The sequence below is a fragment of the Astatotilapia calliptera genome, chromosome 12 (genome assembly GCF_900246225.1).
Source record: "Astatotilapia calliptera chromosome 12, fAstCal1.2, whole genome shotgun sequence".
In the NCBI taxonomy this organism is placed as follows: domain Eukaryota; kingdom Metazoa; phylum Chordata; class Actinopteri; order Cichliformes; family Cichlidae; genus Astatotilapia; species Astatotilapia calliptera.
Genome location: NC_039313.1, coordinates 17,673,658 through 17,724,369, shown reverse-complemented (window position 1 = coordinate 17,724,369; position 50,712 = coordinate 17,673,658). Strand labels below are relative to the sequence as shown.

Sequence of the window (50,712 nt, the reverse complement as noted above, 5' to 3'; positions counted from 1 at the left end):
ACATAGCCATGGAATTTTGACATGCTCGAACCATTTTTCCTGAGTGTATATAGAAGGCAGGAAAAGGTGGTTAAAATAACTGAGGAACATGGGAATTTGACACCAAGCAACTGTTTCACAAAAACAATCAAACTTTAGTATACCAGCTGTAATGCCATGCTCTACAAACATGATGGACCACTTCCAAACGTGCACGAATGTAAGTCATATTTTTTCGTTAATATGCTCTGTATTAATATGCCTGAAGAGTGTAAAAACACAAGAATAAGGCTTTTTTTTGAAAAGGCATTTTTTGTGCTTCTGAGTGCACCCAGTGAATAAGGACTGCCCCCGGGGGTGGTCCTGCCTAAGACACAAAGGGACAGGTTGTGTGGACCTAGGGATAGAAAGAAACACACAGCTACTGCCCAAGCTCCCTTCAGTGTGACGGCCAGCACCCGCCAGCACATTACCCGCTCCACTGCTCCTCTAAAAACAGTGTACGGGACCCGGCAGAGGCACATACACACAAACTCACTACAGTGAAAAGAGACAGAAGAGAGAGCCTATTCAACACATGGAAGCATACTGTATATAACCTTGCTATGCAACGCAGGAAGTCAGTCAAGTATTTTGGACATGTGACATTTCTGAACTTAAAACTTGACCCCTAATTATTTGCTGGAAGCAGGTGAAACTATATGGCAGGTCAAAAGGTACAATTAAAAAGTGAGAAGACAGTCCTCAGACTGAGCTTTCTTCCCACTCATGCTTCAGAGACACAGCGCTACACTAATTTCTACAGTCATGCTACAGGTGAAACTCTTGGGACAAAATTCTAATTTCCTGCTCTAATTTAGTCTCTCTCAACTGGGACAAGTCACAGAGCCGTTTTTCAAACAAAGGCTTCATCAGATCAAACATGGCAGCAATGACAGGGAAGCTAATAATGTTGTTTATTGCTTTGCATCAGTCATATTCAGGGTCATTGATAGCAACAGCAGCTCATGTACAGATACAGCTAACTGTGCTGCTGGTTTTCAATATGCTGCTCGTGTTGAATCCACCTCAACAGTTCTAATACGGAGAGTCTCCAGTGTGTTTGCTGGCAGCGGTCCACAGCCTACAGTGAGAAACAGTATTCTGCGAGCCTGTGCCATCCTCTGCACCATCGACTGTGGAGTTATTTTAGCAGCAGCGTTAGTCACTTTCAGCCAAAATAAGATGAGGAGATGAACCAAACAGCTGCTGTGCTTGTGCTAAAACAATATGGGTGAATACTGAGGACCATTTTGTGATTTCAAGCAGATCAAAGGATCATAATGCTGTCCTTTTAGCCATGTGAAACAGCTTACGGCTGGTAGTGAATTGAAAAGGCAACATATATAGAAGTTAAACAGCACCCTCTATTGATGAGTAAGTAGCACTGCAGTAGACAAAGATGTAAGACCCTGTTACAAACCTGCTGTGCATTTTTTTTATCATGAGGGGGATTTAAAAACAACATACTTTAATATAATAATATTGAAAAGAATGAATTTGACTGAAATTTTAAAGAAACAACAGTGGAACCACTGCTGAGGCAGAGATATCAAGTACGGCAGAAATGGGAGTAATCCATAAAACTACACCACGGCTCATAGTGCCCCCCGTAGGAGACTTTTACAATAGTGTGAGGAAGCTCAACACTGCACTGCAGTACACAGACAAGTCAGAGCCACAACATGGGACTGCACGGGTCAGCACTGCACTGATGGGAGAAGACATCTTTCAGATATAATCACAAGACCAAATGAGCAGGTTGAATTCTATCTAAATGTAATAACAATGATAAAAAATGCTTTACAGTTTGAATAAAAGGAACACATTAAAGCAAAGCCAGTTTATTTATATAGCACCTTTCAAACACTTGCTTTACAAGATAAAATTAAAACCAAAAATAAATGAGGTAATAAAGGCAGAAATAATACGAGTAGTAGTAACAGCAACAACAATAAAAAGAACAAAAATAAAAATATTATTATATTTCCCGGTACAGCTATCTGTTTAGTTTAAACCACTTGTGAATCAAGCTGTTTTTAGCTTCTTTTTTAAAAAAGTAGTTGAGTTGTTGTAGAGGTGGTTCCAGCTGTGGGCAGCATAGCAGCTAAATGCCTTATTACCCTGTTTAGTTTCAGATCTGTGCACTACTACATGACCTTAACGTCCTACTGGGTCTGTATCCATTAAACATCCCAAATATATTTTTAGAACTCAGGTCATGTAACGATGCATAAACCGTCACTAATACTTTAAATTCAGCTCAGCATTTTACTTGGAGCTGAGAACTGGAGTGATATTTTCTCTCTCCTCCTTGTTTTTGTTCTAGCTTTAAAGATAAGTACACGCCTTCCAGCATACAGACACATAAGCAACAGTCACACACTCATTCCAACATATACACTTCCATGCATGCAGATAGATCCAAACTAGAATATTGGTTAACATCACGCTGACAATTTCACTGAAGTAACACTTTCAACTGATTTCAAATGCATGAGCACACGTTGCTTTTGACTGGTAAATATTCTCTACAATATAAAACATTTTTCTTTTTTCGTCTGTTTGTGTGAATGTGAGTAATGAAAATGAAAGGAAGCCAAAGTGCATTCTTATGGGAGTCTTCTTCCTCTTAAGTATTCTCCTTTTTATCTCAATAACCTTTAAATAGCAACTTATTAACTTTTATTTCAGTTGCTCTTTTGACTAGTAATCATTTGGGTTTCAGTGGAGAGGCATTCATCAACGGGCACATCTCGATGTTTTTGTGAGTTTCAAATAACTGAAAACATGAAGAAAACCTTTCATCTGCCTCACTCGGTTATTAAATGTTTTCCTTTCTTTATTGAAGTTGCTTTGTTGTCATTTCCATCATATTCTCCTGAAATGCAGCACATAACGAAGAACACCTTGTCCCTCTAACTGTATGAGTAAAACAAAATTCAGGTATTGCTGTTTAAACACTGAAGTTCTGCGTGTCTTTATAAGCAAGTCTACATTTTCAAGTGAGGTGAGCAGGGTTACAACATACAATAAATCAAGTGATGTGCGACACCAGCACAGCCTAAGGTGTCAAAGAAAGACTGAAATGAATCAGAAAATTTGTTCATTGAACTGATATACACTCATGCTGTTAGGTACACCTTATCAACTGCTTGTAAGAGCAAATATCTAATCAGCCAATCACAAGACAGTAGCTCAATACATGTCGGCATGTAGACACAGTCAAGACGAGCTGCTGAAGGTCAAATGGGGAAGAAAGGTGGTTTAAGAGATTCTCCAATACAACAATCTTGGCTCATTCTCAGTAAAAACAAATATCCTGTGAGTGGCAGATCTTTGAGTAAAAATGGCTTGTTGATGCTAGAGGTCAGAGGAGAAATTGCTTTGAGCTGATAGAAAGGAAACAGTAACAGTATCAGAACATCTCTGAGATCACAACACATTAAACATTGAAGCAGATGGACTACAGCAGCAGAAGACCACACCAGGTGTAACTCCTGTCAGCTAAGACCAGGAAACTGAGGCTACAGTTCACTAAAGCTCACTAAAACTGGACCACAGAAGACTGAAAAAATGTCGCCTGGTCTGATGGGTAACACTAGAGTCTTAGATTCAATAGAGAGAAGTCGCTTGCTTTGTGCACGCTGCTGAAAAAAAGACATCTAGCTAAGTTCATATCTGCTCTGTTTCATCAAAATCCCAGTTTCAATAGCTGGGCCCACATCCTCATTTTAGGTTTGACAGCGTTTCAGAAGGTAAAAGTGAACGCTTTGACATGAATTGAGCTGTGGTTTGGGGAAGGGGAAGGGATTGGCAATGGCTCCCGAGCCTGGCAGATCCCCATGTACTAAATACAAATGAAGAAGTTAAAGAATTGAGAACAAGGAGGGAGGGATGGAGGGTGGGGCACGTAAACGAGAATGACCAGCTTGCAGAACTGGAGGAACCTATATAGATGACAACCGGAAGGAGCGTGTTTGGAGGCGTGGTCCTGCTCCTGAAATTCCGATACATAATCTCCAAATTGCTGAGGAACAGAAACAAGTGAGTCTGGGAACACTCAACATGAGGAATCCAAGTCAGTTGCACTCATTCTGACAACATCTCCTCATCTGATTGCAAATAAACACCCCTAAAAGCAACTATCACAACTGCAACAGCCTTTTTTTTTTCAGTATGAAACTTAGTAAATTGTGCTGATAAATTGCATTTGTGTGATTCATTTGAATGTCCTTCTCTTGAAAGGGAAGTCCTGCAAATACATATAAGGTAAGGCCAGTATAGTGTGGCGAAGTAAGATGTGTGATTTGTAGTCCATCTTCTGCACGTTGTAGTTTCAGCACCCCAAACACCTGGTGTCACATTGTTAAGGACACTAATGTAAAGTTGTCCTTTTCTAATTCTTTATCAGTTTTCTTATAGGCCTTTCCTTGACCTCAATGACCTTTTTATTGAGGTCAAGGAATCTAATTTTTTAGATTTATTTCGTCCACATAATCCAAATACCTTAATCCTAAATGGATCCCAAGCAACTGCTAATGACATTAATGTTTAGAGTGTTTTGCTTGTCCCCAGCAGTTGTTATGGCTGGTGGAGCATGAAGAGAAGTTTAATCCAGTTAATTCAGAAATCTGAAACTTTGCTTTGAAAAATCTCTCTCTCACACACACAAACACACACAATGTGTCTCTCCTTTTCTCTCCTCTCTACTGGATCTGTACCAGCAGAAACAGCACTGATTTGGAGAGCCATATGGCAGGCAACAAAGCGAGGGTAGGCTTCATGTCCACACTGTGCTGTTGCTCGGGCATCCTGCCACCTCATCTAAAGGGCTCATCGGACTTGGCTCAGCATTTGAGGGAAGTATGCAGACCAGGGATCAGTGTAAATACGCCACGAGTGACACTGACATAGCAGTGTCACCAGCTCGGTGGTGAGAACAGCAGTTCAGAGCAGTCGTAGAGTTTCACACTGGGAAGTGAATATCACAGTCTCACCGAATGGGAATACACAGCTTGTGCTGACTGAGAACCACCACTGTTGTGTGCTGTGAGCTCAGCAGCGTGCAGGCAACACAATACTGTGCTGTTCCCAGCTGTTTGGCCTCGTCTGGTGATTAAAACAATTACATTATGTTCGCTAGCATTTTATTATGCAGGGGGGAAATTTAGAATTGTATTGCGAAAAATAGCTTACAGAGACTTTCTTAGTTTTTGTGGGTTATTTTAGTGAAGGTCTGACTGAACAAACAACAGCAGCTGTGGGAAAAGTGGTACAACAGAAGAAGAGTGACACTGTTTTGTCTTCCATGGTATATTTAATAAGGGATTCAAGTCTAATAACAAACTTTTCCAATAAACTTTTTGTCAAAGTTACTCTCTGACTGTTCTGTATTCAGCGCCCTGAAATGCAACAATCAGCAACAGGGGGCGCTCGTGCACAGGAAAGCGCACTATATCAATACACATGGTCCATGTGGATAAATTCAGAAGATTTTTTTTTAATACTTGTTTTAAAAGACACTTAAAATAGTCTTTTTTGTCTCTATTTTGTTTGGTGTTTGTTTGGCAGACACTTGAGCTTCTGAGCAGACGTTAAAGGCTGCAGGAACTTCTGCAGGAACTTCTTTCCTTCTAGTTTCCAGCAAAAAGACGTTTTTTAGCACAACCATGCTCTGTTTCTTCCTTACACGCAAAAACCAATCCACGGGCCTCTGTAGTGCACTATGCACCAACCACAGGAGCTGGTAGCTTTGGGATTTCTGCCCCTGTTTTCACTGTTTTGTAGCATTTTCAGAGTCTTCCTCTATCGTCATTATGTTTATGTACAGAGACATCCACTTTCACATCATTTAACAAGCTAGTGCAGTGATTAATGTGACTTCCCTGGCACTGCCTGACACAGAATTTGAGGAAAAGACTTCAGAAGAACACTGAACAAACAAACTTTCTTAGGAATTAGGCTCTCTGTCTTTAAAACATCAGAAGAACAGCTCTACAGAAAGACTAAAGAATTGTACCACTGTGTATTTTTCAAAAGACTGATTGGAGCATTTTTCACATAGGTCTTGTCTACTGAATAAACACTGGGAACATAAAAGACAGTTGGCAGGCTTGTGTGATACTTTAAATCACAGTTACAACTGCTGAATGGCTTACTTCTGCCATCTAGTGGCAGATGAGCAGTATATATAACAAAGCTATGGTTAAGATTGTTGAGTGATGCTGTCTGAACTTCTGACTGAAACACCAATGTTATGATCAGGGGCAGGCTATCAGCTGTGTAATCGAACAAAAGCCTTCTGCTAGTATTAGGATCTACAATTTATGTAACGCAACACCAATTCCAAAAAAGTTTGCACAGGGTCATGTTTACCACTCTGCCTTTAACAAGTCTGTAAACATCTGGGAATTGCAGAGACCAGATGCTGGACTGTTGTGAGAGGAATGTTGTCCCATTCTTGTCTGATATGGATTCTAACTTCTCAACAGTCTTTTGTCAGCTTTGCTGTATTTTTCATTTCATGATCGATCAGATTGAACCTGTTGGCAGGCAGATCAGTTCAGCACTCTTGTCTAAATCCCTGCTGTTGTAATTGATGCAGTATGCAATTTTGCATTGCTTTGCTGAAATATACAAGTTCTTCCCTCAAAAACACATCTGAATGGGAGTATATGTTGTTGTAAAAACGATGTACCTTTCAGGATTTTGAGATGTGCTACCTGTCAATTGCATAGGTATTAATGCACCCCCATGTGATCAGACATGCAGGCTTTTGAACTGAGCAGTAATAAGAATCCAGGTGGTCCCTCTCCTCTTTAGTTCAGAGGATGAAATTTTGATTTCTTGCCTTCAAATCTTGGCCACAAGATCAGCCACTGTTTTAGTTTCTGCTAGCATGGGGTGGCAATCAGCTTGCCCACACTATCATATCATTCACAATACCACCACCATAATTTTTTACGTGACATGAAAGTGCCAGTAAGATAATATCAATGATATAGCTACAGCACGCAATTATATTTCCTTGCCTGCACAACAACGAAACAAACCCAGACATGTTTGACAGCAAGAGCTGCATGTCAGCCTCTGACAATTTAGTAACAAGGGCACTACATCAACAAACTCAAACAAAACACAACGATTTGCAAAATACACAGGAAAATTGTTTCCATTAAAGCTAGAAAAAACTGCAAACTTACTCATTGCAGTTTGCTGCATTGAGTACAACTGGGCTAAAAAGGAGGAGATACTAGCAGCTGGTGATTGTATACCAAAAGTAAATAAATGACGCAACCAAACATTGCTGGAACACTTGCTAGCTGCACTCCATACGACATGAGGAGCAAACGGTGGATGGAAATTACTGATGTGGTTACATGGTGGTAAATGAGGGCTTTAAGCAGCTGGTTAAAAAGCCTGGTTTAAGATACATGTAGAGAATAATTTTCAGTGTTATTATGAAAAATATTGTGCAGACTTCTGAGGAGTTACAAGATTAGTCATTGTTATTTTGAGAGTTAATAAGTTCTATTTTTACTTAAAGGTTAAGAGAGAATATTTGCAACCTGATGTCACGGCAAAGCGTGTAATGCACACGCCGGTCCACTGTTTCTGCATGTGTGTCCATTTCACGCTTTGGAGAGACAACGCATGAAACAGACAAACATGCAGAAGTTACAGTACCTTGTTTCAACAGTCTCACATTTAGAATTAGACAATCTCTCATCAATGACAGGAACTCATTGGAGGAGAAGGATGGAAAACATCATTCATTTTGTTTGCACTATTAAATTTTGCTCCTTGCAAGATGAAGTAACTAAAAAAAATAGTGTTCAGAAACATCTCTCAACTATTGTGAGATATTTTTATAGCTATATCGCCCACCCCTACTTTAAACCAGCTTAAGATCAATTATTTACATTTTATCTACACTAATCTTTATCATATCTGTGATAACGTCCTGTATCGTTTACTAGTGATATTGTACAAAATAAAACTAAACCACAGAAATGTTTTATAACTGCCTATGCCTGCCACTGACAGGTCCATAAGATTTTACAATATGACATATTTTTGTATTTTTGCCTGTACATCGCCACACCAGATTTTAAATCAGTTGCTCTCCAAAAACCTATGAACATAACTGTAACTTTATGTTTGTGCCCATAGATTTTTATTACAAATGTGTCATCAAAACAACATTAGCAATAAAAAAAGAATCTAACCACAGATATTTCTAGAAGGAGAAGAAGAAATCTAGCTACAATGAATATTTCATCGGCTCATTTGATCATCAACTTGAACATATTTATTGAACTGGCTTTTCCCTCTCACTGGTTCAGTTAACAGAGTTTGACTGACCGGACTGGAGACGCTGGAGGGGTAAAGAGGGAGTATTAAGAGAAGGAAGGAAATAGAACAGGAAATGCAAAGAAGGAGGAGGGCCGGAGGCTGGTGTTGCCCCAGCAGTAGAGACCGGTCCCCCGGAGTCCAATTCCCTTCCTCTTATTTTTCCACTCCTGTCATTTCTCATCTCATCGTGTACCCTATCGCTTTACCTATGTGTATTTTTGTTTTCCTTACACATGCCTTCTACACATGCCTTCTGTGGACCCACTCCATCCTCTTCACAGCTCCATCCATCTTATTGCTCACAGGTGGTGAACTAACACTATAAAAACAGTCCCTGCTTGCATGCTCTCTCTGTAGTCGGAGCTCGCTTGCCTCTTGAACTTGTTGAAATGAATCTGTTGCTGTAACAAATAGTGGACATATCCTTCTAGTTTGAGTCACATTAAAGCCAAACAAAACAACATCTGCTGGTACTATTTAAAACCCCCGACACCTCAGAATACAGGAAGAGCCTCTGTGGAACGTTAGAGAGTAATTACTGGATATCTTTTACAAGATGTAACTAGAGCCAAAATAGACAGTGCTCGTGACACCCAGCTAGTCCTCACTTTGTCCCAATCTGTTCTTTTCGATGTACAGCCCGCCTCCTCCCACCTGTCTCCCATTATTCTTTTCTAATCAGGCGTCCATGCCAATCAATTTTATCGCCATGACAACATTTTGCATGACGCCCCCTCCAAACACCGCCGCCACAGCCACCGCACACCCCTATAAACAAAAACAAAACAAAATAAATAAAAAAAACAGAAGCTGGATTCCGACAGCTCAGGATTGATGAGGGGGAGTCCTGTCAAAGGCCAGAGATTAGATTAGGAGTGAAGGAAACACACACACACACACACACACACACCACAGCTCAGAGGCAGCAGGTGCTTTTGGTTAAACCTTAATTACATGATCTCTGATTTCTCTAATTGATATGGTAATGACTATGTAATTAATGCAAAAGCAGAAATACCAGCAGCTCACCTAATGAATGGATTTATTTGATTAGATATCCTTCTGCATATTTATGCATGCTGGTAAACAGAGGACACCAAAATACAGAAAATGGTTATTTGGGGCGGTTGTGATAGTGTTGCTACTGATGAGAAGCCACTGCTACAACACTGATAGAATTTACACAGGTAGAAATTTGAGCACAAATGAAACTGCTAAAAAAAGAAAAAAAGAGTAAAACTTTAACTAAATACATTTGCTGCTTTGAACTGTAGCTCAAAGCAGCTGTAGCTGTAGACTAACTAGCACAAAGACTGTTTAAAAGAAGAGCAAAGGAGGCAAAGGAAGAGGAACTCCAGCCCTGTTCTCTCACAGGTAGGTGGTGCTATGGGGCTACCTCACACTCACAGTTTATGAGCCACAGTTTGCATAAATGAAGATGATCATGAATGGTGCTGATGAGCACTCTCCAGTCTTCAAATCACTAAATATATGTACATATTTTTTATTCAAAGTCTACACGCTGCTCCAATAAATCCCAAAGCTCACAGACTCTGATGCCTTCACCCTTTCGTAGACGTATACATACTCAACTATAACTTCACCGTGACATCTAGATGTGACCCAGCTGCCTTTACTCTCTGCTTTAGCAGCAAACCTCACAGGGAGGGAGGAGACCGGATATTTGGGGAAAGATTCCAGTATGAAAAGTCACCTTCTGGGGATGAGAAATCATCTCTCCCGCTTACATCCAAACGCCTGCACTGCTCGCTGACTTTAAAATATGTCTCCATATATCTTCTCTTCATGTGAGATATCTGGGGGTCTGCTGCATGGGGTGGGAGGCAGGAAGAGGTCAAGTGAAAGCACATGTGGGCCCAGGCCAGGTCTGAAGAACGGAGACCTCGTGGTTCTCCATTTTTGTGTATAAGGTATAACCACACAACCCAGACACTCCTCTGGACGCTATTACACCTGTGTGTGTTTTTTATATTATTATACAACAATAATAATAATATTCATTCATATAGTACTGTTTGATTGCATTCATTTTTTTTCTAAGAAGTTAGAAGTACTAGAATATAAGTAAACTAAATAAATCATAAAAGTGCGGTGAAACTGCTTTGGGTTTTTTCATCAAATTAGCAACTTAGATGATAAAACACTGGAACAAATGCTAAAAACTGGCGTGTTCTGCCGTTTCCTTTGGGTCTACAAACCTCAGCTTCTGTACTTGTATAAGTTTTCGGGGGACAATCTATTAAAACAACAACGACCACACAAAATAACATTTTACACTAGCTTAGCTTTGATTGCGCATGCCTCCAGTGTTGTAGCGCACGACGCGCTGGTTTTCTGAGACAGACAGGAGAGGACCTAATACCATTAATGAACGGTGGAGCGCTAGTTGGTTAACTAACTTACCTCTGAATAATGTGTTTCTTACGGGGCCACTCGGGCCACGGTTGATGGATGGCCTTACAGAAGCCGGGTCAATTAGCCAGGCTGGATTTCCCTGCATGTCGGCTGTAGACAGCACCGGGAGAGCTCCCAGCTCTGTCACACGGGCCTGGCGGTAATTAATCACCAGCGTGGGGCCTTCTCACCTCACACAGGCGCGCAAAAGCAGCCAATACATACGTTTGGTCCAAATTACATCCCCACTCTTCTAATCTGGCTAATTGTCAATAACGCACCCAGAGGAGACGAGGGATCGTTACATAAAACAGAGTCCGACCATCAAACGCGGACCATCCCCAACAACACGGAACAATGTACAGTAAGAAAAAAAGAAAGAAACCACGTTTTATTGTAGCAATAGCTGCTTTAGTTAGTTTATATTTGCTCAACAGTCTGCAGTAAAACTTCTCTGCTTTAATTACCTGAAGATACAGTCTGTGGGACAACCAGGTTGGGACACTGGTATCAAAATTCAATAACAGAACATCAAACACACCAACAACAGCGTTGTTGGTGTGTTTGATGTAAATGTTTCCATTAGTCAGGGTTTGATTAAAAGCAGCACATACAGAAGTTCTACATGGACTCAAAAGCAATGAGATGAAAATGACCGATGACCTTTAAAATGTATTCAAAACTGAATATTTTCTTAAATCAGGACCAGGAGCTCAGTGTCAGCATGACAGGAGGGACATGTAATCACTTTTGAATTGAAAATTGTCTTGGAAATGTCATTTTAGCTACAGCTCTCATCCCAAAAAGCTGTTTCTCTTTCTCTCTCCCTCACAAACACACACACAGGTAGACAGAGCACAGATTGAGAGGCAGGGACAGAGACGTCACTCTGTGTTCACAGCATAAACTCCTGTGGTCTGGACAAAAGCAGCAGGCTGGCAGATGAGGTTTGTGTCTGGGGGCAGGGGAGCAGTGTAGCACTGCTGTGCTTTGTGTGTGTCTGTGCACAGTGTGCGTGTTGTTCTTATGAATTTGTGCATGTGTGTACGTCTGAGCGTGTGTGTGTGTGTGTGTGTGTGTGTGTGTGTGCATGCATTTATGTTTGTACCTACATGTGAATGCACACGTGTGTGTATTTTGTTGGGGGGGGGGGTTGGTCTCATGGGGCAGCTCTGTGTCGGTCCCATCTGCCACCCCACTCTACTGACACCCAAGGGAATGGCAGAAGGGGTGGGGGATTCATTTTGGAAAAAGGAATCGGGGTCCAGTGGTCTAATGGGCAACAATGCTGGTTTTACTGATGGGCCAAAGGCAAAGGACACTGACTGGGTGTGTGGAAGCCAATCTACCCATCTATTTGACAAAACAGTGGGCCACCCCTGTCAAGCGCTGCCTCAGCCTGCCTAATAAGGCACGCACACCCATGAAATTATGCCTTATATGAGAAAGGGGTGTATATTTTACACACATGCACACATAGACCTGGGGCTAATGTCAGCCCTAATGCATGGCCACGCTGTGGCCAGAGGGCTAATTGGGTATATAAACACAAACACATCCCTTGAGAGGGAAGAAGGCAAGGGTGCATTTTGTGCTCACTCTTTTGTGAGGGTGACAGTACTTTAACTAAAACAGCAGTATCTATAATAAAAGATGACGCAGTTGCTCTCTAGCAGTTATGCTCATTTGCAGCTGTGCTCTGAGTGTAATGTGGAATGACTTGGTGGCAGGTGGCATCTCATCCTGTCTTTATCCAAATTGTGATCAGGAAACAGTAAATGGTGCTGCCGCACTCGCATCAGCAGCAGCAACAACATAACAGTCTCGTGGAAGAGCAGCATATGGCTCCTGCACCACTGGACAGAAGGAGCACTCAGCAAGATGAATGCTGAGGTGCTGGCAACAAAGCTGACTTTAACTTGTCAAATTAACAGCATATCAAAGGAGAGACAGCAACAGGGAGCGATGATGAGGAAGAGGCAGCTGCAAGTGCTACTTGATGGTGACAAAGACTGCATGGTGACTTGCAGAAACATCGACTCGCTGCTGAGGTCAGTGTCAGATGTTTGAAGTCGGCGTGTCGCTCACTGTCACCGAACAGAGTTTTTGAAACGCAGTTCGACCATATGTGCTCAGTACAAACACACACGGCACATGCAGACATGCATGCGCCGGGTGCTACCCTACCCCCTCACTGCTTTGAGGGCTATGTTAATGAAACAGTTGCTGTTTCCTGGCATAACATTAATTACCCGATCAAAATAGAGTGGGTAATTAACTGCCCTTCTTTACCAGTGCTAATTACATTAACAGAGAAGGGCCATTTGAGGGAGCAAAAGAAAGGGGAGAAGGAAAGTAGAAATACAGCGGTACCACGCAGAGGCTGAAAAACAAGACAGTGAGGCAAACGCTTGTATGTATGTTTTAAGAGAGAGAAAGAGACAGAGAGGAGGAGGCCTCATTGGAGGGAGACTCATGTGGTTCTCACTTGGGCCCCCAGAGGCTTGGTCCTCAGAGAAAAGCAGGCTTATTGGAGAGAAGAGAGATGGAGAGAGGGGGGTGTTGTTTATCTTGACATGCTCTACTCAGTCTTTAACGCTCGCATCACAATTAAGATGCTGCGGCTCATCAGCTATGTATACAAAACAGTGTAACAAGCTGCACGGGCACACAGGTGACGGGCGCAGTCAAAAATAGATTCAGCACAACCTTGAGTTGTGGAGCACTGTGGTAAAATCTTAATGTCCAGTAAACTGTCTGATAATCCAGTGTGTGTGAAAATGAATGCCAAGACAGTTTACAATTTAACGCAGGCCAAGAAACAAAGCAGCTTGTATCAACATCACACCTTTTTTTTTTTTCAGTATCCATTTTATTTGGAGCACAAAATATAATTACACCTTGAGATATACAAATCACATTTGCAACTATTTTTTGTATCATTTCAAAGAAAGATGGCTTCAAAAACATAATATTAAATTGCTAATAATTTTTAAATAAATAAAATTAACCAAACTCTAAAAACAATTTTGCAAGAGTCATCTGTTCTTTGTGTTCTTTGTTTTTCGAGTCCTGAGAATGCAGTTTGTGTCATACTGAAAAAAATGTAAGTAAGGAAGTACAAGTAAAAACAGAATGATGAGGGTCAGTGAACATCTAATACGCCCGCTTCTTTTCTTTCTTTTTGAGCATTTGTGCTTTTATTTACCGTACTGCATAGTGACTAGAGACCTGTACAGGGCTGAGACATTTAACATGGATGTGTAAAATGTAAAAGTCACAGTCGTATATATTTAAATTTGTAATGTGAAGTGAAAAAGTACCAGGGCATCGGTGTAAGAGAGCATGCATTTAAAGTGAAATTAAAAAGGGATAAGGCTAACTAACATTTCCTTTACACAAGGAGAATCACCTTCTGCAACATATATATCATTATGCAAGATCCTGCAAACTGGGGATGTTTACTTAAAAAAAACAAAAAACGAATTCATCTTCTATGCTGATCATTCATCAAATTCATTAGTAACCGCTGAGATAAATTCATGTCAGTAACAGCTGGAAAAAGTATCACTGTATAAAAACACGTTTATATTATTACCTAAACTAACAATAATAAGTTAAATTGCTTGTTTTTAAATAAATCAATATATGAATTCCTTTAGTAATAACCCTTGAGACAAAGAGCTCTCCCTTGAAAAACCGTAACGATCAGAACAAAAAATAAAGGGTTTGTTTTTCTGGAATGTAAATTGTCTTCAAAAAGTCTACTACAAAAAAAACCTCTCACTAACTCACAGACGGTTTACACACATGCCGTTTAACGTGTCCATACGCAGACAGAATAGCACCCTGCTTTTTAGAGCTGCAACTTTTTATCTGAGTTGTCTGTCGTCCATCAGTGTTCAGTGCTCTCGTTGTGCGTCCTGTAAAACTCTGGCCATGGTTTTGCGCAGGTGTTGAGGAAAAAAGGTGAATACTGCATGTGATGGTTGGTCAGAAGTCAACACAGATGCTTTTGAAGCTTGAGGTGAAATTCAAAGCAGTCTTCATCTGTTTCTTTTCCGAGGCTTCATTACACACACACACGTACACAGCCGAATGTGGTCCAGTCTAGTGCTGCTTGCTAAGGATGGTCTCTGTGGTTGTGGGTGGATTATTCTCCTCCGTGTCTGCAGTGGATAGCTGGTCTTTGGACATTTTCATACCCCGTGCTGTTCATCCAGACGGATGAAAAAGGGACTAAGAAAAGGCGAGCATATGGGGTTGGGGAGGGAAGATATACAGTACATGGTCGCTAGTGATCAATTTTCCATTCTCCCTGCCCTCGTAGTGCCAAAAGAGGGGCTAAGTGAAGCAGTGGTCTGGGGTAGATTGGGGGTGCTTTGCTACATCGGGGGAACAACCAGGCCCGTCATTGCTGGAGAGAAAAAAATATACAAAATCTATGATTCGACTCAGTCAGCTCTTGCATTATTCTACATCCAGCAACTGTTTTCTGTCTTGTTCAGTCAAAGCTTTCGAGTTAGTACAAGGGGTTAGACTGCATTCATAAGTTCAGACAGGGGGGTCAGATAGTGAGTTGGATGACTACCTCTGAAGCTGTTCCCCCCTGAGGCGGGGCAGGCAGGGGAGGGAGAGCCTTGGGGCCTGAGGACGGGAGCAAAAGCACTCTTCTGTTTAGCAGCAGACGGGAAGGAGGAGAAAGGCAAGAGAGAAGATGAGGAGCTGGAGCTTCCTGGTATAGTGGGGCTAGAGGGCATTACTGTGGAACAGAGAGCAACAGTCAACTTTAAGCCTGAAAGTCATAACACATCTGCTTTGTTAAGTTCATTAATGAACACTTGAAGATATTTAGAAAGTTTTTAAGATCTTACTGTAGGGAGAGCCAGTGGGGGAGGCACTGTTAAAACCAGGAGATCCAGGAACACCTAGACTAGTCATGGGAACTGTCCCATAGCCTCCAGTCATCCCTCCACTAGTGCCATAGGTTGACTGCTGGGGAGTTGAGGCTGACGGGTAACCCCTTGGAGACAAACTGCTCGAGTTGCGAATGTAACCTGGAGGGGCCGTGGAAAAGTTGGGTTACATTTGAGCTTTATTAGCTTCAAAATCAAACGTGAAGGATGACTTAAGGCTCAGTTTGCTCACCCTGGCTGCTCTGTCCTGGCTCTCCAATGCTCACACCCAACTGAGAGGGATAGGAGCCCAGGCCCATCACACTGCCGTGGGCTGGTGAGCTGGGCAGTGCCTGCAGCTGACTGTGAGGACGGGGAACACTGTAGAGCGCCTCGGCAATGTCAGCCGCTCGTTTCAGTAGCATGTCCTACAGGAGGGCAAATAAAATAGAGAGCAATGGGTCAGGCTCACAGACATATAATGCAGTTTGGCCAACATGTTATTGCTGTTAATTAATATATCTTTAGCTTGGCAGTAAACACAATATCTAATATCTAATTAATGTCTAAAACTGTGAATGTCTCCGCTACACCCAATTAGCCCATTAGCTACAAGTTTCATACGGTGTACCAACCGTGCAGCTGACAGTTTTCTGACTCATACTGGTGCTTTCATGAGTTTTCATTTCATGTGCAAACTGAGAATCAGCAGCTGAACAGCCACTTGACATCCACAATCTAAAATTGTACTTTTTTGCAATGTTTTTTAATCTTTTAGCTTTCTGAGTGCCACACCTCTTTGGAAGATGCAGTCGTTATAATGAAATGTTGGAAACCATCAGTCATTTACATTAGAAATTCAGTCTATAAATCAATGCTAATTGTTAATATGTAAAAAATACAAAATCACAGTCACATGTGTACATTATTCTGGGCTTCAATACAATATGTAAAGAAAATTTCCACCAAACCTGATTACTGTGTGGATTTCCATACAAAGCTTCCACAAGATCTGCTGCTCTTTTCAGGAGGATCTCCTGCAAAAAACAAAAGAACAAAAACCAAATTGAATACAATAACCTCTTTATGACATGTGCACTGTGGTTTGAAAGATAATCGTAATATAGTAAGGTCATATATGTAGCTTTCTCTCACCTTAGCTAGTTTCTCTGGGTCACCAGGGTGCCGAGGAATAACCTTCTGAAGACGCTGAAAGCCATAATCTATGGTTGGTTCATTAAGAGCTAAAAAAGGAAGGACAAAGTAAGTCAAAATCAGTCTCAGTTTAAAATTCTTGTGGATAACATGGACAAATAGAGCACAATGATGTGTCTACATACCTGTGTAGATAAAGCGCCCGGGTGCTCCTTTGCAGAATTGCTTAGATTTATAAGACAGTGTGACTTCCACAACCCCGGGAATGTGTCTCGGAGGTGTCTGGACACGGATAGCGTGTGGTGTGATCAGCTGGGGAACAAACACAGAAACTGTGTCACAAAATGATAAGAAATTCAACATGAGGACTCCAGCTAAACATTGGTTATTTATTTCTGCTCCTTGTAAAAAAAAAAGACTATATATAAAGATTGACAGAGACATATTATGTCAGTGAAGAAGAATTTGAATCGTTCTTCTTTGTAATGACCAGCGGGGGATGTTCAGGAGAACGATCCAGCTGAACAGAGGCCTAGGAAGCAACTTTAATTCTTCCTTCATTGATGAGGTCAATAATAAGGTTCCTTGTGCATCTGTGGTCACTATTGCTAGTTTCAGAGTATGCTTTAGGGAATGACTACTCGCTTGTGATATCTGGATTTCAAAAATCAAGAGCATGGTAACAGCCAAAAAACCCAACTAAAGGCTCCAGAGCTGTAGACCCAGACCATGGTGTGTAAAAAAAATCAGTTCAAGGTTGGAAACAACCTGCATAAGCTTGTTTGAAACTACATACAAGGCCAGAAGTCCTGGTCACGAGCCATGCACATGACTTTTACTCATGGTCTGGAGCTCAAGTCAAGTGTAGCTGGACTATTTTTTAGTTCAGTTTTCAAAGTGAAACTGGCATTTGGCCAGGAAAAGACACACAAGTGGCAAATTTCAAGCCATCAAAAAGTGGACTACTATCATTAGCTTAACCTCTTAAGCCCCAACGCCCCCTGATACGGGGGCAAAAGGCAGGAGATCAGTTAGGCTTGGGGCTTAAGAGGTTAACTCTGTGACACCCTGGTGACATTTGTCATGCTATGACAGCTGCCACTGGCATTTAAAGAAATATCCTCACCACCGTGTCCTGTAAATGTTCAGGCTACTTCTACAGTGCACAGTCTAATTTTCAGTACACAATCAAATTTTGTGTAGGCTGCACCTGAGTAACTGAAATAATGTGATAAAGCATAAGCTTTCATTTTTAAATATCTACCACCATTAGTGTGATGTTATGAAGATGCTCTTACCTCGCTCCATACGAGCATGCTTCCAAACACCACTTGTAGCCCGTCAAAAAAGTTCTCCCCAATGACTATGACCATTGCACCACCGGTGGTCCAGCCCTCACTCGGACTGATGGCTTTGATACATGGGGTAGCTAAACAGAAGAGCAAAGCAAGATTCACTTCAGCGGTTTCAATACAGGATGTTCAGCAGTTGAGAAAAGAAGATGTGCAACGGAAGTGGAGATCTGATGAAGACTGTTTTAAAGATGCTCTGTAGTTCAGGATTGTGCAAAACAAGTTCTAAGATAAAGTTACAAAAGCTAAAAGCATTAGTGCCTGAATATTTCAACTTAATTTTGTTTACGATGTGATTTTTATCCACAATGAACTCGAAGAGCACATTGGAAAGATATACAGTGTAGGTCAGCAGACACAGCAGCTCAAGCAATGGACGTTAAATGAAAGAGATAAAAACAAATCTCTATTAAAAAATAAATACGTTATGAAATGTATTTATGCACAGAACCGGAGTAAATGTTCTTGGTTACCTTTGACCACTGTTCAGATAAATAAGTTGTTCTTAGTTGAGATGTGATGTTGAAGATGGAGATCCGTTTCCAGGTCTACAACTGTAAACTTTGTTCTCAGGCTTACAATAAGATGGTCTCCACTTATATACGCATTTTCACTTTGTGGTTCTACAAAGCATTTTGAAGTGTGTTTCTCCTTCACTGTTTAGAGACTAACAGCACCGTAGCTGCAACACAAGGTGCTTGCCTGCCCTGTGAAACAGACTGGGTTTTGATAGTCTCGCATATGGAGCAGTAAGATATCAAACCACCAGCTCTGGGAGGAGTAATTTCACTTCATCACCTAAGCCTTGGTCACCCACATAGCACATTGTTTATTAGAGATGACAGCATTATCTTGAGTTGAATATTTTAGGACACATTGACAAGTATGGAATAAATGCTTTAATTAGTTCAGTTAATGACCTCAGCAGTTATGTTTGATATACCACGGTGATTATGATCGGACGTTATGCAACTCGAGTACCTGCTGTTCCCTTATGTTCTGTGGATGAGTGTGTCTTATGCTTCTTGTGAGTGATGCAGCAGACATGTAACACAGAAAAAAAAGGTACGGTAAATGAAGTGTGACGCGATGGCGTAATTGTCTTACCATATTCCATCGTATTCTCGACAGACTCGCCTGGCTCCAGTCTTCGAGCTCTTCTGCCATGTTTTGAGTTGTTGTGGACAAACATGTTGTCAGACACGGCTAGGACGTGACCGTCTACACTCACAGTGCTGCACAGGACCACCTGAAAGAGAGGAAAAGAGCCATGAGGAAGATACATGAGCGTCTATGACCCACTTAGACAGCATGCTGCGAGTCACAATCTCAGGTTACGACAGTAAAATCCCTGAGCAACGATTTGTTTTAGTGTACAGGTGATAGTCATATTTCTTAATAGGTAATGTGACATCCCCGGGATCTCCATAATATGTCTGCATTCTGGGGATGACACTGTTCCCGCAAGCCTCCACTCCCCCATCAGGTCTCCATATGGCCTCTCCTGCACTAACTTTTTGATTCATAGAGCATGCAGCAGGCTCATCGTTGTCTCCTCGTGATCCTTCAATGACAGCAAACATATGGACCAAATCTCCCATTTTAGCCAGCAGTTAAGGTAGTGGATGATATATTGTGACCCTAATTTGATTTTCTGGTCTCAGCATGTGTGTGTCCCTTCCCACATCATGAGGATGACATACAAATAATTAATGAGAAGACACTTTTCTCTTTGGAAAAATTATGAGTGTTGATGCTAATCCTGAGCGCAAAACTGAGTTTCCGCATGTTTATGAACATTTTTTGACAGTTAAAGGGAGAAGATCAATGAGAAAAGAATTTGAATAAACCATAATGTTTTTATTTTTATTTTTTTGTTTATTTTTTTTTTAGATATGTCAGAAAAGATCAATCTTTTTACTCCCTTTGAAATAAACACATGGCAGTAATTTTACAGGTGAGGGAACACGAGGAGGGAAAAAAGGAGAAAAGGCATATGATCCATAGGTGGTGGAAAAAGAGGGGCAGCTATAGGAAAATAACTGTAAATTATCGATCTAGCGTCAGACTCCTGTCCAGCTCCGATCACCTTTTAACCCGGAGATGACAGTCTCCAAGTGCCTGCGTGCTCATAACTTCTCAGCGTGTGTCACCTCGCAGGGGATAAAGCAAAAATGGTGCAAGACAGCAGGACGAAGACAGGGAAGGGACAGGGGGTTTGCTGGGAGGAGGAGAATGCCAGACAGAGGCCGCTGCTGCTGAAAGACGGCAGAGGAAGTGAGGCGGGAGCGTCCCAAGTGACCACTTCCTGGGTCACGGAGCATGACCTCCTCCATCTGGAGCCAATCACTCAATTCTTGACAACTTCCTGAAACACCTCAACCTATTTCCTGCACTCCAGCACCCCCACGACCAAGCCCCCCTCCACATATCCAACTCCTTTCACTTGTCTTTCTGTCTTGCTGTCTTCTTATTGATTTTTAACTTTCACCTTTAACTCCCACCTTCGTGTTTTTCTCTGCATAACCTCTCCAAAGGAGGAGTTTAAGGTAAAAGTGTGACAAGAAAATTCAAAAACAAAATCCTCTATCTAAATTAGAAGACACGAGGTGACATTCTCATTAATCCAAAACCTTTTGTTTTTTAGTGCCACGTTCCCCACTTCCATGCAAGCACACACTCACACACTTGCTGGTTTCCCTCCGTGTACTTGTACCTGAAATCTCCTCATATCCCTTGGGTTTCCTGCTGTCTTCAGACAATTCTGGTTACATTTCAGGAAAAACTTCAAGAAAAACCTGCAAAGGTAAATACAAGGACACATGTTTGTATATTAGCAACAAAAAAAGCATCACACAAAAGAATCTTGATCACGTTTGTGATTATTTGCTACCCTGTAACAAACTGGCAGTCTAAGAAGACGCTAATTATTTTTCCGAGACAGGTCTTGTGTGTGTAAGGTTGTGCGGATGTGTGCGTCTCTGCTCTGTACACATCTGATTACTGTTCTGTCTTCAATCCCAGCTGTTTAGTTTAATAATAAAGTCAATGTTATTACACTTTAAATCAAGTAATGAGATTTTGAAGCACAGTCCAGTGAAACAGCCACGGTGTTTCAAAGTACACTGGAGACAGTGATGTATGCCAGGAGACTCAAGGGACCGTGGTATCCCACAATGCCGTATTTGAACCCCCACATGGGAATGGAGAGGGAAATGAAGTACAGACAACTATAGAGAAAGTGAAACGAGGAGGTGGGAAGATGGAAGGTAGCGATAGAGGCACAGGCACTAGTATGGACATGAATTTTGTTTTCAAGTATATGTGTCTCATTACGTATGTGAGTCTACTTCTGGGTGTGATAGACTGTGCAGACACAGAGTAGGTGAGAGAGAGAGAGAGAGAGAAAGAGGTGCTGATAGCCTCTGCTGCACCAAAGGAAACCTGAGAGAAAGGTGGAATAAATAGGAGAGAGGGAGACTGTGGAGAGAGACTCCAAATCCCAGGTGTACGCAGTTCGGCAACATAGCCCGCTGCCATGGCAACGCAGCTCTGCCGCAATCCCAAAGTCCCCATGCTGAGGCAAAGACAGCGGTGGGAAAGAAAAGGAAACAACAAGAACACATTCCATCACTGAAACCCAGCGCGGAGCCAGGAGAGAGACTTGGCGAGGTGAGAGGCAGGAAAGTATATAAAGAGGACAGGTGCAGACAGGGCTCAGGAGGTGGAGGACTTAAAGAGAGGACATGTGTTAAAATACAATAAAATAGGAATGAGCTTTGCGCTGATGCAGGATTGTGATGTAATTACGCTTCTTCACTTCACAGTAAACACATCTGCCACATCTCTGCCGTGTCTGTGAGAAACACCCATTAGCACTCCAATAAAACAAAGAATAGCAAAGCAGAGAAAAATGTTGCACAAGGATGCAACGTATTTCTTTTGGGGGGTTTTTTAGTTTGGGGGGGGGCTCCAATCCCACCCACACTGTGTTTTCTGCAAGTATAAGTCATCTTAATGTAGAGCGGTTGTTTGGAGAGGAACTTCATATTGGCCCCATGGCCCTGAATCCTCCCATCGAATACTAATCTCTCCCTCATTCTGTCAGTTTTTACTCGCTATTCTTCCATCACTCGCTCCAACTTCCTCCCTTGCGAACAGGACCTGGCTTCTAACTCCGTTCCAACAGTGTGTCCAATATTTCTTGATTTGAGCTATTTCGTCAGAGGACAATCAATATTGTTGTTGGCAGAGGGCGATTGCAATTTATCACTTAGATCTTAGGCCTCCAAACTCAAAGCTACGCTCAGTTTGGGGTGGAAACATGTAAAAGGGCACATCTGCAGGATTTTAACATACATGCAGCAGTACATGTATGTTAAAATCCTGCACAGGCAGAGTTTTAAAGTCTGGTTCTGGACTCTACAAGTGGACAATAATCAAAAGTGTCCCGTTTCATTTTACTGTGTCTACTGAAGGTGATACAGAACACATATTGATTATGTCCGGGCCAATGCTTCTTACACTGTGGCTCATTTAAAGGAATATAGAAGCCTTATGCATTAACCATTACATCACAGGAATCACATTTCTGGTTCAGTAAGCAGGTCCATTGTATGCCTGTGGTTTGATAACACTGGTTTCCTCACACAATCCAGTCGTAATCACTCACTTGACTGACTGACATGATAAATTTCTGCTGTAGTGATGCATCAGATACCAAAATCACAACCTAATTCAAAGGCTGTCTACACCGATCTCAGGCTTTGTGCACTTTCTGAGGGTTCTTGACCTTGTTTGTTGACTTCTTCTCATCATTCCTTGTTTGTATGACACCGGATGCCTCACACATGCACGCTCACAACCACACATCCGCATGCATGCATACATGCACACTCTAATACACTGACACACACCCCTCTGCTCCCCTCCCAAAAACCCATTGAGTCAACTTTTCACCCCCCCCAGTTCGGACGCACACAGCTGCAAATGCTGAAATTAAAGCGAGACATTGACGCATATATTAGCATGCATTAGCCGCTTCCCCCTGCCCACTTAACATGCAAATCTCCCAGCCCCGTCGCCTCGCACCTTCTGCCACACATTCATTTGCTGAATTATAATTAGACTAATCTTGCATAATTAATAAGAAGTCGAGGACCCTCTGTTTTTATCCCCTCCTCTATTGTGGTTGCAAAAGTTTAATATTGCTGTTGTTTGTTTTTGTTTTGGTAATGTAATACACCCACACACCTCCCCGTGCACACAGAAGAGACGAAGAGAACACGCTAAGAATTGGAGGTGATCCTCATGTCACAGGGAAATTGCAGAGAAAGGCTATTTTCAAAGAACTCCACCAGAGTTATCGTGTTTATATTTAATAGCTGCCTTGTTACACATCCACAGATTATACTGCTCCATAAAGCAGGTGGAAAAGAGAGATCCTGTTTTTATTAAAACACTGTCAAGTGGGTAACACAGTGCAAATAAAACTAATGGGAGGTATGAAACAATTTTTAAACTGTCTGCCTCAATAAATATTTGTTTTAACGACTGACAATTGAAGAAGAACTGCAGACTATAAGATAAAGCATTATTGGTAATCTTGTAAAAATGTATTTTAAAAATAAAACTTCTTAGATTAAGATTGCTGTTCCACATTAGTGGCAAATTTCACCCTACAGCATGCTGCAGTCAGCTATGAGAATCAAGTTTTATCTTCTGCAGCGTCTTCCCTCCACAGACACGCTTAAAACAGGAAACACAAACAAAACATAGAACCAAGTCTTAAACTTTGGGATCATTTTACACTAGAGCACCACAGGGAGTGTGTTTTTTTCTTTTCTGTCTTCACTTCTAAATCTCTGTCAAGGCCTCCAGTCCCTTTGTCTACATCTGCGTCAGTTCCCAAGACTAAACACAGACCTCGCAGCATGAGGTGGGCATCCCAGGAGTGACAACTTGCTTTGCTAAAACTAGATCAGTGACCAAACTCCAAGTCGTGACACTAAAAACAATAAAAGAGTAACAGGTTTTTTTTTTAACACGTTTTCATTCTTTACTATGCTTGGTTTCACATTCCTCAGTCGATTTTAGCATCTGTTACACATGTAAGCATTGCCCTGCTTTACACATGGCCTTAATCATCCAGTGAGCACCTAAGCACCAAAGGACTTAACAAAAATTTTCATAGGCATTCATCAGCACTAATCACTGTTGACATAAACTGCCTTTTCACATAGTCGTAAAACACATCACCCACTATGCTCGCTGTAAATGAACTTTTACTGGTTGCAGTGGCTCTTCAAGCAATCTGATTCAAGCGTGGCTTTAATGAAGAGTTCAAATTAGCCAGGAGCACAGAAAACACTCCGACTCTCACTTTCCTGGGGTTGGCTTTAGTTTTCTAATTTTGGGTCAGTGCAGCAAAAGTGACAAATTTATGCTTTAATCCAAATATACGAGAGGAGAAAACTTAAAGCAAACTATGGGGAGGGGGTGACTGTCATCATTTTTGCTCAGCAAAAGTGGGATCCCTGCTGCTTGGTGAGAGGCGAAAAGTGGAGACGGAAAAAGAGACACTCTTCTTCATCATCTTAATAAATGTAATTTTTGACCCAGTCTGTAATCCCTAATATTCAAACTAAAAAAGGCTGCAAAATGCAAAAAAGATGAAGAGGCGGACGCGGAGGAAGAGAGGAAGAATGTCGACGTCCTGTATGCAGGGCCATCACTCATCAGACATCCCCTCCATCACCTCCCCACCGCCACCCTGAAAAAACAAAACAGTGTCCTGACATCGTGGTGGAGGGGAGCTGAAAGGCGGGTGGGGAGGAGGGGAGGAAAATTAGGAAACCAGATGTGAAGCATTAAAACATACTGACATGCTGAGGGCCTTCCTCTGCCACACTCACACACTGAGAACACTAACTCGTACAGCAGGCTAAGATACATGCACGCATGCATGTGTATGTCTCACACACACACAGGCCATAAAACAACACACACGTACACATGCACACACAAAGACAAATACTGACTTGAAAGCAGCCATGTGTGCACAATCAATCATGCAGAATTATCCACATTAGAAAAAGTGATGCCTAAAAAACAAATGCCTAAAAAATGTAAGCATGCTAGCTGATTTTTAATAAAACACGCGTGAAATGGGCCAAAACACGCTGCAGCTCATGGCTAGGAATGAAGATTTGGATAAATTAGGGAGGATGTAACAATTTTTCACTGTAAGACAAAAATCTACAGATGGGTCATCATGCATCACTGTATGGACATGCATCCAATTAGGACATATATTTTGGCTGAGAAATGGCTGGGGGAGCTTTGTTTTCCTTCATGAGGGGAGCTGTATTGGGGGGGGGGGGGGGGGGGGGAATTGGAGCATAGTAGATGTGTATGTGTCAGTGGGGAAGAGTAATAAATACCCCTGGACCAGGGTCCCCTGGCAGACTGGGAGCTAGACTGGTCACCAGGGTTAACACCCGGGGCACCTGACCTCTGACATTGCTAATGGGGCACAGAAAACCCTCCACGAACTGATACCCCCTCTGTCGCATACCACCACAGGACCTTTCACACCAGTCGTCCCCAGTCCGCTCCCCTCCTCCTCCTAAAAACATACAGGGATATCTGTGGCATCACCTTCACTGCCCTTTCACCAGCAAATGCCACACAAATTCCCTACAGCTTGAGCATCTCTTTCATTTTCTTTTTTTCGGGATGCTTTTTAAACATATATGCAGTCGTCATCATCATCATTAAAAAAAAATAAAGCTTGACCCTCATCTGTTTCCACAAGTTAAATACAGATGAAGGCTTTATCTACTAAATGGATTGTCACTGTAGGACCCTGATCTCATTTGACAGCAGTATTTATCCTGTGTGAGCTGGGAAGATTATCCTCCATTGGCCAACTTACTCATGTAAAATAAAACAGTGTGAATATACCACACATCAACTTAATGCTGTGTGTTTTATTTATCCGTTCTTATCCCTACCTCAGGTAATTACACATCACTAGAATTATTTTGCTGCTATAAAACACAGATTTTATTCAGGCTTCTTCTTTTGGCTGTTTGTGTGAAGACAAAATGCAGGACTAAGAAGTTGGGCTTCAAAAAGGAACATGCTAACTTTCATCAGATACACCTTAAAGCAGACAGCGAGCACATGGATGAACTCAGCTCTTTATAAATTTGACTGGTGGATTGGCTGTGTCCCTTTTGGCCTCCTCTCCGTTGCCTCCCGGGCTGGCTTCACCCCTGCAACCCCAGCCCAGACCTACCCCGCCTCTAAACTTGAGAACTGTGACAAAGCCAAACATTTTAACCACTGGTGCTGATTTATAGAGCTGGGTAGCTCTGTAAAACCTTTAGGCTTGCCACTGAAAAAGTGACTGTGGCATTCTGGAGCTGGGAGCTTAAGAGGGCTGCGAGGAGGAAAGTGGAATGATGGGAAGGGTACTCAAGAGGCACTTGAGAGGTTTCTCTTGGGTGTAAAAAGTGTTTTACTGCATAACCTCTCACCAGCTGCTAAATGTGCATTTCAACAATTTAAAATGAATTAATGTGTTAGTCTCTCGAGCTTAGCCAAAAGCATAGCATAGAGACCATCCACATGGGACTGCGGTCAGCCTGCCAAATAGATAGATATGGATAGATATTCAGAGTCTAGAGAGCATGAATTCACAACCAGGACAGGGAATAGAAGTCCCATCAGTGGCCTGACCTCTCCCAGCATGCTTGGCGTGTCCTAAGGGACGAGGATTCAAAATATACTCTCACAACTGTCAGATGGAGACACGTAGCACCTTCTTCAACTGAATAGATTTCAAATATGCCAGAAGGTCATCCACGACGCACCAAAATCTAATCTTACCTTTTCAATACCCTTTCAATCAATCAGCAGCTAATAAGATTTACCAATAACGTGTATAAAGCTTGGCCCAAAAGAACAATGAAGCTGGGATGGATGCCACTGAGAGGGAGAGGAGAGGAAAGAGAAGCAACAACAGAAGGAGAAGAGATGTCTTCTTAATTAGCCAGTAATGATAAGATCTGACAAACAACATCTGTTTCCAGAAAGAGAGAGAAGGGAGGGTGGGGGGGGGGGGGGGGGGGTAAAGAGGGAGAGGGAAGAAGAGGGCGAGAGAGCGGGATGGGAAGCAGCACGAGAGAGAGAGAAACTGCTGAGAAACCTGTGAAGCCTAGACAACAGGGACCTGCTTGTAAGAAAGTAAAGGGGGAGCGGAGGGGATGTGTTTGGGAGGGAACGCTGTGTAGCGTGACACAATGGAGAAAGGAGGATGAGAAGTATAGCAGAAGTGAGAGAAAGACAGACAGGGGAGAGAAATCTGACAGGGTTGAGGGAGTCGAAAAGCCAGGACGACTATGACAGACAGGAGAAGGAAAACAGATCAAAAGGAGAGAAAATGAGGAAGATAGACAGACGCAGAGAAAGTGAGCTGGATAATGGTGCTGAAGGGAGAGAGGAGGAACGTGCGAAGAGATGGGAATGGAATCACTCAGAGGTTTCAAGGTGCTGTAATTTACTGTCCATGGCTAATACACAACAAATGTGTGGGAGCCGTGGACTGCGAGAGGAGAAGGGGAGCAGAGTGGTTGGGGGGCCAGGAGGGTGGAGGCTTTAGGGAGGGCATGCAGACTGTTGGGGCTCTCAGCATGCCTGCTGGGAGCCTGTCAGCAGTCACATCACCCCTTGCCCTCAGCCCTGACAGATTCATCAGGACCATCCCACACCCTGCTGCATGTATCCAAAAGATTGCAGCGACAATTGTTAAACTGCTTTTTCCATTTTTAATTCACATTTCCTGTCAGACTTTTATTTGTTAATGTTATGTTCGATCCAGCAATCATCCCCACATCAGACAAGCCACCGAGTTCTCATGAGATCTCGTGAAAACGCTTCAAAAACTTCAGGCTTTTAGCTCACTCTCTATACTTTTAAGCCCATTTTGGTTCTTTGCTCGCTGTTTGTTGCAAGACAGTTAAAAAAAAATTGTGTATTGCACACGGTCAATAGAAAGTGTGGGTTATTTTCTTATTTGTAACTAAAATCAATCATGAGGTCAGCAAAAAAAAAACATAAGAAAAAACTTAACTAAATCAAACTAAATCTCAAGGGGAACATAACCTGGGTATAGCCATGACTATCGGATATGATGTAACATCTGAAATAGCACAAAGACAGCAAATTGTGACAGTTAACAAATTATTAAAGATTATTATTAAAGATAATGTGCAGTATCTACATTGTGCTCTACACATTAAATTTGCTTGAGAATGGCTAATAACGGTCACACCAAAGATTTTCTTATTAAGATGGAAACACACCATGGACTTGCCTTCAGTGGGAAGGTTCTCTGCAGCAATCCTGCACTCATATGCTCCATGCTACTCCATGCTTGATTTTTTTCAAGCAGCTTTGATAAATGTACTGAAGTTCTTACGAATGAAAAGCTATTGTATAAGAACTGTGTCTATACACAGCGTCTTTGCCTGTCTGTTTCCTTCATGGACCGCAGGAAGTATAACTTTTGCCTGTGATACTTAATCAAATTTTTTATTTTTTTTTTAAAATTCTGCAGAAGTGTAAATATTAGTGTTTGGAAATGCTTTCAAAAAGTGAGCGTCAGGGATTTCAGAGAAATCTAACTCCTAAGAAAAATAAGAGTCTTTCCAGATCCCAGATAAATAGACAAACAAAAAAACAAGGTGGCCTGTGGGGCCGGCTTAGCACCAGGGGGCATTGTTAAGTCATTAGTGAAATTTAAGCCTTTAACCACAACCAAACCCAGTCACCCCCAGCAGCAGTGTCCAGCCAAAGAAAACAGCCCCTGTTACTAAATACCACTGCTAACTGGCCTTTGACTCCAGCAACCCCCCCAACACACACACAAACACACACAAAAGATTCTAGATTCTTATGAAAGTCCAGTGCAGGAATGCTTGTTCGCTTGCTCATGATCTGAAGTGCTGCTAAATCACTGTAATTTGCCCACTTGTGATCCTTTGAGTGTCCCTGCTTAATCCCTTCACTGCTCAACCAAAGGTGAACCTTATTAGTGGCTAGACAAATGGGAGGGTTTTCCCCAGCATCCCACCCCTCCTCGAAATTCACATTCATAAATATCCCCCCCCCCACAGTTCATCCATTGGTAGTCTGATCCCATTTCCTGTCACAACATCTCTCCGTTGCTGTCTGTTTCCTACTGCCCCCTGTGTAGGCTCTCAAAGAAAACAAACCAGGCCTACTTCTTGTGGCAGAGTTCAAGCCACAACAGCCAAATGCTGGCCGTATCAGAGCAAAGGTGACCAAACACAAACTCGGCCCATAACCTTCCACTCATTATACACTTCCTGTGCATGCTGGAGTCCCGGGTATTTCCAGGTCACATGACACCAAAATGTAGAGAGCTTGAGACTTACCAAAGGTCCCTGAACTCATTTTCAGCGGTCTTAACTCTGAGTGTGGCTCTTACTGTTTGATGCGGTGCCTGTCAGAGAATTTGATATTCTAGACATTGCATCGTCTCTCCCTGTCTGTCTTTGTGTCATTCTCCTGCTTGCATTGCCCCAAGGGAGGAGCCATCCCCACAGTCCTGTGCCAGCTGCTCAGTGGTCCAGCCTGCGTGCCGCTCTGCTGTGTGAGGCGTTGTGCACTAGAGCCTCAGGGCTCTGTCGCCACGCTGCCTGGACCCCTGCATGAGGGGCTTGCTGACAGAGGGTCTGGAGGGACTGGACAGTACCAGCTCACCAGGGAGAGTCCTGTGACAGCGGACTGAGGGGGGCAGACTTTGTCTCTGAACATGCATGTGTGACAGACAGGTAATTTATGCAAAGATAATAATGGCTGCTGTATCCGTAACTAAGAGCGCACACATGCTTCTCTATGACATGTTCAGTTTCTTTAGTGTATTCAACAGCAGCTTTAAAGCCAAGTCTGCACACATTGAAAATGCTAGATTTTGAGGCTCACCTGTAGCTGGACTGCCACTTACTGTCATAGAAACTGACAGCTTAAACACCTCAGCCAGCTACAGCTGCACTCAGAGTATGTGAAGGTGTATTTGTCTCAGTTTGCAACAACTTCACCACCATCATCTTCAACTCTTTTCCAGTCAAAGGATCAAATAAAAGTAACTGAGAGATCCAACTTTGAAGCCATGTAGCTATGATATTATGATCTTAGCGCTGATTGCTCGGGTTCAGGATGGCGCGTATGAACACACTTTGAGATATTTGACTGGACTTCAATAATTTCTTGGCAAAAAGATCTGTGACTTCACAATAAAAATGTGAAACTGAGTTGTGCTTTCCAAAGCGTGTGGGTTCAGACACTACGTGCACCATTTCCAGCTTTGGACCAAACCTCAAAAAACTCATCCTAAAATAATATGAGAGGAAAAAGGTAAAGACAGCATACAAGTGTACACAGAGTGAATTATGAGTTTTAATTAAGTACAGTAAAAGGCAAATCTAATACTGGATGCATGAGAAACGGTTTCCTAAAATGACATTGTTGTCTCACACATAAAACTCTCAAGCGTGTATATGATGACCTAACGGGGCGAGTTGGCGGTAGAATTTGAGTATGCATCTGGGAAAGGGAAGGAATTCGACCTCTGACACAGTCCAAAAAATGTTGCTGCATTTATTCTTTGGCTGATAGTTTAATGTTCTTTTCCCAAAGACTTGTAGTTTCTATTTTCTTTTCGGTTGAAGAATGAGGAGGCCAATATTCCCCATCATTAGTAGGACAAGGAGTAACTTTATGTGACCTGCTGTGAAATCAGGTAGGCAGCAAAGCCCTGCAGGAAGCACAGAGGGAAGTAGTCTGCATCATCATGGGTTTTTAAAGAAAATATGACAGGCAGGCACACGCAGGTGGAAAGACTAACATCAAAACAGATGGTCACACTGTCTGTCTAATACACCACAATGGCAGGGAGCAGGTATTTACATACAGCAACAGATATTTGAATAGTTTATTGTCAAACTTTCCAGACAGCGTCGAGCCATAAAAAACAATAAAAATGACAGAGTTTAACAGCTCACAAGCACCGCAGAAGCGAGATATCCAAATGTGACATAAGATTTATACCAGCATTAAGAACTGCTCACTAATAACTGCAATAATGCACATTGACCTGAGGAAATTTGTAATTGAGATGAAACTAAACCAATTTTCTGTATATTGATCAGAAAGGAAACCCTGCACGCACTCAATGAAAACAAACCTGTGGTACATGCACACAACTAGAACCAAGACTACAAACAGATCAATACAACCCACAACCTAAGATTAAGAATAATGGATCGTTCTCGGAGCTAAGCTCAAATAAAGTCATTTCTCGAGACTCATATACTATAGTTTTAATAAATAAAAGAATAAAATAAACTCTAAATGCATCCTTCTGAAAAACAAAAAATCTGGGTTTAAGCTGCTGCTGATGAAAGTGTGCACAAGTATGTAACAGTCCTTGTGAGCTCATTTTCAGTGTGGGGGAGGGAACAGGCATATTGACAACATTGGAAAATTCCTATTGATTATTCGTCTTTTCTCTGAGCACCGGCTTGTTAAAAAAGGGCCCTCTTGGAAACACGATCAATTAGTGAGATAGTGCTTACCATTGATCACCCCAGTGCCCCTCACAAGACTCCTGCCTTACAATGGATCCCTCTACACACTCTATATGACCAACTATTGATCTCAGCTTCTTAGCCAAATATAAAAGCACACACCCAGAGCTGCCCCCCCCCCAACAAATCCCATTCAACCCACACAGCCTAATACTAATACTGACATCTGCTTGTCTCCATTGTAAACCCCACAGCTCACTCATAAAGACTGAGGCCCAGAACCAATATAGTTTCTCTGAGGTCAGAGATCAGTTTTGCAATAATACCACCATTAACAGATCTGCCTGGGTTGAGATTGAGAATGAGCTAAATTTCAAACAGTGAAAGCAATCATCCAAAAATAAAGAAATAAAAATAAAAGAAATACCAGTATTTGAATTTTGACCTGAAAGCACTCAATAATTTTCTGTTTCGCTTAATAAATGACCTTAAAAATGACCTGTCAAAATAATCAACCACCAGTTTCTGAAAAAAGATTCATTTACGCATGTTTATTAAAACAAGAAAAGAAAAGAAATGTAATGTAATAAATACATTGATTGCATGAGCTTGAAGAATTACATTTATAGTAATGAGCCCAGAGGCATTGATCCAACTTCCTATTGAACAATCCACTCATCTAACCAATCAGAAAACAAGTCAGGCCATCAGTCAAGGATAAGTGACATCCTGCAAACAGAGATGTCACATTAGGACTGCGAGTATAACAGTTCACCTATGCAGCTGCAAAACTAGCAGACACAGCAGGCACTGGGGCGTTAGATAATTCGCCCCCAAAAGCAACTCGAGTCATCTCTTTGTCAACTCCTGCCCTTGCCCTCTTCATCCCTCCACCCTCTGTCCTTTCACCCCTCCCAGTGGATCAGCTGTGATCTCCTCTCTCTCCCCTTTCACTCAGATCAGGATTAGAAAGAAGGGAAGGTGGAGGGAGCTGCAGCAGTAGCAGCAGTAGCAGCAGCAGCAGGAGAAGGGGGAGAGAAAACTGAAACAATATGGAAAGGAGATTAGAAAAGAGGGGGTTTGGGCCGTTTGGGGAATTGCAAACTCCCTTGTGCTTGGGTAGGTGTCCTAATGACACTGCCTAATTATGGCAAAATTAGACAGGCTAAAGGGAGGGTGGAGGGGGGTGTTGGTGAAGGAGATGGTAATGTGACGGAGAAAAGAAAGAGGAGCACGGGAATTAAGCAATAGGGAGTTAAAATAGTAAGCATGTGAGAGCAAAAGGGCGAGAGGGGTGTGCAGAAGCACAGATACAAACTGGGGCAGGTGGAAAGGGAGCAATGCACTGAGGGTGCGAGGAGAAGGAGAAAAGAAGGAAGGAAAAGGGTAGAAAGCAGTGGTGGTGGAAGGGAGTGGGCCCCAGCACGCTGCATGTTAATTGGAGAACAGGTGTTAGGGCTGGGAGCAGGAGGCTGATTACTGGAGCCACAGAAACTGACTGTCTCCTCCACACACACACACAGAAGTGCACACACATACACAAATGCGCATAGGCTTCAGACACACACACACACATGAATAATTTAAGACCCAAGCAAGGACTAGGGGAAAAGGTCAGTGTAGGGGTCAAAGAGACACACAGACAATCGTACATAGATCCATATACATACATAAATAAACATCCCCACAAGCATGAAAATATACATTCGTTTGCGTGCATGCAAACGATGCATATGTGTTATAAACTTCCTCCTAGTTGAGCATACATACATTGAGCATATGGAGAAAAGTAAGGACACCTCTGATTGGGCAAAGCAGTATTCCACCAGCTTAGCAGAAATTAACTGGCTTCTAATAGGTGGGTCCCTGAGGAGGGGATTTTGTAGGCTAGTCGTGAGGGAGAAGCCCCCATCAGGACAGGATATGGCCAGTGTGATTAGAGAGTACAGTAGGTCAATGATTTAATTTAAATCAATCCTCAGAGCTGCACATCAGCCTGCACACACACACACACAGAAAGCCACAAAGAAATATAGACTGTTTTTGTGTTGTTTTTCCTCACCAGAAAATCACCAATCTACTTAAAAAGCAAATTTCAAAGCAGTTTAGCCATGTTAGGAGGAAGTATAAAAAGGGTGCGGAGGGAGCGATTGTGAGAATAATGTTCTAGAGTAAATGGGAAAAGCAGCTGCTCCAAGGTATTCTGGGAAAATTCATACAACAACAACAACCCGATTTTTCCGTTATATGAAAACTATCTTCATCTGAGATCCTCTGAGACACACTGTCAACAGCCAGCCGGCTTGAACTGAGGAGGGGAAAGAAAAGGGTCCTTGATATATGTGAAGTGAGTGCTTTCTAGACAGACAATTGCAGGGAAGGAGAGAAGGAAGGAGAGGGCAACGGAGGGAGTGAGGGAGAGAGAGGTGATGAAGGTTGCCCCATGACATCACACAGTAGGTATTTCACATACGGTCTGCTTATGAGTATCAATCACGCTGGTTAATGCCAGGCAGACAGTGTGGGACCTCCAAAAGCCCTTTAGACGTGAAGACTCTCACACACGCTGATTACAGGGGTGGTCATCTCCCTTTAAGCCTGATAACTGGCCCTCGGGGTGAACATTAAGTACATATGTGAGCCCGTCTGGTGGTGTGAATGATCCACATGCTTCTGATAAAAGTAAATCTGTGCTTTTGTCAGGTCTCAGGTGCAAATGAGTGACCAAAGTGAAACAGATCCCAGCAAGCTGGAAGATAGATCAGCCGATAAACAGAAAGCCGCAGACAGAAAGACACATGGGAGACAGACACGGGCGCTTTTCACTGGATGTTACCGCCTGTTTGCAGTGATGTGGTGTAAATTGCCCCGGAGAAACAATGAACATACTTCCCATGGAGAAGAAGAACAAGATTGACATGTGATGCATACACGCACAGTTAGGTATTATGTCTTAAATGAACAGAGAGCATGTGTAAGCTTCTTCTACAGTTGGTGCAGAGGGGACTGTTGTGAGAGTTTAGATAGTATAGATAGGTGATGGTTTGAGGTGATGGACACTGTGTGAGACATGCTTGGATTTTATTACCTGTCAATGATGACTGGATCGGACGGCGTCTCATTTCGATTGCCACAACTTTTCTTCTCACAGCAGCGACTGAGTGGGCGGTTAAAGAAACAGGAAAGTGGAAAAAGTTAGCGTAGTGGGGAAAAAAAAAAACCCATCAACAACAACAAATTAAACAGGAGGAGCCACCATTTTTCTCTGACCCATCCACATCCATAGACCCCGGCTGCTCTGCCCCACAGTGGGCCGTGATCCAGGAACACACAAAAGCAGCATGGGAGGGGTGGGGAAGAATGGACAAAAGAATAAAAGAGGAAGAAAAGGTACAACAACACACCCTACAAATAGTGAGGGACCATTGAAAAAGTGAAAAGCCAGCTAGGCAATCTGTCACATTGATTTTGAAATCAAACTCAACCCCCACGCAGCTTTACTGCGCACGCACACTGTCCCATAACATCCTACCATTCGTCAGCGGTCTTGTCCAAGGAGCCTGCTGGCCGACCAGTCCCCCTCAACAACCCCTCCCAAAGCCCCCAACTCCCCTTCACTGCATAACAAAAGTGCCCCCACCCCTAACCATCTGCCACCCCTACACCTCGCCTTACCCCTCTCGTGTCCCAGCTTGGCCCTGCCCTGCCCCCCCCCTCCGCCCCCCTGTCAGACGGCCTCACTCCCCAGCTGTGACGCTTGCCCTCTGCCTCTTCGGCTCTGTTATTAGCCAGCTGTGAGTCACATTCGGGCATCTGCTGGCTACACAATGGCAAAGCTCACTCTGCTTCAGCCCTCCTCCTGATATTCCAGTCCCCCTAGCCTTCTTCCTGTGGCCCTCACATCCTATAGGTCAAGGCCCACTTCCAGACACTCTTAAAGTTCTTCTACATCCACAAAAAAAACAGCTACCTAAGCCACGACCAGCCTTCTTAAACTCGCTCTGCTTCCGAAGTTGCTCTTTGGCACTGGCTGCACCACCGCACTTGTCATCCAGTGCCGATGAAGTTCATGCATGTCTAAACATAATTTTTATTTCCATGAGCCAAAAGCAGATTGATCCCCTAAAGTGTTTGCTGCTGTCAGTTGATTTCTGACTGCAAAAACCACAGGCCCGAGAGAGTGGAGCGCTCCAAGACGGAACGGGAGCTTAACCAGGGACATGCTGCCTCACAGCAGACAGCAGCGGTGGGTTACAACTGTAACAAGGATGATGATGGACAACCTAGACTTACAGTTCAATAACAGGGTAATTTTTTAAAAAGTACAGCCCCAAGCATCACCACAAAACCCATTTAAAGCTGACTGAGACAAAACAAAGTGAAAGAGTGTAATGGATACAAGTACTTGACATTTGTAGGTGCAGGTTAGTGTGTGTGTGTGTGTGTGTGTGTGTGTGTGTGTGTGTGTGTGTGTGTGTGTGTGTGACACTCACCTGCACATAACCTCGTGTGTGAGCAGAACTCGACACATTTCTGGATTCTTGTTTTGTCCCTCATACGATATGGGCTGAGAGGAAGAAGCAAGGGGCAAAGGGTCATACTGAGTTTCATGTAAAAGTAAATTAACTGCTGTTTCTTAAAACTCTAAGAGGAATCCCATTCAAGGGAAAACTTTAGGAAAGTTTAACAACCTGTTTAGTGACGGAGTCGATAAGTCGTGCATAAAGATCCTGCTCAGTGCGAACCCCTGCAGGAAAAAAAAAGAAGATGTCACTTTTTATAAAGTGTTTCAAGCATGAGAACAATTCTGTTACACTGAAATAATTGTCATTCTTTAGTTGGATGTAAGCTGCCGGTAGAGGCTACTGAAGCTTGAAAGAGACATTTCTATTGTGCTGGAAACCTCCAAAGAAGAGATGCTCATTTTAAATTAATTGCAAAACATAACCGATCTGTCACATTAAGCCCTTAAACTCTCTTACCTCTCCTAACCACTCAGCGATAAATCTCTGTGGATTCTCAAAATAAGATGGAAAGATTTATGATAGAATTTTTTTTTCCACAGTATCTGGATAGGCTCTAAGAAAAAAAAGCATTGAACTCTGTCCAGCCAACATGGAGGAACAAGATTGGCATGCAGTTCAAATTTCCTCTCTGATGGTTTCTGAGGGGATTGAGTTATTTGATGTTTGATGATTATTACTCATATTCGACTCTAAGGCCACAATTTATAACCAGAATCTCACGGCTTGTCAAGCTGTTCCTTTTATGGTTGTTCCTGTGTGAAGCTATGACTGGCAGGAGACATTCTGCTGCGTTCGAACGGGAGCTGATCGGCTTATTAAAGAGTTTAAATGAAGAAACAAACGGGTTGTTTCTTTTTTAAAACATTTCTTCTTACTTGCATGTAATCAGGTGTGTCTCTTTAAAACTTTGCCTCAGGAGAAGGAGACAACACGCACTGAACTACTCCCTCAGAGGAGACCACGCTGCCTGTGAATTTTTTCATGGAGAGTTTGGAAAGTATTGCCTTTAAAATGTGCTCCTTTCATCAAAGTCTCGATTGAGATGCCTTTGATAACGCTTGGGGGAAGGGGATGAGAGGAAGTGCTTTTAGTGTACTTGTATGTATGCGTGTGTATCAGCGGGTTGCTCTGGAACGCGTCTTTTATCTTCTCTCCCATGGGTGCCACTGCGACAGACTTGGGGCAGCAGTGGCTCATGGGAACCAAATTTCTGTGTATCCCCCCTGATCTGCTGTGGAAGCACCATGGGGGAAGTGGAAAGAGGAATCGAGGAGCTGAGGAGGTGTTGGGATGGGGAGGCAGCGTGCACCTCATTTCCCTATACATGGGTCCATAAGTAACAGCTTGAAAAGCTGAACAGTAAATTGTATAAATCTAGTGATAAGAGCTAGAGGGGAAATTAATGGGTAAGTCAAGAGCAGAGCTGTGTCAGGTTTGTCCAATTTTTGCTCATCTTTGAACCTACTCACCATTGCTGTAGAGAAGCTGCAGCTTGTAGTGAGTACCGTTGTTGGTCTTTTCTCCCGTCTGCTCCTTGCAAAAAGAGAGGCAGGCGTACAGACAAACGCAGAGAATACAGTTAGGCTCGCTGGGGTACAGATAAGCACAGCTGGGCATCAGTAAACAGGGTTAAGCACAGTGAGTCTTGCCTAATCCTGCAGCTCGCCCTTCCCATGGAGCAGCATCGAGATCAGAGAGTTGTAGGCTCAAAGCTCATTTGGGACCCTGTGTTGTGCTCATAAGCTGAGCACTTAACCTTGAGTCGGATATTCTTTGTAGAGGTTGAACTGTCATCTCTGATACAAATGCCTAAAAAACCCCTCGGATCAAATGCAGTGGTCCTCGCTGCAGTGAGGTAGCAGGCATGGCTATATGCACTTATGTGTGTGAGGGCAAAGTGTGTTCCAGCGAGTGGAAAGTACTGCGTGTGAGACTGAGCAGCAGTCGACCTTGACAGAAAAACTTCCTTTCTGCTATCCCTCCTTACACCCCCCTGCCCTACACTCTCCGCTAGCCTCTCACTTCTTCCTTCTCCCCCCCCCCCCCCTTCTGTGTTCTCCCTCTTCCTTTCTCTTTCTCTACCTCCACTGGTCTTTCTAAGTGGTCTCAGAGGAATGCTCTCTGGTCCAATAACCCAGGAGGCTGGCATCGCAGAGATGAGCGCAAGAAAGGAGGCGAGAGAACAAGAAGGTTGGGGGAGTGGAGAAACTGGGAAATGGAGACAGTTGCAAGGAGAGGAGAGGAAACGGGGTGGAAATTAAGATGCATGAAGATAAGATGAAAAAGCTCCAAACTTAATATGAGAACACACCTGGAGATAGATGGATGCCCAGCTTCATAACTTTTGTAAATATACACAGAGGGACGTTTACTTCACCATAGCATCACTCTACCTCTGCGCAATTACAAAGCAAAAACAGATGCCAGGGTAACCATGCAGAAAATGAACCTCTCCACTGCCGTCATATTAGTCTATGGTCTGTGTGGCACAAAGGGGAGCACGCCAACAGCTTCGGCCCCGGCATCAGGATTGCTGCCTGCCTCACTTCGAAGCTCCAAAAACCCAAAAGTATGCTAGAACTTTAGTTGTTAGGATAGACTCCCCTTGTCTTTTCCACAGAGTGCAGTGGTTGCCAGAAGTTCAGGAGATTTGTGCCCCCTCACCACAAGGCAAAAACATCCATTAACACTGGGCATAAGGCTTTACTCCAGGCATATCTCAAACTCTTTCTGTCTTTCTCTCCATGCTGCACCCTTCTTTATTTTGGTGTTGTCCAACTTGAGGAATCCCCCCACCCCATACAGCAGTATTAAGAGTATGGGAGAGAGGCATGAAGGAAAAGGAGACTTTGATGATTAGTTCACTGTATAACTTAACAGGAGCGAGCATAATTTGCATTTTAAAAAAGTAGTGATGTCCTCCTAATGAGGCAAGCTGCTAATTAGTCATTAGATATTCTTTTTCAATCCCACATCATCAGCTCATTGGGGGTAAAGCTTGTGTAAACATGTAGCCGTCAGCTGTTCGATATGCTTGGCTTTACCAAGGATGGGGGAAATTAAGCTGAGCACCTGGTTACGGCTGAAATACTGTATATTACAAATACATGTGGATAATCTCTAATGTCGTGCGATTTTGATTAAACACGTTAAATATTAAAACTCGATGTAGAATTAACATCTCTAAGCTTTCGGGAACAGTCACACACCTTTTCGTGCTCCACAAAGTCCACAAACGCAGTCCTCTCCACTTCCACAGGTTGGCCGTGTCTGTCGTAGAGCGCCAGGACAAAGTGGAAGAAGTTGGACTTGCGGAGATTTGAGGGCGGCTGCTTCTCGAAATGAGCTCTAGACAGGGCCACTCCACTTAGGACACAACCGGAAGAGACAGTCAGCTCACGCTTATCACACTGAATATTATCATACTTTATTTAATTAAACACATTTATAGCATCAAATAGAAATACTTGTTTTCCTTTTATTAAATGACAATTAACAAGCTTTCTATTATTATTATTATTATTATTATTATTATTATTATTATTATTATTATTATTATTATTATTAACAACAACAGCAACAACAGTAATAATAATAATAATAATAATAATAATAATAATAATAATAATAATAATAATAATAATAATAATATGGACAAAGAAACACAGCAAGCATGCTAACAAACTAAACTAAAACACTTTTCTCTATTTGCAATAAATCTTGAAAGTTAAATTAAAATAGATTACATGCAACAATAACTATCATTAAATTTACTATAGCTTTAATTAATTAAAACATTAAAATATTAAAAGCATATTTATCATCGTGCATTTTTTTTCTTCAAAGTCTTTCTTTGATCCATACATTAATTGTAGATTATTAGCATAAGTCAAACAAATAAAATAACTAAACTGATGGATAATTTTGCATACATTTGACCCTTCAAGGAGAACCAAATATGGACTAGAAAAAAATACAGAAAAAACGTCATTATAAGCCAAACTTACTCAAACTTTTTTTCTTTTCTTTTAACTTGAAAATTGAAAAGTGTCGACGTCTTGTTTAAGTGAAAATTGTGTCGATGGCGGAGCATCATAGTTAAAATATACATTAGGACACTGAGTGTTTAATTAACTCGGATTAAAGATTTGGACACGTGAAACGCTTGTTTGAATTCATCTTAATAAAAAAAAGAGACTGTTATGAATCTGCGGGCTGGTTCAGAGCAGGTTTGACTGTTTGTTAAATTTTTCTGTAATTTTACTTTTGTCTGAAAAAGACCTCAAATCACACTCGAGTGCACTTTAGATTTTGTCTTGACAACTTCAGTTTTTGTTTCTAGTTGAACAAAATAAGTGTCGATTAAAAAACAAACAGCCATCTGCTTAAAAAATCACTAAAATACTTTAAAAAATGAATAAATAATCCTGATAACTGTTTTCTATTTGCTCTATTAAAATATGCGCGCTGCGCTGTTTAGCATGTTGCCAACTTTTCATCTTGAAAATGATTCTGCTTTCTTCATGACTGTTTCTTCAACATTGAAGTACAATACGGTTTGTGTGTTGTAAATATATTTATATATATATATTAATTAATACATGTGTGCAGAAGCTGACTGAACATCTACGGTAAGTAGAAGAAAGAGCCAACACTGGAAAATCTGTCATTTCTGTTTTTAAAAAAATCAGAGCTGTAAAGTTTGTGGCAGGTGACGATGAAGTTGCCTTTAAGCTGAAGCTAAAGCTGCTCTGGGAAAAATATGTATTTCGTTTTAGTCACAAACAGCTTTAACAGTGATCTCCGCTCCTCTGAACGAAAACTAATGACGTTATTAAATGCCTCTTGCCTTTATGTACAAATAAATAATTGTTAGCTGTTTTGCATTTGGGGCAAGTTTCATTATCATTTCAAGCATTATGAAAAATGTTTGTTGTTATTTTTTTCGTCACTTTTAAGGAAGTTTTTACGAGTTTGGGGGCAGTGAGTTTTATAGGGGACTGGTGTCATATTTTGCAACAAGTAGTTTGCAGCTCTTTTCTCAAAGGTTGCCTCTTCTAATGTTCGACCTTAAAATAATAATAATAATAATAATAATAATAATAATAATAATAATAATAATAATAATGTCTCCATCATGAGCAGTCAAACAAGCATGGGCGTATCAGATGAGAGGATGGTGAGAACCTAAAGTCAGCAGATCAGCTGAGTTTGTTCTGTACCTTTGCGCTGCGACGTTCGCATCCACAACCCCAACAGTGCGCACCCACGACCGGACTGGATCCATCTCCTCTCCAAGACCTCTTTCTTTTAATCCGCTCACTTCACGAATCAGATGTTCCTGGATTCCAAACATTTACACCCTGCTCCGATCGGCTGGTAACACTTTCTTGAAGCAGTTGAAAAAAACACTGAGCTAGGCAGCTAAAGCACTTTGGCACACAAGAAAAGGTCCACTTCAACGCGCTGCGCTCCTCCAAAGCGCCACAAACGAACTGAGCATTTACAGAGCTTTGTAGGGGGAAAGAAGTAACCGACGCTGTGTGATGTTTCAGGGGCGTCTCATTAAAAATCCGAAAGGACTTTCTTTTATGGTTCAAATGATGAAAGTAAATATATCCTTCCACTGATGTGAAGCATTCTCCAAGCGCACATCTCCACCGTCAGTCCGAACGGGCTCTGTGCGTTCAGCTCCGCAGATATCCGGGAGCTAGTCTCGAAATATTCTTTAAAGTATGAGTGTGCAGAAAGTCTTCCTTTGTCACAGGGCCAAATCGAATCAAACCAGTTGATCCGAGGGCCAGGAAGCTTGTAGCGAACGACTGTGTTGAAGCATGAATGAGACCCTCAGCTGGGATGGGGCGTGGAGGCGGGGCCTCGATGCCATATGGGATTGTTGAAATGGGTGCTCTCATTGGTGCAAAGTGCATCCCTTGTTTGGTCTGCTGCCAGATTCAGCATCCAACCTGTGACTCCAGCAGCAAACTTTTTTAAACACAGAGAAGTTTCCCTAGATAAAAATCACATAAAACCACAATAAAACATTTATAATGAAGAACCGGTGTTAATTTAAGAATTTAGTGTGTATACTATATTTCACTTTTTTTTTTCTTTGTGTGTGTGGCAGAAGTAGGAGTGTAGTCATCGAAATCTTTTATTAAAAGGTACGTGAAAGGTTACGTTAGGGGGGAAAAGAAAAAAACTTTGCTCACTTTAAGAATTTCTGGGCGCTTTTGTGTATTTAAAAAACAATTACTGGCGTTTGGTTTCAGATTGTCTTGTACATGCTGCGCAGCTATACTGCCCTTAAAAGCCCGTACAGCCAGTTCTGTTTGGTCTATTCATTCAAGTCAACATTTAACACAAGTGCGCTCTCGACAGGCACGCATTCAGCAGCTCGACCGTCTGCTCCTTTGAACGCGGTGATTCCGCTGAGGACGCATCGCATCAGTGTCAGCAGCAACAATGGCCGTCTGGTTGGTCCATCAATCTCCGCCAGCAGCCGACGACGCTGCACTCTGATTGGCGTTTGAAGCGCTGCCTGACAGTGCCCGAAATGAGTTCTCTTAATCAATACGACAGACTGTCTCTACAAATCCAACCTAGTCATGAGACCCGTTACAAATAATGCTGTTAACAAACATGATTACCATCCTCTGTAGTCCGCAGAAAAAATGGAATACATGAACTTACGAGTTTTGAGAGTCTGACAAAGTTTCCTTTGCTGCTCCATCTGATGATTTCGTTACTGGCTCATATTAAAGAAACCAAGCACAGTGCTGATGGGTTCATTTTACCATTCGTGCTTTCTGATCTGTTATTACTTTCATTAAAGTCAAATTTGGGTTGTATGTCCAATGCTTTTGGGTTACATTTGGGGGGGAATAAAATTAATTTCCGCTTCCATTCGTCTGGCTATGAAAGGGAAAGTTACCCCCCCAACGCGGGCTCTCTGCCCCTTACCGAGACTATTGTCTCTATGTGGAGTTTGTGCGCCTGGACAATGAATGTAAATCTCCCCCCTTGGATCGCGCCTCAGCTCACCATCTGCCAGCGCGGGACAAAGTCAGATGTTCCCCCAATTATGAAAGCAGTCTTGGGGAATCCTGCTGCCGAGTCTCCGCCCTGTCGCCGTCTCCCTCACACACTTTTCCTAAAATGACTGACAGCTCTACTTAACCCTAAAACCATGACAAAATCTATACATGATGACACAGAGGCGAAAGATAAAATTCCTGTAGATCTCAAGGAAACGACAAGGATGTGCTCTTTAAATGTTAAGATGTAGATTGTATGGAATTGACGTTTTGTTGTATGCTTGTGTGTGTGCGTGTAACGATCTATTTGTTTACTATTTAAATGACAAGTTTTTAATAGTTCCTCTGGTGTAAGTGCTACAGAATTTGTCATCGTGATGGGCCACGTGTAATGTTAAGCAGGGGAGGATCTCGAAATTTTTAAATGCAGGCAAAAAAAAAAAATGATAAGAGGATGACACAAAGCTCTTCTGTGAAAATCCTCTACATGTGCATGGAGTCAATAAAGAATCCTCAAAAATACTTTTAAAAAAGTATTGTATCATTGACTCTTTTAAGAAAACCGATTTTAACTATAATTGAGAAAAAAAGTTCCTCCAAATAAATGGAAAATAACTTAAATTACTGTACAGGAGTATTGTCGATTATAATTTAATGTTCATGGTTTTAGGCTTTTGTGCACCTTGAGAATTGAACAGAAGAAAAAGACCATGCAGATCATTAACCGAAATCTTCCTGCTGTAACCTGTGTGTTTGGGAGTTCGTCTAGTATTGACTTGTCCGGCCTGCCCCGACTCTTCAGCCCCGCAGGTGTGAGAGGCTCGGCCGCGATTATCGCAACCCGCAAGACTTTCTAAATGTGTGGCTTTTGTAATTCGGTGAAGCAGGGAGCCGGAGCGAGAATGGGGGATTAGTCAGACCGCAAACGTCTTTCTAATCAATTTAACCCACTGAGACGGTCAGGCCGTGCGTTTTAGGGAGGAGCTGGGGAGAGGTGTGGAGAGGGGGGGTTGGTGACTGCTAAACCAAACAATGGGGTATCGTGTGCCGTTCGTCCTCCCCAGAATTCCCCTGCTCCCATGGGACAACCAAATCCACTCTGCACGGATGGCACCGTGTCCTGGGAGGGCAGGAGGGGCGTGGCTTGTGCGTAAGGGGGAGTCGCAGACGCTGCAGCTGGTTTCTGTCCCTCCTCTCCACTGTGCAGAAAACAACAGAGCTAATGCGACCCTCCACGTCCCTAATCGATCGCTATATGTTTGTTTATTTATTTAGGAAAGGACGCAGATCCCCGGGAGAAGTGTCGGCATCTGCAATTGAGGCCACTTTTCTTTCCTTAAGCACATCACCCAGCTAAAGTTTCCCCAAACATTCGGATTAAGTTCTGTTTAATGTTTGTAGGGGAGACCGGGGATAGTTGTAACGTGGGTCAGTTGTAACACTTCCAATTTCTCCAATCAGGGCTAAGTTTCAAATGATGTGACTCATCCTGTGCATGCCCAATTCAGTTCTGCTATCACATGTGAAAAATCAGCACATTTTGTCAAACACAGACAATTTAACATGAAAAAAAGTGATTTGTATGCCAAAAAGTAAGTTTTTCTACTTTATTTCAATTTGTAATAGCATTATCTGCTTTGCAGTTAAACTCATCAAACTTAAATTATGTTATTTGTATGTCTATGGGGATATATTCTGTGTAGGTCTTTAGTGCTAATGTTTTAGCCGTTGGCTGTAATGTTAGCTAGTTCATGGCTATAGGAGTCTGGGTCAGTTGTAACAGCAACAGTCTGGGTTAGTTGTAACAATAATGCAGATGTTGCAACTTACCACACTATTACTTTAACTTATATTAAACAAGTTGGGGCAACGACATCAGCAGAGAGAGGTTCACTGGTCGCATTTGTATATGCGGTTAATGCCATTGGCAACACAATTCCTCCACTGTTTGTGTTCCCACACATACATTATGCAGACCACTGTGTCAGAGATGGACCAGTAGGAAGTACTGGTAGTGGAAATAAATCAGGATGGGTACAAGAAACAGATTTCCTCATCTTTCTGAAGCACTTTGCAAACCACACCAAGGTAAGCCATGATAAAAAGTAATGGAATTGCGATGCTGGTGAACAACTACATTTTTTCAGCTTCATTGTTATGTTCAAAATTGGTGCAAGAGCTGTAGGTTATAATGCCCACTGAGCCAAAGAGGCCAAACTCAAGGAAGACCAACCAAAATTAATGAAATATTCAGTTGCAGAAAATTCCATAATTTGTCTTTTTGGGGGGTTGGAATATGTTCAAAAGCTAGATTTCTGCATTCTGTCACACACACACATAATTACATAATGGCTCTAAGTGCATTCATGTGTTGAATAAACAAAGATTACACGTTAATGTTTTGTTAGTACCCTTATTTCATTGTGTTACATTTTACCCCAGGATATGTTACAACTAACCCAGACTATGGGGTTAATTGTAACATTTCACTCTTCGTGTTTGAGACCATACCATGCAATGGGTAATTGTGCTGCAGAGAAAATAGCTGCACTATTTAATAGCAGAGACATGTAAATACTTTGCATTACATTTTGAATCCACTACCTTAAACGAGCTCCAATTTACAGACAGAAATGTCAAAAATGTTACAACTATCCCCGGTCTCCCCTATATAGAATAAAATATTGCAAGCCAAATGGAAAACAGGGATTGGTCCATAGCTAGTTTCAATAACACAGAGAGAAGACCGTCTGTTTGTGCGCGAAGATCTGAATAAATCCCCCACATGACTGTTATAGGCTGTTTGATCAAAATGGGTTTTCACTGCAAATTGGCTTCATGATATCAGTGCAGTTAACATCTGCCCAACACATTACTGCAAAATTTTCATCTCAACTGCAGATGTTTGGTCCAAACATCTGCAGTTGAGATGAAAATTGAGATGAAAATTTTTAATAGTGTAAAATGCACGGGTGTTGCATTAACGCTATTTTACTTTCGCTCATTAAAGTGTAAAATGTGCATCCTTTGAAAGTAAAAAACAAAAACAAACAAAAAAACAAAACAAAACAAAACAAAAGAACTATTCCAAACCTTTGCGATAAGTAAATGTAAAACAAATGATTAAAGAATGCTTTTAAACTCTCAGTCTCAAAGTGGTGAAGTGCTTTATGTAAATTAAGTCGATAACGTACCTCCTATTTAAAATTTGATTTGAGTTCTTTATTTGAGAAATTTTGTACTTGTTGTCAGGCTGCAAATTCTGACATGAACTTATAATAGAAAACCCCTTTTTGAATGCGGACCACTTCATGGGAGCGTGCGTTTATGATCTGTAATAGTTTAGATAATTTATTTTTACAATAAGAGAAACTTGGCTTTGAAAAGGATTTACCAACTACTGAATTGGGTTCATCTCTTTAGAAACACGGGGATAAATACCGCCAGAATATATTATATTTTCTTTTGCTTTAGTCATCTTTGAAAGATCAATCTGCTTTGTTTCTTTGTTCTAATGAAACTATCACAAACTTTCAAACTGTTTAAAGGAAACATTAAACGAAATTAAGTGTTATGTTTTTAAAGAATCATCTATTTTCATACAGATTGAGTTAAAATAACTCAAGAATCAGCATAATCACAACATTCTAGTAAAGTCAGTGAATTTGATCCACGTGGTTGCGCGTCTGCCTAGTTTCCTGTAATTTAAAAGCCTCTACGACAACGCCATCTCCTGGTCTGCATGGAGCATTCAGCTCTGACTTTCAGAGTTGGACGGATCAAAAGAAAACATCTAGTTGCTCATTTTAATTTTCATTTATTAGGAACAGAAAGTCATAAATGTTTATGAATAAATGCATGATCTTTGAAATATCTCTTATGTGATTTAGGAAAAGGATGAAAAACAATAAATCTTCAGGAATTTAAAAGACAAGATTGAACAAATCATTCACGATTAAAATGAATCTTCACAACAAACTTCTTCATCCCTTTTTGCAAGCACAGGTATCAATGGATTGTACATATTTCTTCATTAAATGAAAATCTTTAAAACATTTAAAGAGTGCAACATATTAACCACAGCATGTTTCAGTTGTTTTATCTTTAACCTCCTAATACCCCAACTCTTTCATTTTAAATTTCTCTTTGCTATTTGAGATTTGTAGTGTCATAATTGAACTCTTTATTTGGTGTCTGAACACAGCAGCATTTTTCCTCAGTACAAAATCAAAATGAGAAACAACAATGGTGCCTGTTTGAGCAATATGGCTCATTTGAAAGAGCAAAATTTAGTGTTGTGGTCTAGACAACCCGAAATGTGATGTCCCCATATGTGGACGCCAGGTCAAGGAGGTTAAGGGATTTAGATTGGGGTCACTTTAATTTTAGTAACCTACAAAATGATTATAATAGTTAGTTAGAATTATCATAACCTAAAGGCAGCCTTTTAAAAGGTGCAAGTTAAACAAAAGACATGCAAAAAAAACTGGGCATTGTTGTGAGGATGCTGTCTATTAGTAAACATCCTACACTTCAAATAGCAGATGCCCGTTGAAGTAGCTGTTACTAGTGATGCCATTGGCACTGTTACGAGCAACCAGCCAGACCCTGTCACCACGCTCAAGCTGAACATAAATGCTTCCACTGGCCATCAGGTAACCGGTATGCTTTGTGGTGAATGAGTGAAGAATCCGGTTCCCGTTGCGCACCAGATCCACATTGGCAGACCTCTGGAAAATCGTAAGGCTGAACTCAAACTCATAAACACCCGGGGTCTCACATGTAAAGATCCCATTCTGAGTGTTGTAGCCGTTCTGTCCATTGTAGATCACTTCACGGAAAATGATTGGATTGCCAGCGTTGGGGGAGTTGCTGCCAAGTCGCATTGAGAAAGCAATGTTCCGTTGGTTTTCAGGGGGGCTAGGGGTAAAAGGTGGTTCTGTTTCTGAAAAATAACATAAGTGCTATTATAACGAAATAACCTGTAAACTTGAATATAAGCTACATGTAATACTTTAATATAAATTTGAACATGCATGGACAATATAATATAGAACAATAAGTGAGAGGTTTACCTGGATCTTCTTCTGAACTTGAAGATTCATCTGAATCTGAATCTTAAAAAAAAAAAGTAAAAATCAGTATGTCCAAAATCCTTTAAGAGTAGCTTAAAGTGCTTCACTGATTAGTGACATGCAAGATAAGCAAAAATAATTATTTCCTAAATAATCCAATGTCACTGACTGTCTGGAGTCTAATTTCACATCAAGGACTCACCACCCTCCTTCCATGGATTGAGGTCGAACTTAGGGATGTTCTCGCACTGGGTGTAGCCATTCCCTCGAGGCCGGAACAGGAAGGGGTTTTCAGGGACTTCAGTGATACCGGTATTGTCGCAGATTATACGAGCCATTGATGTTTGCCTCAGTGACCGTTTCTGAGCCTCAGTGAAGACTCCATCATTCTCCCACCAAAGTCTGAAATGGGACAACGTTTAAAGTTTAAAGACCAAATCCAACAGTAAGGCTAACACAGCCCCCTGAGCCTCAACAGTGTTCGCTTTGTTTTCCTTCTGCTTACCGGTCTCCCTGACGGATCTTTTGGAACTGAGTTGCGATCAAGCAGGCAAACAGAGGTCCCACTCGTCCTCCATGGACAAATGGCTCTGACACTCCTCCAAGCCACACATCAATGTTGTCAGGGGTGCCATAGAGATTCAGCAGCCTCTGTGCCAGATCTGTATTGTTCAGCACTGCAGCCAGGTCCTCAAGAGTTTGTGGCTGCGACAGTCCACAGAACTTGCGCCACTTGTTGTAGCCTGAAAAGGATTAAGCACAGTTTAGGACAGTTCATCTTCTATGCATGTTCATCAGAGGCCTCGAATGATTAAGCAAACTTAATTATATTAATCAGTCAAAAAAATCTATCAAAATGTGTTTGTAACTTAAAGAAGTCCAGACGCTTTTCTTTGCAAGCTCCTTTGACTGTTTGTATAGTACTTTCCATGCAAGGTAGAGTAGCTTAAAGTCCTTCACTGATTACTGACATGCAATGATAGGAATTTTTTAAAGAAAAAAATGAAATTGCAAAGTTTCATTAACAATAGAAGTACAAATAATATGAATAATATATAATTAGCTAAATAACTAAGTAAAAAAAATACCTTAAAATAACATAAAGAAAGAAAATAAAGATTATTGTAGCAAGTAATTTCTATCAAACATACTCAATCAAATGAATCAAAAAAGTAGGTTTATGGTTTATATTTAAGGACTGCAGTTCTCTCTTGTCAGATTGAATATACTTATATTTATAAAGATTAAACAAATACCAGGGACTCCGTGGTCTCTTCCTCTCTGCATGTTCAGTGAACCCAGATCCAGTGCCACCCTAGAGGAGAACTTAAACAGCCTGTCCGTCAGTTCCTCAGACATCATGTGCTGCTGAGTGTTCAGTTTGGCTGGGCGACCCACTAGCCCTCTCATGACAGGGTCCACACCACCTGAGAAACACACAAAATCATTTCAGTTTTGAAAATCCTCGACGATAGAACTAAAAAGTTAAAGATTTCGTCTCTACCTTGAAAGATCATTCTCCATGGTGTGAAGAAGTTTCTGTGCAGCAGATCGCTGGGGTATTCAGGGTGCTCCTCGTACTGCTCATCAAGACGGGAAATGATTGGCTGAATCATCAGGTGAGCAAAACGGAAGGCAGCTACGCCAAATACATTGGCGATCCCGGGATTCACGTCTTCATCGTAGCCAGGGTAGGTGGACAGCAGCTCTGCAATGACGTCTGGACCAACAATGTGATGTAAGAAGTCTCTGAATGTCATCACCTAAAAGACCAAAGAGAAACTCAGCAGTGTAATTGAATAATGAGTGTAATTAAAATACTTCAGGAAGTCTAGCTCCTCACTAACCTGGAGATAGGCGCCCACAATCTTGCGAGCCTCCTGATAGAGTCTCTCTCCATCCCACTGTGGATTGAGACAGGCCAGAGCACGTGCGAGTCGGTTGTGTTCACGTAACATGACAGTGTGCAGAGCGGTCAGTGCGTTGTTCTCAGTGGCGCGATCGTCACCTTAAAATTACATGATATTTGAGCGGAAAAAACAAGTCTTGTTGGCTGTGTGCACTTGAGAGATTTGAAAGTCAGTGTATTTGATGGTACTCACCAGCGAAAAAGCAAGGCACCTCCTCCGCATTTGAGTTATTCGTAATGCGAGCTCGAGTGGCACACATGTTGATGCTCATAGAGCTGAAGGGTAAAAACTCACGGCCGGTATCATTAAAAATGTCATTGACCCTCAAAAGACCCTTATCTGAGGTGAGGTC

The 50,712-nt window shown here is 41.9% G+C and overlaps 2 protein-coding genes and 1 long non-coding RNA gene across 6 annotated transcripts in view; 1 reads left to right on the top strand and 2 right to left on the bottom strand.

Moving 5' to 3' along the window:
- The first annotated feature begins 11,077 nt into the window (after positions 1–11,077).
- On the top strand, positions 11,078–12,816 carry LOC113033503 (uncharacterized). Its single transcript, XR_003274037.1, has 3 exons — positions 11,078–11,150; positions 11,638–11,738; positions 12,726–12,816. It is a non-coding gene; the product is annotated as an uncharacterized LOC113033503 (long non-coding RNA).
- Positions 12,817–13,724: 908 nt separating this feature from the next.
- ebf2 (EBF transcription factor 2) lies at positions 13,725–42,159 on the bottom strand. Of its 4 annotated transcripts, none has more exons than XM_026187944.1 (16): positions 41,561–42,159; positions 39,548–39,704; positions 37,808–37,871; positions 36,504–36,559; positions 36,306–36,379; positions 34,901–34,969; positions 20,910–20,991; positions 19,301–19,442; positions 18,140–18,270; positions 17,027–17,153; positions 16,842–16,930; positions 16,658–16,723; positions 15,940–16,114; positions 15,666–15,848; positions 15,383–15,553; positions 13,725–15,208 (listed from the first exon to the last, which is right to left on the bottom strand). In XM_026187944.1, exons 1-16 carry the CDS (start codon positions 41,692–41,694, stop codon positions 15,177–15,179), a joined length of 1,752 nt encoding a protein of 583 aa, XP_026043729.1. In that variant the 5' UTR covers positions 41,695–42,159; the 3' UTR covers positions 13,725–15,176. The 4 variants fall into 4 exon arrangements, with proteins under 4 accessions (XP_026043729.1, XP_026043730.1, XP_026043727.1 ...); XM_026187945.1 differs by having other exon boundaries at positions 37,808–37,865; XM_026187942.1 differs by having other exon boundaries at positions 13,725–15,553.
- Positions 42,160–47,176: 5,017 nt separating this feature from the next.
- Positions 47,177–50,712, bottom strand: part of LOC113034311 (eosinophil peroxidase-like) — a 5,645-nt gene continuing 2,109 nt past the window's right edge. Inside the window, exons 8-15 of the mRNA XM_026188764.1 lie at positions 50,553–50,712; positions 50,298–50,458; positions 49,955–50,213; positions 49,707–49,877; positions 48,956–49,193; positions 48,653–48,852; positions 48,451–48,492; positions 47,177–48,320 (exon numbers count right to left, since the gene is read on the bottom strand). The exon at positions 50,553–50,712 is cut by the window's right edge and continues 204 nt beyond it. Of these exons, the coding sequence (XP_026044549.1) occupies positions 47,902–48,320; positions 48,451–48,492; positions 48,653–48,852; positions 48,956–49,193; positions 49,707–49,877; positions 49,955–50,213; positions 50,298–50,458; positions 50,553–50,712 (1,650 nt within the window). The 3' untranslated portion in view covers positions 47,177–47,901. The remainder of the gene's footprint in view (positions 48,321–48,450; positions 48,493–48,652; positions 48,853–48,955; positions 49,194–49,706; positions 49,878–49,954; positions 50,214–50,297; positions 50,459–50,552) is intronic.

What these genes read in the sequence shown, in the direction of transcription:
- ebf2 (XM_026187942.1), bottom strand. Translation starts at nt 41,694, where the DNA reads ATGTTTGGAATCCAGGAACATCTGATTCGTGAAGTGAGCGGATTAAAA. An exon ending in GCATGCTCGTATGGAGCGAG is followed by an intron (nt 17,154 to 18,139) that starts GTAAGAGCATCT and finishes TTTGTTCCCCAG; the next exon opens with CTGATCACACCACACGCTAT. An exon ending in CCCCACTGGCTCTCCCTACA is followed by an intron (nt 15,554 to 15,665) that starts GTAAGATCTTAA and finishes TCTGTTCCACAG; the next exon opens with TAATGCCCTCTAGCCCCACT.